Source organism: Peromyscus maniculatus, chromosome 4 (genome assembly GCF_049852395.1).
Source record: "Peromyscus maniculatus bairdii isolate BWxNUB_F1_BW_parent chromosome 4, HU_Pman_BW_mat_3.1, whole genome shotgun sequence".
NCBI classification, from domain to species: Eukaryota; Metazoa; Chordata; class Mammalia; order Rodentia; family Cricetidae; genus Peromyscus; species Peromyscus maniculatus.
This window is the reverse complement of record NC_134855.1, coordinates 74,757,885-74,829,973: the sequence shown is the minus strand read 5'-3', so window position 1 is coordinate 74,829,973 and position 72,089 is coordinate 74,757,885. Positions and strand designations below refer to the sequence as shown.

The window sequence follows — 72,089 nt, the reverse complement described above, 5'->3', positions numbered from 1 at the left end:
GCCTCCTACATCAGCCTACTCCATCTCCTTCGCTTCTTCCATTCTACCTCTTTCCACAACACATGAAGCGTTCTGCTTATCTTTCTCTCCCATCTCTCGACCACCTTATTGATCGTCATAATGGGACTCACCTATCATGCATCACTAGGTGCTGGGAAGGCCCATAGGTGTCTTGTAGTCAGCCCAGGTCTTGAGGGACAAGGCTGGCCTGTGGGAGGCTAGAATCCACCTGAGCCAAATTGCATCCCCCACATTTTAATCAGGCTTTCATGACTGATAGCCACTCAATATATGTTTTCCATACATTTCAAAATCATATAGACAACACTCCTACATCTATATTGCAATCAGAGAAACTAAAACACAGGCTGTGCATGTGGACATGTCAGTTATCCCAGCCCTTAGGAGAAGTAGACAGAACTGACAAGTTTGAGGCAGTCCTCCCCAGCAGAGTAAAACCTTGGTTCAAAAACAGACTAAAACTCAGACAATAAAAATAATTTCCATAATTCCTCAAGATGACAATCAGTGTCTCTGAAGAATTAAAACCAACATGCTTAAACCCCTAATGTGTTCTTTCCCCTGCTCTGAAATGGTCACTGATTTTATAAGCTTGAATTCACTGTGTATTTACCCCATGGCAGACACATTAAGGTACAAAATGGTGAGATTTAGTTTGATGTAGCAAATGGTGTAGGCTTAGAAAGTAACATAGCTTGATGTACCTCCAACATAACAAGTTTATTCAAATATTAATACCAGGATGGGTTTATTATCTAAATATATGGTATTAGCCATGAAATATTTACTGACATTCTAAAGTAACTCTACAATGACGTAATCAGTTTTTTAAAAGCCTAGTAGTTTACAAAAGAAAAATTACAATTCTAAGGGAATAAAGTAAGTATCTAAATACAGAAGTTGCAGTAGTGGAAGCTAGTGTAATGGACACCATGGCCCAGAAAGGATGGATATTGACATTATGGTAGTTTCATGCAGTTTTGAATAAATAATATGTACTAAGGATGCAAGTGAGTGACTATCTGCTATGTATTCCATGCCCTGAAAGCAATCAGAAAATGTAAGATAAGCAACACATGCATTTTTAAATTGATAGGATAATATTAAAGACCTCAAATTATAAGTAATTTGTCCCAGTCATAAAATCATAAGATCCAAGCTTGTCTATGACTGCCTCTTATTCTGATGCAGTGATGCTTTGCTAATTTCCAATATCTATCCACAAGCATTTGATTCAAACTTAGGCCACTCTGACTAAAGTGTCTATTTCTGAGTTTCTATGGCATTTGTAATTTTTACTCATGTGACTAAGATTTCGCAAGTGAAATGAGCTGACAGAAGCTTTGTAATTCTGATGGTTGCAAATTGGAAAAGGCAATTTGGCCATATCATCTCTTCATATACTGGGTGTTACAGCTGCAAAAAAAAGGTGGTAATCCATGTTGGACCATGAGAATGAGGTTGTTCTGGTGAGAGAGAAGGTCTCCATTTCCCTACTTTCTTGTGCCACCAGATGAGCAAACTGAATGGTTTTACCTTAGCACTGTTGCTTTCAATAAATATATCTTATATCCTCTTATTTCGTTGTTACTTTGAGGCTCATTGAAGTGATCAAGCAACAGAAAAGACAAATAGTAGAACTGCCTTTCAGGATATATTGTAGTATACTATGGAGAATTTCACAGGAATTATGTGAAACGTATTGAGTCAAACTCTTTTCTGAAAATCAGTACACTCAACAAAATAAAACACCTCAAATGTGGCATTTTAATAAAACATTAAACTTAATGATAACTCAGATATGTGATGTAGCCCATTGCTGTCCCTCAAAATTGTCCTTCTCCTACTTCTATAAACAACTTACAAATAATTATAGTAAAAATAGTCATTTTTAGCTGGGGAGTGGTGGTGCACATCTTTAATCCCAGCACTCAGGAGGCAGAGCCTGGAAGATCTCTGTGAGTTTGAGGCCAGCCTGGTCTACAGAGCGAGATCCAGGACAGGCACCAAAACTATAAACTTTGTCTTGAAAAAAATAAAAAAAAATAATATTTTTTTAAATGTGTAGATCTTGGCATCCTTTCTTTAATTAACATTCTAACACATTTCTTGTTTATATAAGTGCTCTGTGGAAAAAAATCTTTCATGATAGTGTTCATCATTTAAAGATCTTTTTATTTATATGTTTTTTCAACGTGTGATTGTACATTTTCTACTGCAGACTATTTGAAAGAAATCATCTCACTTTCAACTTTGGATTCTTGGTTTATAGAACTGTCTCAAGCATCCTGTCCGAAATTAGCAAAGATGTCATCAATCAATTCATTTATGACCTAGCTTCTGACAGTTATGCAGAAGTGGCACCATGCAGAGAATTACACAGGATATTGTAGTTGACATGGACAGATAAAGCTAAATAGTACACTAGATGACAATGATAGTATCTGACTTGAAAACATGATTTATGTCAGCAATAAGGGAAAAAGCATATCAATAAATTTAGTTTTTTTTCAATGATTCATTTCTTAAAAGAACCCAGAAAAACCATTGTGAGGGAACAGTACTAGTGCAAGAGAATCCTGATTGTTGTTTGTATAAAGGAATCTAAGAATATGTGATTAGAAGACACTCTTCACTGTGGCTTATCAGTCCTTGCTGCCTCTAGGCCTGGCAATGCTTTCCACCCTCACCTCATCTATTGCTTATCTCCCTGCTTTGGCCCTATTCCAATGGCTTCTGTTCCTTGTTGTTTTAAGTTTTTCTTTAGTTTTGAGAATTTCATACATTAATATGTCCCATTCTGACTCTTCCAATGTTTTCACATCATACCACATGCCAACTTAATGCCTGTTATCGTTTTTTGTTAATCCATTTCTCCAGATATATATGTATGTGGGACCATTCAATAGAGAATGTGAAACCTACCAGAGGCTACATTCCCCCAAAAAAGAATAATTCTTCCTCTCCTAAAAACTACCCACTGACAATAACTTCACAGTTTACATATTTCCATTGATTCCTCTCTATTGCAAAAAGCAGTTTCACTAATGAAGACTGAGAAAATCACAGGTCTATGGATATACAAGCATAAACATTTAGAAGGTCTATTCACAGCAGGACTACTTCTCAAAATACCAATAGCAGGTTCTACCTTAGGGCACAAAACCTTTCCAGCCACCGGCTTTTGACCAGGCTTACTGTATCTGACAGAAAATTCTATCCTGTGGAGAAGGCCTCAAATCCAATCATAACTGCTTTCTGTTCTTTGAACACACTACTCTCTGGTGCCTCTGGTCTGATCTTCCTGTCTCTCTATCTTTACATGAATTTCATTCATAAAGCTTTGCATTCTTAGCTCCTTTTCATCTGTCAGATTTTAGCTCAAATGTCACTTTTCAGAATTGCTTCTCTGAGTAGTTATTTAAAATTATTTTATATCTTCTTCTTCACCCAAATTCTATTAATACATACCCCTCTATTTCCTGGATATATTTTTATACTTTAGTAATCCATTTAATTTCTCTCTCCCTTCTTCAAGTGATCATAAATTACTCACAGTAGGAAGTCTGTCTTGTTTACTACCAAACCCTCAATATAGAAAACATGCCTTGAGAGACGAGATAATATTATTAAACACTTGATGAACATAACAATCAATACTATGTGTTTTGGGTTTGATTTGTGCTAACATCACATCAAATAGGCTCTGTAAACTGCAGACTACGGGTGAATTCCATTCAAGAAATGATAAAAATAAGATATGAAGGAACACTGAATGGTAAGTTGAAGGAAGGGACATCTAAATAAAGCTGATAATCAAGAAAAATAACACTTAGTCCATTGGATCATATTGTTCTAATCAGATTTGTCCCTATAAAATTCACAATTTAGAGTCCTGACTTGGAGTTCTGTCAAATCTCACTGTATTTGAAGTTAAGACCTCTAAAGTAGCAATGAAGTGAAAGGACATTTGTTTGCACCACAATACTGTAAGGTCAAATATTTCTTTTTTTTTTTTTTTTTTTTGGTTTTTTGAGACAGGGTTTCTCTGTGTAGTTTTGCGCCTTTCCTGGAACTCACTTGGTAGCCCAGGCTGGCCTCGAACTCACAGAAATCCGCCTGGCTCTGCCTCCTGAGTGCTGGGATTAAAGGCGTGCGCCACCACCGCCCGGCTCAAATATTTCTTATAAGAGGGGGGAATGAGATAGGCAAGTGGGGAAGATCAGAAGATGACACAGAAAGCAGGCATCTCTGAGTCAAAGAGAGAAAAAAAAACAATCCTACCTTAAGGTAGATCTCATTATCTCTGTCCCCAGGAATTAAGAAAACATCTTCCTGCTCTTTTTATTTTTTTATTTTTATTTTACATCCCAACTGCAGTTTCCCCTCCCCCGTCTCCTCTCAGGCCCTCCCCCACACCTCCATTCTGCTCCCACTCTTCCTCTCACTCATTCCTCTTCCATTTCTATTCAGAAAAGGGCAGGCCTCCATGAATATCAGCAAAACATGGCATATCAAGTTGTAGCAGGACTAAGTACCTTGCCTTGTATTAGGCAAAATTAGAACCAAACATGACAGGAGAAAAAAAAAAAACAAACAATTTTACTGTCATGATGCCTACAATATTCTGCTGTACTCATAGGCTGGTTTCTAGGCCAATAGTCGTCACAGAGGCTTCATCTAGCAACTGGTAGAAACAGATGCAAAGACCCATAGTAAAACATTAGGGAAAGGAATGAGGGAATGAGAACCTGAGGGATCAGGATGGTCAAGTTGTGGGCGGGACAGAGGGCCAGAATAATAAAAGAGATATCTTGATAGAGGGGGCAATTAAGGGGTTAGGGAGAAACTTGGTACCATTGAAACTCCCAGGAAACCACAAGGATGATACCAGTTAAGACTCCTAGCAACAGTGGAGAGGGTACCTGAACTAACTTTCTCCTGTAATCAGATTGGTGACTACCCTACTTGTCATCGGAGAGCTTTCATGTAGTACATGATGGAAGTAGATGCAGAGATACACAGCTAAGCATTGGGTCAAGCTCTGGGAGGCTAGATGAAGAGAAGGTGGAGGGATTATATGAGCAAGGGTAGGGGGTGTCAAGATCATGGCAGGAAAACCCACAGACAGCTGACGTGAGTTTGTAGGAGCTCACAGACTCTGGATAGACATCTAGGGAGCCAGCATGGGACTGACTTAGGCCCTCTGCATCTGGGTGACAGTTCTGTAGCTTGATCTTTTGTGGTGCCTCTAGCAGTAGGACCAGGACCTGTCCTTGATGCATGATCTGGCTCTTTGGAATCTGTTCCCTATGGTGTGATGCCTTGTTCGGCCTTGATGCAGTGGGGAGGAGCTTAGTCCTATGGCAACTTGAAATGCTATGCTTTGTGGATTCCCAAGGGAGATCTTACCTTATCTGAATGGAGAGGGAGGAAGAGTGAGTTGGGGAGGGGAGTAGAAAGGAGATTGCGGGGAGGGAATGGGAGGAGAGCAGGGAGGGCAAACTATGGTTGGTATGTAAAATAAAGAAAAATAAAACCATTAGGCCTACCTTGGGGAATCCTGCTGAAGAGGAGGAAGGATGATAGCAGCCAGAGGGGTCAAGGACATCACAAGAAAACCCTTTCTGTGGAGTATGAATATGGTTGCCTTAGAAGCAAATGGAAGGAGAAAACTGAGTCAAGGAACTATTATGGACTCAAAGCCAGGTGGTGATGGCACACACCTTTAATCCCAGCACTCGGGAGGCAGAGGCAGGCAGATCTCTGTGAGTTCGAGGCCAGCCTGGGCTAACAAATGAGTCCCAGGAAAAGGGCAAAGCTACACAGAGAAACCCTGTCTCAAACTCCCCCCCCCCCAAATAAAAAGCCAAATTCATATGGTGATATTTTACTTGTGCTGAAATGTGACTTTATTTGTATGTTAATAAATAAAGTTGTCTGGGGGTCAGAGCTAATAGCAAGCCATGGCAGAAGACTGGCAGTGGTAGCACATGCCCTTAATCCCAATCAAATGACAGGCAGATCTCTGTGTGTTCAAGGATACCACCAGCATGGAGACACACACTTTTAATCTCAATACCAACCATAGAGAACTGGAGGTCTGTATAGACAGGCAGTTACGAGGAGGTCATGTAGTTGGGTTTACAACCAATGAGAAGGCAGAAAAGAAAGTCAATAAAAAGACAGACACACAGGAAGTAGGTCTCTTTCTCAGAGGAAGGACGGCAGTGGGTGGTAAAAAGGTGGTCTTGGTCTCAACTCTTAGCTACTGCTCTCTGACCTCTGGGGCTTTTGACTCTGTGTTTGGCTATCTGTTTTTTATTTAATAAAACCATTCAGAATTACATCTACAAACTCAAATTTGGAGAAGAGCCATATAGACTGTCTTGTACTTTGTATTCAGCATTAGTGATAAACAATCACTAGGAAAAATGAGGCAGAAAAATGGAAGGATAAAAAAAGAAATCATAGTAAAACAAAGAAGAGGAAAGGACTTCTTCCTACAGCAGCACATGCTAAAGCAAAGGAATATGAGTGTTCCTGTGCAAGACTTTGTGGAAGTTACTGCTTTAGGTCAAATGTGAACCAAAAGATTGCAATGCATGGGATGGCTTTTTTTCCCCCTTAGGTATGGTGATATCACAGACATGTCATAACAACTGGAAATAAGACTGTTTTATGGTAGTTATTGTTATTCAAACCCTGCTCCCATAGTTGAGATGCAAATTCTCCAGAGACTAAATCATAATAAATATAAAACATTGAACATCAGGGGATTTTAACTATCTCATCTAACAGTGTAAACGCAGCACTTACAAAGCTTTGTAAAAGCAGGACGTGTTCGCTTTTTAAATCTGTAACCAGATGTGATTACTGCCCTTTGTTTCAGTCACAATGATGATAGAAAGGAAAAAATTAATTGCAATTTTGATGAATGGAATGCCCAACACAATAATAGTTTTCAGCAGATCATTGTTTTCACTCTTTAATTTCCATCTAGCGAAGTTTCGTTTCAATGGTACATCATCATAATTGCCATTTTTATAAACATCAAACAGTGCAGGTGCATGTAAAAACTCACTCTCTGCTGCAAATTCAATGCACCAGAGAAATGTAGAGACGATTATGGAAGTGTAGAATTTCTTTGGTGATTTGCAGAATATCTACCCTAAACAAACAAACAAACAAGACTCTGGACTACATCTGGCTCGTCCAGTAGCCAGCTGTGTTCCTTACTTTTGTGTCAGTCTGACCAAAATATCTGACAAAAAAAAAAAAAAAACTTCATGGAAGAGAGATTTATTATGTCTTATGGTATTAGAAGCTTTCAGTTCATCTTCTTGGGGCAGGCATGACAGATTTCCAGCTAGTGGGAGCCTGTGGCCTTGGTTCTTCATGGCACAGTGACCAGGAAGTATAGCCAGAGAATGAAACTAGAAACCCCTTTTATAGTTATCTAATTCCATTATAGACTCCACATCCTAAAAGTTCCATGTTTTCAGCATGAAGGGGGGCCCAGACAACGACCAAACTTTCAAAACACTAAGGGCATTTCATATTTAAACCACAATAACTAACATGTGTGTATGGGGTTCAATATTTAGCCATATAATAATTTATTGCTATTTCATGTTCCCCAATTTTAGCTACTATAGTATATCCACTGTAGTTGAAAATTAGAATTCATCTGTATGTATACTTTAAGTATTTAATTAGATATGATTATTGAATGTCCCATAATTGTTATATAAAATAATGAGTCAATGACCAGTCAATGCATGAATGGGATCACTCCTGTAATTAGAATTTTGTGACTCAATAGGCATACTACTGCCCAAAAGTCTGCCATTGAAACCTCAGATTGCACATTACATTAAGTTGTTTCTTCAAGGCACCATGGCTTCCTTTATTCCAGATACTGACTATATGCCTGGATGTTGTTTCTGTTTATATTTAACTGCTTTGGGCATGAGGACTTGGATTTTAGCTTTCTATCATTAACTCAGTCATAAAACCACAGTTCAAATATAATATGTTTAATGTCTCTGTGATCTCTCTTTAAAAGATCAGTAAATAAATATATGTAACTTGTCTGCTTTTGGTAAGTATATCAAAACAGAGCTTGACGCACATAAGAAGCAAGAAAATGGTTAAAATATTGGATTATTTTAATAAAAAACTTTCCTAACCAAAGTATTTCTCTCATTTAGTTGTTAAAAATGTTACAACTTTCAATATAGCAGTCCCATTAACACAACATTAAATTGTTACTTTATTCTAAAAGATTAATTATAAAAACCTTCACCTCTGGTAGTATTTTTGTTGCTGTTTGTTGTTGTTGTTGTTGTTGGTGGTGGTGGTGTGTGTGTGTGTGAGAGAGATGGCTTTATACAATTCCATCTCTGGATACACATTTAGTAGAATGTATTTAGTGAAACTAATTTCATATGCAGGCCATTCTCCTGGCCTATCACCATTTTATCTGAAAATACTCTATGGTTTAGAACATATTTCCAAAATAAGGCAAAATATCTCCTGTGACTTTAGGAAATACATTTTAAAATTTTAATAATAGGCCAGGGGTTGGTGGCACATGACTTTAATCCTAGCACTTAGGAGGAAGAGACAAGCAGCTCTCTGTGAGTTTGAGAAAAGCCTGATATACAGAGGGAGCTCCAGTACAGCTAGTTATACAGAGAAACCTTGTCTCAAAAACAAACAAACAAACAAACAGCAGCAGCAACACAATAACAGAAACCAACAACATCAAAAAGGTTAATAAGAGGAAAGAAGCTGAATTTGGCCATGCCTCTTAGACTTTGGATTCATGTAATATAAGTTTCACACATCATTAATGTTTAAGTATTTGAAAATACCCATCATGTGCCAATTTAAATTTGCTTTATCTAAACTGTATTTTATTACTTGAAGCGTTCCTCTTTCTACAACACAGTTTCTGTATAATAGATGTAATAAACTCAATAAATAACAATAAAATAGAATTAGGAGATGTCTAAATTTGGCTGCATTGAGTGGAATGAGCACTGTCTGTTTTCCATGTGTAAAGAAAAGAAGAATAAATATAAATGTCTTAATGCTAGTACATGTTATGAAGGAAATTATGAGTGAGTCATGTTAGTGAATTAAAAGACCTTAACTGACAGGCAAATTGTCAGACATAAGGAAATCATTTCCTTTAAAGGAAGAAATATGTTTCAAAGAAATGGAACAGAGACACATGACAAATTTGGAGAATTCTTGGCAATTTGTATCCAAGGAAAAAAGTCTATCTCCCTAATATAAGCAGCATAAAAAATGGAAGAGATTTATATTGAACATTAAAGAGATCTATGTACAGTGCTAGGAAAAAAATTTAGAGGATGCCTATGTAAAGAGAGTAAGGAATTTTAAAGAATTGGGGTATGGAATATGTTCTTATAAAGTCTTGATATCTCAGTTTTTAGTATTGTAATGTGGTTATGTAAAAATGATTGCATTAAAATCCTGTAGAGAGTATACATTGAAAGACTTTTAATACTATTGTGACTTTTCTATAATACAGAATATGATGAATAAAAAGTTAAAAGTACCAAAAAACTTCTAAAAGTTTTACCAAGGTTTTACACTTTGTGGAAAATGCAAATGTACATATTATTTTGAACATATCAAAAATAGTCCAATTTACTCACAGAATAAGTGGAAATAAAACCTTCACAAACACCTTTTTTATAACCTTGACAAAAACTTGGCAATCATTTTAAAAGAATAGCAAATTTCTTAAGCAAAACTCTGGAAAGACCCAGTGCTAATGAAAAACAAAATGGTCAATTACCACTGAGAAAGATTTCTAGAAAAACTACAAATGGATTCACCTTCAGAGCACAAAACATTGGAAAAGTTTTAAGAATGCTATATTGTATTTATAAGAAATTGTGATAAAGGTTCAGATTCACAAATATTAAACTATATATTAACAAGCTACTTGATATTACTTGCCTGCTGGCATCTTGTTGCTCCTTGGATAGCAGGCTGGTGTCTCCACTTCCCAACTGACTCTTTCCTGTATCTCTGCTTGGATTTCCTGCCTGCCTCTAAGCTGCCTTGCCATAGGCCAAAACAATTTATTTATTAACCAATGGGAACAATATATATCCACATGGCAACAATAGATTAATAGAAATTGGTTGAGTTAAGTTATGAGAGCTAGGTAGTGAGAAGCCTGAGCCATCAGCCATATAGTTTGTAATTAAAACAAAAACAAAACAAAACAAACAAACAAACAAAACAAACAACTTAAAAAGGTGATGCTATTTGAGCCACATCAGATCATTTCCATGATATCCATTAAGGGACAGTAAAGTTTAATTAAGTTCAAGACCATCACTCAGTAACATTATTATTTTTCAACACAGATTATTATTTATAGAAGTAAAAAAATAAAGGGATGAATATACAAATAGGTCACAATATGTGACACAGAAGGAGAAATGAGACTATATTATGAATGTATGATTACTTGTGAAAAAGACATAGAAAACACAGAAACATAAAATATGTTACTTCAATGATGTAAGTAGACAACTAGGAAGGAGAGAAATGAATTTTTCTGATATGTTTTTAATATTTAAATTTTGATTCAGTTACATATTTATTATATTCATAATTCAAAATGTATTAAAAACAAAAGCTAGAAATTTGATGATAAATAGAATCTATGAACATAATTTTATGTAATATTGAAAGGATGGGGATATGGCTCAATTAACAGAGTGCTTGCCTTCTACACGTGAAGCCTTTGATTTGAACTCCACCACTATAAAATATATAATTAGTCTCAACTAATTAAAACATTGTAAAACACTAAGAACATATCAAATATTATTTGTATTACTTTTAGTTAGCATACATGTCAATAAATGTATTCTAAGGTAAAGCACATAAAAAGGATCTGAAAATTTACCTATAGTTTTGGCTTCAGTAACAGTATTAGTGACGTAAGAAAAATCACTTTTATGTATTGCAGAGAAAGTTGAAGTTGTAAATATTCTAATAATCTTAACTTTCAAGTTTTAAGTTAAAAAGTTAAATATAATACAAATATGCGATATGAAAACCAAGGTGATATGTATGGGTTTTAATTCAGATTGGACTGTCTAATTGGTTAATGTTTTGTGAAAATGGTCTTTCAAGCTCTATGTACAAAATGGCTTAGAATAAATATTACTTCGGTGTCAATTCACACTTCTAATTACCAAGATTACTTTGTACTTAAGATTTTTTTCTTTCAATAGATTGAGTAATTGGAAGTGTCTATGCTTTGAAAATGAAAATGTAAAGTGAGCTAAAAGTGCTTGAAATTGAAAAAAAATAAAAACTAACATTATCGAATTTCTATGATCCAAATAAGGAGCCATTTTATCCTATGAATGAATAATTCATAATGATAGATACAGATCATAGCACATTCAACAATAATCCCCCAGCCTACAGTGCTGGTAACAGTAAAGATTGAGAGGGAAAGATACAGTGTAACATTAGAAAAAAAATTATAGAAAAAAAAGTCTAGCTTACAAAAGTAGGGAAAATGACAGCGTTAGAAAATCTACTTGGAGAACTCAATACTCATAATACCAACTTTCATAAAGAAAAATAAAATATATCTATACAAGTCAAAATCACAATTAAATAATTGAACAACCTCATTAGTATTGCCTCTAGAATTGAAGAAATGCCAAATAAATCTATTATCATTTGAGTATGTCCCATCTAAAATCTATGTTAAAAATATGTTCCTAGTGGAGCAAGAAACAGAAGCCATAGTCCTGAATGTACTATTGTGGCTTCTGAGACAGCTTAGCCTTTCCCCTTTTATTCTTTTCAGAATGGGAGTGTCCATTCTCCATCTGCTCCAAGGGATGCAGGAATAAGGTGCCTCTTTGAAAGCAGAGACTAGGTGCTCATTGCAGGGTAAATAGGGACAAGGAAAGAACATCCTCCCCATGACTTGACCCCAGGATCAGGGCTTCAAATTCTGTCAATCCCTCAACTTGCCCCAAGATCAGGCCACAATATCCCACCAATCCCTGAGAGTAAAATCCAACCAGTCCCTGAGCACAAAATCCAACCAATCTCTGAGCTTGCCCCAGAGTCTGACCACAGAATCTTATCAAGTTTATGACTTAAAATCCCACTAATCTCTGAGCTGTCCCCAAGCCCAATTTGAAATCTCACCAATCCCCACCATGCAAAGCTCTCTTTCCCCTCCCCCTCTTCCCACAAAAAAGCCCTATATAAGCTCCAGATTCTGTTCAGTTTGCTAAGGCTTCTCACCCCTGCAGGGCATGAACCCTCCTGGATTTTCCTTCCCAATAAATCTCTTGAGTGAAGTTTGTTGTGTGGTGTGACGCTTTCAATGGACTAGAACCTAGCTGGACACTTAGCTGGAGAGAAGCAGAGATGTAACACTATTGCTGGGGAAATTTTCCCCTAGCTGAGCAGAGCTTTAACACTGCTGGACCAGAGCCTAGCAGAGAGATAACACTTTCATTGGCGTAACTCTCCCCGGCCAGAGCAGAGTTGTTACACTTGCATTGGCAAAACCTTTCCCCTGAGCAGAGCTGCAGCGCTTCTGTTGACTGTGGTATTCCTCGGTTCCTGACTGCCAGGATACGTTTCCATCAGAGTTCCAACACTTACACTCATCAGAGACCAAATGTGACCACTTTCATTTGACCTTCAAGTTCTCAGAAAGATGATAACTAAAATCTGCTCTTAGAAAGTGTCTAGTGTTGGGTATTATTGGACAACAAGAAAAATTGACTAAAATATTGTTTCTTCAGATTTTCACAAAAGGAGTTTATCTCAGGTAGGGATATGGCTCATGCTCTCATCTCAACATTTGGGGTATTGGAACAGAATGACTATGATTTCAAAGGTTAAGTTCTTAATCGTTGCACATTTCTGAGTCCATATACATAGTGAGACCTTGTATCAAAAAGAAAAGCAAGGGTGGGAAAGAGAGAGGAAAGAGAAATGTAGAGAGTGAAAAGTAGGAGGACCTTGGGGGAGAAAGGGAGAGAAGAGGAAAGAGGAGGGAAAGGGGAGGAAGGTGAAGGAGCTAGAGAAAGATGGGGAGAGGAGAGAGACGGGCAGCTAGAGAAGGGGGAGACAGAGAATTCATTGTGAATCTAGTAATGGTGAAACAATGGACATAAGATAAAATTTAGAATGTCCTTGAAAATAGCTGGGATAAGTTCTAAGAAATACCATCTGTTTAAAAAAAACTATATATGTTACATTTAAATTAATCAATAAAACATGTCAATCAAAGACATGAAGTCACACTGGATTGTATAACAATTGAAAAGTTTGCCATATGAAACAGTATGCACACAGTAAATATTAGGTTTTTCTGACTTAGTGTTACCTTGAACATACCATGTAGCACAAGACTTCATCAAACTCTTCACTGTTCTATGTCAGCTCTTTATGTGCTGAGTTTTCATGTGTGTTAGTCAGCCTCACCTTATAATTATTTTTTAAAAATATGATAATAATATATTTATATAGGAAAATGATTTTAGCCTTGTGAGATGACTGCCAAAGTATTTTGAGATATTTTGTCAGCTTATTTTCAAGACATTAATAAGTGATAAGTGGAATTTTGATGATCATTAGCAAACATAAATGAATGTTACTACTGTACTCTTCTAATTATGTACACATTCGAAATGTGGCCATCACATAAACAGCACAGGGGTTAGAATTACTTTTAACCATCTGGCAGAATGATGTAAAAAATGCTCAAGTGAATAGAAAAACACAAAGTATAAGATGACTTCATTTGTATTTTAATCTAACTTAAGAAAATTCAAATTGACTTGACTTTGAAAGTTCTTTTTTTTATTATTTAGAAAGTTTTTTTTTTTTCACTTTAAGTATCAACCACAGTTACCTCTCCCTACCCTCCTCTAGGTCATCCCCTACCTTCCCCACCCCCATCCACTCTCCAGAGAAGGTTAAGGAGTCAACAAAGTCTGGCATATTAAGTTAAGGCAGGACCAAGTCCCTCTCCACTGTATCGAGACTGAACAAGGTATGAAATGTATTTTTTTCTTTTTCTTCTTTTCATGTATTTGTGATGTGTATCTGTGTATACTTGTGTGTTGGAACATATGAGCACATACATGTGTATGCTGTGTATGAATGTGCACATGGAAGCCTGGGAGTGATTTTTGGGAACCTCCTTAAATGGCTCTTATACAGATATCCCCTGTATTAATGTTGCCCCTATGCCCACTTGGTATTTATTTGGTTCTAAGAACTTGTATTCCATTCTTCTTGCCTGTCCAGAAATTGATTTAACAGATGAGCCATGTCTCCAGTCCCTATACAGTAATTTTAATAGTCAATTAAGTTTTTAAGGAAATTGATATGGTCATCAATATAACTACTTCTCTGAAGAATATGAACTTATTTCCCTAGATATTTCAAGCATAGACAGCAAAAATCCATGCATGAACAAACTATTGCAGCACATATTTAAGCTCTATGCTATTTGGATTACATGTGGACTGACAGCTAGTTGAGCTCTGCTTTTGTTCTTGTTCTCAATCTCATGGAATATAGAACAACAGAAAGGGAACACTTTGGTCTTTGAGACTAGATAATATTTTGGTTAATATTAAATTTATTTTTGCATTTCTTAAGAGGAGCAGAGGTGAGTGAGGTGCAAGTAAATTAAATATTATAAATTGTATTTGCAGCAAAGTAAACTTCACACTTCTTAGAAGTACCATCTGCATCTATAATACAGGGACAGAAATAGAAACCCTTAGAGTCTGAACGTTCTTTCATGTATTTATGGCAAAAGCTGTTGAGTTCTTCCCTACTGAATAGTGCTATTCACATGACATCTTAGGTACACTCAAGTACATTTCAAGCATGTGGTAATTTATTGTAAAAGTGAATCAATACTTACTTAGTACATGTTTGGCCCATCGAATATCAAGAGCAAAAAAAAAAATTAAGAATGGATAACAATTTCAGTAGTGTGTATACAAAGGTAAACATAACTAAGTTTTTCCTGGAAAATTATAAACAAGCAATATTTAAGATGGAAAAAGAAGAGGATTTAAATATTTTACTACTTATTGACTTTTCCTTCTCCTTTAAATTTCCTATTTAAGATGGAAAGAAAGTGGTAGACATAAGTGGAAGGAATTTACAGATAAATTCATTTACTTAGGTTTATACTCTACCATGGATTAATAATTCATGAAGCAAAAGACAAAAAAAGGGAATAAAAATTAAAGAAACAGGGAGAGTGTTCTAGGTATTAAAATCACTACATCTGATGGAAACACTATTATCCATAAATATGTATGTCTGTATCATGCTATAACCACTTTGATTTAAAAAAAATGGGAAAGAAAAGTGGCATAAAATGTATTATTAAAAATAAAATTAATAGCCTTATCTCTGTAATATGTGTGAATTGAACCACCCCCCAACACAATATTTCTTGAGGTCCTAAATTTCGTCAACTTAGAATTCAACCTTATTAAGAAACAGAGTCATTGTTGGAAACAGTCATTGTTGTAATATGTAGAGACTCTACTTCTATATGACATGTGCCATTAACAGAGAATGGACATACAGAAACACAGAGAATGATATATGAAAATGGAGTCAGATTAGTATCTATAAACAAAGAGAACCTAGTAAAGACTGTGTAAGGCTAAGAAGCAAAGTTTTGAGTGGTGATATTATAGTTGTGCTGAAATGTGATTTTATTTGTATGTTAATAAATAAAGTTTGCCTGGAGAATAGAGGTCTAGAGAGCCAGGGACAGCAGTCAGGCAGTGGTAGCCCATGCCCTTAATCCAATCATATGGCAGGCAGAGCCTCTGTGTGGTCAAGGACACAGCCAAGTATGGTGAACCAAATCTTTAATCCCAGTACCAACCATAGAGACCTGGAGGTCTGTATAGACAGACAGTGACAGGGAAGTCATGTGGCTAGGCTAAGAGCCAATGAGAAGGCAGAACAGGAAAGCAATAAAAAGACAAGTCACACAGGGAGAAACTCTCTCTCAAGGGAAGGACAGCAGTGAGTGGTAAGCAAAAGGTAGTCTTGGCTCTTCTCTAGTGCTCTGATCTCTTGGGCTTTTAACTCTGTATTTGGTTCTGTGTTTCTTATAATAATATAATAATAAGACTGTTTAGAAATTTGTCTACAGTTTTGTGTTCCCAATTTTCATAGGGAATCAACAACCAATCATAGTTTTCTTAATTATAGCCTCCAGAGCAAGATAAACAACAGTAAAAAACAAATAAACAAATAGTGAATTTCATATGCTTTAAAACCGTTTTTAGGAGTTTGTGATGGCAGCCCTAGAACACTCATAATGCATCATGCAAAGATGAATTCTCATCTATATTTTCTGCAATTAGGCAACAGAGAATCCAGAACTGTGAGTATGATACATTTGTGAAGAATCTAAGATGCAGGTTTTAATGTTGCTACCAAATTGAAGATATTTCTGTAACTTCCACTAGGGAACCTACCATAATCAGAATCTAAGTCCCCAATTCTCCAGAAATAAGACAAATGCAATGGCTGGGAACTGACCACTTTCAGCATGTTTCTTTCCTTCATTTTGATGACATATGACAAACCTGCCCTAATATTAAGTCTTTTAATGTCTCTGCTTACTTGTTGTTAGAATCTTAGATGATCTTTTAATAAAAAACTCAGAGCCAAATATCAGGGTCAAAGCTGAAAGATCAGAGAAGCAGAACAGCCATAGCCAACCTCACCTTGGCAATTCCTCAACCAATCCTGTTTCCTGGAAACCTCCGACTGAAAGTCTCTGAGTCCTCAGCCAAAAGAGTCTCAACTGAAATGCTTTTGTTCATGTTTCTCATGCCTTATATCTCTTTCTCTGCCCTGCCATCACTTTCTGGGATTAAAGGCATGTGTGCTTTCCAGTACTGGGATTAAAGTTGTGTGCCACCACTGCCTGGCTCTGTTTCCAGTGTGGCCTTGAACTTACAGAGACCCAGAGGAATCTCTGCCTCCAGAGTTGTAGGGTTAAGGGTGTGTGCCATCACTGCCTGGCCTCTATGTTTAATCTAGTGGCTAGCTCTGTCCTCTGATCCTCAGATAAGCTTTATTATGGTACACAACATATCACCACACTTACTGATTAAGTTCACATTTAAACAGAGACAAAAACTGATTGAGGAGTATTTTATTTTGTTTTGTTTTTAACTCTTTTGGTGGCCTTCCACCCAGCTCTCAAATTAATACAGGGAGACTTATTCTTAGTTATGAATGTCTGTTCTTAGCCTGGCTTGTTTCTAGCTTAATTGGAGCACTCTGAAAATGCCCAATACAGGGCTCCAGCCTCTCCTACATTTATCTCAGACTGAATGTTTATCCATTTGGAGATGCTAAACATTAAAATAAGATGGTTATTTTGTAAAGAGTGCCTTGCTACCAATGATATCAAAGAACTAATGAAAAAGGCTGTTTTATGAGACAGGGTCCTTTTCATCAGCTGTTTGTAAGATGTTCCAGGTCCCTGGAAGGAAACTAAGCATTTTTTTTTTATGATTATTCTTGGTCTTCTCTGTGAACAGATCTGTAATCAGCTACCAGAAATGCCTCTGAGAAGGTTTATGAGGGTATTTCCCTGAAGGATAAACTGAGAGAGAGATGATGTTCATCCACAATGTGCAGTACTTCGTGGTGACAGCCCAGATATAAAGAGGTCCCAGGGTAAAGGAGGGCTGCATTTGCCTGACCACATTCACTGCTTACTGGTGAGGGCATTTATTCTGTTGCAACTAGCCCTGCTGCTACTATCCTTTGCTAATACTGGAACAAAGTTTGTTTGATCATGCAATGTAGACTGAAGACTAGTGACTCTCCAGAGTTTTAAGGCTTTCCATTCCAGATTGAAATTACTGAAGCATTCAACATCATAAGTGGAAAAGCTATTGAGTTCTTAGTCTCTCCAACTTGTATACATCTATAGTTGGACTATCAAGCCTATATAGTATAATATAATCTAAATAAATCCTCTTTCTAATATATTCTATTGGCTAGGTTCTCCCAGAGAACTTAAAGAAATTAAGGTACGATCTTAACACTGAAAGCAGTCCCTGAAGCCTTAGTGATCTACTTTGCTTTATGTTTCTGTGATAAACACAATGACCAAAAGCAAGGTACTGAGGAAAGTGTTTAGTGGGTTCATATATTACAACCCACCATGGAGGGAAGCCAGGCAAGGAGCTAAGGCAAGAAGTGGCTAGTAGGAACTGAAGTAGAAACAATCTAGAGACATTACTTGCCACCTTATTTCCAGGCTCATGTTCAGGATCTTTCTTGTACAATCCAGGCCTAGATACATAGGAATGTCACTACCCACTTTAAACTATATCCTTCTATACCAATGTCCCATAGGTCAATATCTGATAAGACATTTTTTTACATGAGGTTAGTTCTCCTAAGATGTTTCAAGTGACAGCCATGATTAGCCATCATACTTAATTCCATAGCAAATCCTAAATCAGTAAGAAATCTCAGTATCATCCTTGAATGACCCTCAGGGCCAAAGGATTCAGAAGTGTTATACTATTCCAACTTCAACAGCATTTGACTACAATCTTCTAAATAATGCCATCAACTCAAGTTGGACAAAGGTTTTTACCAATCAAAACTATCTGTAATGAATAGAGGAGAAAGATAAAACCTCCCTTAAACCTTTCAATAGATACCTACCCAGAGATACAGGGCTAACAAAAAATCAGAACAATCACTGTCTACCTAAAGTAACTAAAGAAACTCTAGTCACTCTAGCTGTGACTAATTTAAAAATGGAAATTATAATGTAAAAAACATGGAAATGTTTGTATTATCTGGAAAAGAACTTAAAGTATCATGCTAAGTTTCAAAATACAAGCAAGTGTAATGAGTATATTATGTGTAAATCTTGGTTTGAGTTTATATATGAATTGTTGTATGGAAGGGACAATTTCAGCTGTTGACAGAGATTTATCCTTACTGTAAATAAGCAATTATCTTCTCAGAGACTCATTGATTTTGTTCTTGTTGTAGTAAAATACCCTTGTACATGTCAAATGTCCAAGAAATAGAGATAATATTCTTGAATTTCAGGCAAGGAATGTGAAAGCAATAAAAGAAATACAAAAATAATCAATTACTACTGCAGAATGGGATATGATATAGTTTTATTGCTGCCATGTTTTTGTTACTATTGCTACTGTGGCAGGATTCCCAACAGAAGCAACTGAGGAAGGGTTTATTTTAGCTCATAGTTTCTAAGGTTTTTAGACCATCTTATTGGAAATGCCTAATTCTGGGCCTGTTTCATAGCAGCAGGGGCTTGTGAAAGAGGCTATTCATACTAGAGTAAACTATGAAGCAGAAAGCAGCCCTCAAGGTGAGAAGAGATTATAAACCCCAAGTACCCATATCTGTTGACCTGCTTCTTAATCAAGGTCTGATCTCTAAATATTTCCATAATCCCACAAAGTACACCATCAACTAGAAGTAGAATAGTAACCTGTGAGGAATTTCTGACTCAAACTACTATAGCTTATTATTCTATTTTGTTTTCCATTTTAATATTTATGGCCATATTCTGTTCTCTTTAAATTAGAAATCAGTACTCAGGTTATTTCCTAAATGCTGTTTCTCGACATTTTTAAGCTTGATTCCCCAAATCTCATGATTCCTTCATGCAAAGTTTTCCTCAAGCAGTCCCTTCATCCCTACCATCAAGACCAGTCATTTTTAGGTCCATCTAAAAAGATCTCTTTGGAAAACTATTAACTGATAATTATTCAATCATGTCTTTCGGCTCTGCCACAGCTACTTAAATTTTGATATTGTTTTATTTTGATTTTGTTGCATAACAAAATGATTTTATGACAGTGCAGATTATGTCGTCAAAAATTTGAACAAGACATAACAGATATGCATTAGTCCTGTCCTACACTTTCTGAGTCCTCTGCTAATAAGAATCAAATAGCTTTATATGACCAAATCACCAAATATGTCACTCCTCAGGAAGCTCACTCATTAATATATCAAGCACCTTCTCTGGGACTTAATCTGAACCTGTTTAAATCTATCTTCTGGAGCTGGAGTGATAATTATGTATAGTTTGATCATCAAAAGTTAGTGTCTGCATCATTATCGAAAGGTCCATAATGCCTATTGGAGACTGAATGGCTGCTGAGGTGGAAACCACTGTAGTCAGAATCTGTTTTGCTGTACTGTACTGTTTGAAGCTCCAATGAGCTTGTAATCTTTCTCCTGGAGGCACATCAAAGAATTATTGAGTATATCTTCAAAAGATTCAAGGGTTCAAAACCCAGTGGTTACTGAGCTATTTAATCATTTCTACCATATTCTGAAAGATCAAAAAAGGCATTTGTAGGATTTTCAATGCTATGTGTGGAGAAGAGATGGACTGCTTATTTGGGAACACTTGTGGACCTTTCTGGGTAACATATTAACCCAGAAGGCCACATAAAAAGGCCCATTATTCAGAACTGTTTATGTAAAAAAAAAAAGAAAAGAAAACCAAAAAGCTGACTCATTAATTGGCAATATACACTGGGTACATTCAAGAAAAAAACAAATATAGTAAAGAGAATTTCTTTGTGAGACATTGTATATAGTTCTAAAAAAATGGCAAAACAATTATTTTTCTGGGCTTTTGTTTATTTATTAGACATAACACTGAATCTTAGCCATCATTTTTATTTTAAAAAATCATCACAAATGTTGTATAAAAGATTCTGTGTTCTCCATAATGTATAAAAGCCAAAATTAGTAATGTCAAGCCACTTGCTTAGACACATAGCTAAATTTACTAAAGAAAAAAGAGTCTGTATTTGTGTTTTTCTGACACCAAAAAACAGTGAATCTAAGAACATGTTCTTGACAAGAAATGATAAATTTGTCCAGGTATGGTGATACCTGCATTTAAATCTGTCACTCTGTGGGTAAAGTCAGGCAGTTGTGAGTTTGAAACCAGAGAGAAAACTACACTGTCAGTCCCAGGCCAGCCATGAAGGGAGAGCTATTCAATGAGACCCTAACTTTAAAAAAAATCACTTGTCTGTTAAAATATATAAGGTGACTTGATTTTACCTCTGTGGAAATGTAGCCCTGTCATTAAGACAGGTAAAATCAAGATTATAATTGAAATAAATGGTTTAAATCCTAAGAGAATTATGCCATAGAATCAGAAATTGATAGAACTATCTTGAGAATTCTGCACTGTACAAAATTATGTCTTTTAAGAGGCTTAACAAGGTTTTGCTTTAGTGCTTTATTTTCTTTGGGTTTCCTACTGAAATCCCCTTGGAAAACTCCCAACTGACAACTGAGAAAAGGGGAAATTGTGAAATGACAAGACACACTCCAGCTAGCTGGAGAACTCAGAGTGTAAACAGGCAAGAAGGGAAGGCAGGCAGAAGCTGGAATTAAAAAAAAAAAAAAAAGCCTGGCAGCTTCCAGACAGAACCAGAAAGGCCACAGCCATGTGTGAGCAGGGAAGCCACGGATGCCATGGAGATGATCCCTCCTATTTGGGATATTCTTCATAGTCACACAGTGCTGCAGTCTGACATTTCCACAGCCTCATTTCATCCCGTGAAACCAGGACCAACTCTACTTAATTAGACAAGAAATGCATGTAAGCATAGGCTTTTTATTTTTCCTAAATGGGAAAGGAGATGCCTTAGATAACAGTTTTGTCATGAAGGCAAGATCAAATTGCTGACCCTCTAATTATATTGGATAAAATAACACCGGATCTTAACTGATGGCCTTCCTAATTCAGGAGCTCAGAAATCAAATTAAAATGGGAGATATTATGCTTATGGGCTAATTTGTCCAGAGTTGATTATATTGGAGGCTTACAAAAGAGCTTTGTGAATAATTACTTTGCATTGTCTACTTCCTCAATATTAGAGCTGATATCATCTATCTAGACTGAATCAAGTCTGATCAATGTCAAATCAATGAAGTGACAGAACCAAGAATGAACTGAGTGTTCAGTCTAGCAGCAACAGACTAAAAACGTCTATACTTCAGAATACTCATGGAGATACATCTCCATACATGATATCTAGTTACTACAGAATTATAGTTATGAAAAATATGTCGCCACTTTCAAATAAACACAATTTTTGTACTATAAATAATATATTGTACACACAAGTATCTTCTACACCTTATCCTATCATGGTGATAAGAAGAAAAGAAATAAGAGTTAACTTGGAGGGGTGTACTAATGTTTAAGTCAATTTAATAATTTGGTGTTTTAGAATAGTGTTATGATATATATATATATATATATATATATATATATCCACATATATATGTATGTATTTAGAGAGACAGATAAATACATGCATACTTATACATGCATACACAGTCTTTCTGTCCAAATTATTTGCCCAAATTTACTTGAAAGAAGGATATACTTATATGAGGGAGATTACTAAAGACATATTCAAATGAAGAGGGGCATAAAATGGCTTTAGGATGTATTATAGTTACATGGACTCATAACTCATAAAGTTTGACTATCCTATCTTCAGTGTATTTGGTGTCATTTACTGATGCCATCTGTGGTTTTGTTTCTATAAACATAGTCAGGCAGGCATCTTTGGCTCTTGCTTTGGTTCCTCCTTCTTTGCTTTGCTCAAGGAATGATCATGACAGTCTCAGCCCTTTCCTCTGCCCCTCACCTCCTATTTCTGGTTATCCTGTTCTTTAGTCAAAATCTGAAACCAAACATTCTCTACTACCAGTTCTAGAAGAAATCAGATATATGTGGATAAAATGGGAATGGGAAGAATCTAACCTTATTCAATTTTTCATATAGCAATATTGAGCCACTAAATTTCTATTAATAGTTGATTGTGTGGTACCTACAGCCCCTTTGTGAAGCAAAGATATTCCCAGAATTCCACATGAAATACTGAGGGACATTCTTTGGCTTCCATATTCTGTCTTCTTAACAATTACACATATCCCTCTCTAGGATGTAATTCCACATTTTAGGTTATTTCTTAAGCCACTGGCCAAGGGCCTTATTCTAGGCATGGAAAGCTCTTCTACATATTTTGTAAGCCATCAGACTTGAATTCAGAGTTGTTTCTAGATGTGTTGAGAAAACATAAAAATTGTCACTATTTTTAAAAACCTTGTGGTCATATTTTATTTGTGCTGAAATGTGCTGATATTTTATTTGTATGTTAATAAATAAAGTTTACCTGGAGATCAGAGGACATAGATCACCATCCATAAACAAAAGTCAGGTGGTGGTAGCACACACCCTTAATCCAATCACATGGCAGACAGAGTCTCTGTGTGTTCAAGGACACAGCCAAGGGTGTTGACACAGGCCTTTAATTCCAGTACCAACCATAGACACCTGGAGGTCTGTATAGACAGGCAGTGATAAGGAAGTGAGATGGCTGGGCTAAGAGCCAATGAGAAGGCAGAATTGCAAGGCAATAAAGGCTCAGGTTAGACAGGAAGAGCTTCTCTTGGGAATCTATGGTGACATGGTGACCTAAGGTTAGTTGGCAGCTATTGTTCTGATCTCGACGGCTTGAACCTCTGTATTTGGCTCTGTGTTTCTTACTTAATAAGACTGTTTAGAAGTTTGTCTACACCAAAGTTCATCAGGATGAAAAGCAAATTACACAGTTCCATGTCCAGCATCCAGGTATGAAAATATAGTTGGATGGGCTCCAAAGAGCTTAGATGGCCCCACTCCACTTCTATAACACATAAATTGCTCTGTAGACCATCTCCACTCCATACTCACAAGTCTTCTTGATGAAAATCCCAAGGCCCTGACATCTCCAATATTCCTGAACATCCATTGGAAAACCTTTCAGGGCCTCTTTACATAGGTTCCAAAGTTTCTCTTTAATGTCTGGCCTTAGCTGTTTGGCATGACCCCACAATCTTATACATTTCATCACTTCAAAACCATAAGCACAAAAAGGCTACTGATACTACTGCCAATTTCTCATGCCAGCTTGGATTATAACTTACTGTTCTATGTACTCCTGTGTGCTTAGCATGGGGAAACATTTCCTAGGTAATGTCTTTTAAAGAGCAGGTGTGGTGGTTTGAATAGGTATGGCCCCCATAGATTTGTGTATTTGAATGCTTAACCCATAGGAAAGTACAATATTAAGGGATATGGCCTTGGTGAAGTAGGTGTGACCTTGTAGCAGGAAGTGTGTCACTCTGGGGCTGGCCTTTGAAGTCTCATATATGTTCAAGATACTGTCCTTCTGTTGCTAGCAGATCAAGATGTGAAACTATCAACTCCTTCTCCAGCACCATATCTGCCTGCATGACTCCATGACTCCTGCCATGATGACAGTAGACTAAATCTCTGAAACTGTTAGCCACCCCTAATTAGTTTTCCTTTATAAGAGTTGCTGTGGTCATGGTGTCTCTTCACAAAAATAGAAACCCTAAGTTACCAAGGAACCTCTATTATTTAGGCTCTCTTACTTTAAAAGAATTTGAATCCTTACAAGATGGAACCTCAACCAAGTGCTGAGGTCTTGCCCTCAGGATAACTTCCTATTTTTCCTGTGTAGTACCGGAAGTTGCTTTATAATAGTGTTAATCTCTTCAATGATTATTACAGATTGCTTGTAACCAGCCTGAATGCTGCACTGCCTGAAGTTTCTTCTGCCAAATGAATCAGTCTATTATCTTTAAGTTCAGATACACTTGGATTCGGGGACATAGAAATTGAAGCCATTTTTTCTTTGCTTCCTTCTTTCTTTCTTTCTTTCTTTCTTTCTTTCTTTCTTTCTTTCTTTCTTTCTTTCTTTCTTTCTTTCTTTCTTTTTGTCAAAATATCAAATGAATTATCCCTATCCCAGTTCCTGATAGAGACTTTTCCTCCTCTGAAACCTCATTCATCATGTTTTCCCTGTTCATGTTTTACTCAGCATTACTGTCTTCCAAGCTCCCACTAGAGCATTCCATTGAAACTTCTAGCACTCAGTGGTTTCCTAACAAGAAATGAACAAACAAAATGAAACAAAGCAACAGCACTCTTATATTCCTCCAAAGAAGGTGCAATGGTTTAAAAACCACATGGTTGGGTTCACCACAGAAATGTCTCTAGTTCTCTCTACTGATTTCCATCCTAGTTTTGTTTCTGCTTGGTATGAAAAAATGCCCCAAGAAAAACAATTTATGGAAGAAAGAATTAATTTTGAGTCACAGTTCCAGTCTCAAATAGCAGGGGAAACTACCATTAGAGAAGTTGATGGAGTAAGTCACTTCATATCCATAATCACATACTGAGATCAACAAATAAGTACTTGATTAATTACCTCTCTGTTGAGCTGGAGAGATGGCTTAGAGGTTAAGAGCACTGGTTATTCTTCCAGAGATCCTGAGTTCAATTCCCAGCAACCATATGGTGGCTCACAACCATCTATAATGGGATCTGGTGCCCTCTTCTGGTGTGTGTATACATAATAAATCTCTCTCTCTCTCTCTCTCTCTCTCTCTCTCTCTCTCTCTCTCTCTCTCTCTCTCTCTCTCTCTCTCTCTCTCTCTTTGAAACTGCTTGGCCATTAGCTCAGGCCTACCAATGACTAGCTCTTACATTTAAATTCAGCCCATTTCTGTTAATCTATATGTTACCACATGTTCCGTGGCTTTATCTGTGTGTCATTACATGCTGTTCCCTGGATGGCGGGCTGGTGTCTCCTGACTCAGCCTTCCACTTTCCAGAGTTCACCTTGTCTGTTTATCCCACCTATACTTCCTGCCTGGCTACTGGCCAATCAGTGTTTTATTTATCAACCAATCAGAGCAACTCATTCACATCATACAGAACATCCTTCAGCACCTCCCCTTTTCTGTCTAATCAAAAAGGAAGGGTTTAACTTTAACATAGTAAAATTACATATAACAAAACAGTAATAAAGGAGATTGCCAGATATTCTACAGGACACATGGAGAAGTGATTAAAAAACTCAAGACCTATAGGCTGATAATGGATGCCCCAACATTGTAGAAGAACTTTGGGAGACTGTCCAGGCAGCCAGCAATCGCTGTCATTCAAGATTTTTGATTTGCTTACACTACTCTTCCTGTTTATTTAGGTAATAGTATATCCTTCTGAGGTGTTTGATGTAGTTGAAGACTAGAGAGTTATAATTTTCCCTGGTTATGATAAAAGATAAATTAGATGCAAAACTTTAGACTCACAAATATAGGATAGATAGAACATTTTCTTTAATTTTGCCAAATACAAATACACTATATATTATAATAAATAAATCTTTAAAAATATTAACTCCTTCTCTCCTTTTCATTAGTCCAGGCTCCAGCTCAAGGTATGTGGAACTTGAGACAATGTTGAGTCTTACCCTTGTTAATTATCTCAACTAAGAAAATCCCTCATAGATATGTCTCTAGCCAGCTTGATCTAGACAATCTTCTACTCTTACATCATAACTATTAGGAATGACTTTATTTAATATGTGATCAAGGTCTTTCTATTTAGGTCCAGTGAATTTAAGTCAGACCCATGACAGACACCTGGAAAAGTCTAATGCTCAGTGTATAAAGTATTTGTGTTAATACTAAGCAAGAGTGGGCACAGCAAAGATGAGTCAGACCTGGCACCTGCCTGTAGTAAGTAATAACAAATGCATATTAAGTGTATTATTGATCATTTTATGAAAGCTTCACTGAAGAAGAATAGTGCATTATGTCTATAGCATTTATGTCTGCAAAGATTTCCTTAGGATTTGTGCAAGTCTTTTATTATCTCCTAATTTAAATTATATTTATAAAATAAAATTCATAAAAATGTCCAAAAATAAGTGTATTTCAACCCCATCAACTTGTGATTATATTCTTGTTTATACCAAAATGAACTTTAAAATATAAAGTTATCTAATGCTTTCCATATTAAAATTTTATTGCAAAATCCTCAAGACATTTTAAATATCCATTTGTAGTAATTATGCCTACCATCTGAAACAATTTAATTAAGTTAAAATAGTATAATATAATACATTATACAAGAAATTATCTACATGGTAGTAGGGGATTAGGAATGCAAAAGACTAGTGGAATGAATACAATGCACAGAATGTATGAGAGACCTTAAAACTCTAAATGATGTTAAGCTGAAACTACAATTAGCTTCAGCCAGTCAGGGAAATCCTAACTATGTATGTGCCTAATTATGCTTAAGGGAATTCAAACATATATGATGCAGTTTGAGTCTAAGTGATCTAAGCTTTGCAGCACTAGGTTCTGCCCATCTATGCCCATTCTCCTTTACTCCATAGACATGGATTCTGTAGGTCTTAACAGTTCTGAATAGTTAACCTATTAGTTGAATTACTCATAATCAAATCTTTTCAGTTCAAATTCTAGATATTTCTAATTATTTTGAAAAATGTCCCACTTATATTGCTGAAATTATAATAAATACAAATTTCACCTGTTATGGAATGTCTTGGCAGAAAAGATTATTCCTAGGACTTTCTGGCCTCCAGTCTAGCTGAAAATCAGCAAAGTTAAGGTTCAGTGAGAAACTCTAAGTCAAGAGAAAAAGGCAGAGAGCAATAGAGGATGACATCACACATCCCTTTATGGGCTTTATCATTTACATATGATTGCACATGTCTGCATATATGCAAAAACATTTATATATATGTATATACATACAATTAAATCATGAATATAACATAAAATAAATCAGCTAAGTCATCACTTTAAATGCAGATTCCTACAGTGTGGGTTTGCCTACTAAAGTCTCAGATTTGGACAATTGCAAAGTTTATTTGTATGCTTATAAAGATTCCTGGAGCTTTTATTCTCTTTACTATACCACCCTTATATGTCACTGATAAGTGTCCACATGATTGAAAGAGCAGCAAGACGTTGTGGGATAACTATACATAATTCAAAAAGAAGAAATTATTAAGGATGTGTTATAGCATAGCTCCTGTGTGTGCACCCAGTCACAATAGAGCTCATTATGTGTGTATATATACATACATATACATACATACATACATATATATATATATATATATACATACATACATATATATATGTCTCTTTAGTGACATATATTTGGCAAGATTGCTGTATCAATATTGTTTTCCTTATTTATAATGGATACAATTTGATTCTAACTGCTGTGGATATTACTCTATGTAAATAAAACACTGATGGCCAGTGACCAGACAGGAAGTATAGGCGGGACAAAGAGAGAGGAGAATTGGGGAAACAGGAAGAAGGAGGGAGAGACACTGCAGCCACCGCCAGGAGAGGCAACCTGTAAAGACGCCGGGAAGCCTCCAGCCACGTGGCAAGGTATAGATTTATAAAAATGGGTTAATTTAAGATAAAAGAACAGTTAGCAGGAAGCCTGCCACGGCCATACAGTTTATAAGTGATATAAGCGTCTGAGTGATTATTTTATAAGTGGATTGTGGGACTGCGGGGCTTGGGGAACCTGGAGAGAAGCCCTCCAGCAACACTAACACAAGAAATATTTACTTCTGGACCTCAAGAATGTATGTACATTTCAAGGCACTCTTCTTTTTCTGTGCCATTCTCATGGACATTTTGATAACTCTAAGTCCAAATACAGATAATTCTGTATGTCAGATCCTGAATGCAATTTAAAAGCCACAATACTTAAAGCCTTTTATGCCATTATAACAAGATGTATTCTATTCTCATTATCCCTTCCAAGTCTCACATTAACTTTTACCAGACATGTATATTTCAAATATAGCTACAGCAAAGAGCTAGACAATCATCAGCAGAGAAGATGAGCATGCTTATTCATGATTAATTGGCCTTTTTTAATCTGGGCTCTCCATTGGAAGCCTCTGATACTGACAGTTTGAAGAGATAAATAGTACAAGAGTGGTCATTACACAGAGATATGCCCAAGCACATTAGAGTATTCTTGTCTTCCCTTTCAATTTACATAATTTCCAAATGTGCTAAGAATGGAAAGTATTGTTAGTTGATGGCAGTTTCTACTACGGAACAATCAGCATCACAAAACACAGTTTGGCTTAACCGGAGCTGAGAAAGTGATTGCTATAAAGTTTTTGCAGTCCTTTTCTTTGTAAAGTTTTCTTTTGAACACGGCAGCTGTTTCTATCAGCCACATCAGGCACATTTAAAAGTGGCCTAAGCAAGAAATAGGAGGAGGAAATAAAGGAAACCTCTTGGGAATTATAAAGGGTAGCGTCAATGAAATCAACAAATATAAGAGTTTTTAGCTTTTTTTTGCTTGAAAGTGGAGTAAGAGAGGAAGGATAAGGGAACAGAGGAAGGGATGAGGAAATAAGAATGAACAGGAGCATAAGTGAAGAAAGAATAAGGAAATGGACAGATGTAAGAGACTGACAGTGAGTAGAAAGGATGATAAAACAAAGTGCAGGGAGAAGAAAGGCGGTCAGGAAGGCACAAGGCAAAGGGAAGCTAGATCCCTGGCAATAATAGATCCTTACAATTCTTCAGTTCCAGAGACAGTTAATGGGTGAAAAGGTATTAAACACAATATGGCCACATCTGTTAATGTTATTGAGTGAAATGTGAATCTTTTAAATAGACATGTCTCTTTCTTTCTTCTTTTTTATTTTGTTTACTTGTTTTGTTGTGTTTTTGCATCCCAGCCAAAGTTTCCCTTCCTCCCCTACTCCAAGTCCCTCTGCCACCACCTCTCCTGCCCTCCACCCCAAATCCACTCTTCCTCTGTTTCTCTTCAGTTACAGACAGGCCTCCCATGAATATCAGCCAGCTATGGTATATCAAGCTGCAAGGTACCTGTGAGACTATGTACCTCCTTTTCTATTGAGGCTGTATGAGACAATCTAGTAGGAGAAATAGGTCCCAAGAGCAGGCAACAGAGTCAAAGACATCCCCTGCTCCCACTGTTAGGAGTCACACAAGAAGACCAAGTTACACAACTGTAACATATATGCAGAAGATCTAGATGAGTCCCATGCAAGGTTCGATGGTTGTTGGTTTGGTCTCTGAGAACCCCTATGAGGCCAAGTGAGTTGGATCTGTGTGTTTTCTTGGGGTGCCCTTGATCCCACTAGTCTCTACAACCCTTCCTTTCCCTCTTCTGCAGGGTTCATCAAGCTCTGCCTAATGTTTGGCTGTGGGTGAAGCTCACTTGATCCTGATGGATTATCTTTTTTATGTCTTCTTGGATTCAATTTAAGAGCATTTTATTGAGTATTTTTGCATCTATGCTCATGAGGGGAGTTGGTATATAACTCTCTTATTTTGATTTTTTTTTTGGTAGTTTTGGTATCAGGGTGACTGTGGCCACATAAAATGAATTTGGCAATTTTTCCTCTGTTTCTATTTTGTGAAATAATTTGAGGAGTATTGGTATTAGCTCTTCTTTAAGGTCTGCTGTAATTCTGAGCTGAAATATCTTACCCTGGCCTTTTTTTAGTTGGGTGATTTTAGTAACTACTTCTATTTGCTTGGGAGACATGACTCTATTTAGGGTTTTTATCTGATCTTTATTTAACTTCAGTAAGTGGCAGCTAGCTAGAAAATTGTCCATTTATTTTAGATTTTCCAATTTTCTTGAGTACAGTTTTTGAAGTATGACCTAACAATTCTTTGGATTTCCTTGGTGTCTGTTGTTATGTCCCCTTTTTCATTTCTGATTTTGATAATTTGGATATTCTTTCTTTGCCTTTTAGTTAGTTTGGCAAAGGATTTAACAATCTTGTTGCTTTTCTCTAAGAAGCAACTCTTTATTTTACTGATTTTTGCCTTGTTCTCTTTGTTTCTATTTCATTGATTTCAGCCCTGAGTTTGATTATTTCCTACCATTTATTCCTCTTTGGTGTATCTATCTGTTTATTTTTGTTCTAGAGCTTTCAGGTGTGCTGCTAAGTCACTGGTATGAAATTTCTCTAATTTATTTGTGCAGGCCCTTAGTGTTATGAATGTTCCTCATAGCACTGCTTTCATTGTATCCCTTACATTTGGATATGTTGGCATTCATTTATATTGAATTCTAGGAAGTCTTTAACTTCTTTCTTTATTTCTTCTTTAATGCAGTGGTAATTCTGTTGAGAGTTGTTCAGTTTCCATGAGTTTTTTAAGCTTCCTGTTGTTGTTGAAATCCAACTTTAATCCATGATGGTCAGATAGGATACATGGGGTTATTTCAATTTTCTTGTATCTGTTGAGACATGCTTTGAGACTAAGTATGTGGTCACTGTTTGAGAAGGTTCCCTGGGGTGCTGAGAAATAAGTATATTATTTTCTTTGGGAGTGAAATGTCCTGTAGAATATACCTCTCAATATCAATGAACTTTATTCACCAGTAAAAAGACATAGGATAACAAAATGGATGCAAAAACAAGATCCATCCTTCTGCTCCATATAAGAGACACATCTCAACATCAAAGATAAACATTACCTCAGAGCAAATTAGAAAAAAAAATTCTAATCAAATTAACCTAACAAACAAGCTGGTATGCCTATCCTACTATCTATCAAAAGAGACTTCAAACCAAAATTAATCAGAAGAGATGCAGGAGGACATTTTACACTTATTAAAGGAAACAATCTACCCAAATGGCCATCTCATCTATGCCCCAAATGCAAGGGCATTGTAAAAGAAAGTTTACTAAATGTTAAATCACACATCAAACCCCACACATTAATAGTGGGAGACTGCACCACCTGACTCTCACCCATGGACAGGTCATCCATATAAAACCTAAATAGAGAATTAAGGAAAATAACAGATGTTATGACTCAAAAGGACCTAAAAGATATCTACAGATAATTGCATTTTATTTGCAACTTGATACAAACAATATATCAGAATTTTTTATGTTTGACTAAGTAAGCAACAAGCTATTCCCAAGTGGGAATAGCACCACACATCTTGTCTCTTCAAGTATTTTAAACCTCAAGATATCAAGGACTTTACAGCTCTCCCTCTTTCAAAGTTTTCTATCAATGATAGCCCATAAAGTATTGATTGTTATAGGTGTTTATCAAAGTTTCAGAAAATGACTTAACCATGTATAACCACACACGCACACTCATGTGCACACACATACAGGAAGATGTGCTTAAATACAAAGGTTCATCCATAACATGAAAAGTTCAGTGAAATGAGCATCAGTGTTCAAGTATGAAATGTCTATATTCAATCTGGAGTTGTTGTCTGTGGGAACTTGAAAGAACAAGGGTTTTGTTCTACTATTATTCAGTCAGTGAAACAGAATCAATATCACAAATTTCTGAGGTGTTAGGGAGACTTGATACTATAGTGTGAGCTGAGCTCACAGGCCCAGCCTTGATTATCTGGATTTCCTTCTCTGCATGCATTGCGATTGCCTGTCATCTATGTGGAGTTATTTAATGCAGATACATTTGTTAAACAACATTCTAAGCTCAGGTAACTGTATGAGGTGTTAGGAAACAGATTTTCTTATTTCACACATATAAATACTATTCTAAGACAATGCAGGGTTTAGTAAAATATTCTTTATATTTTTGGAATTTCTCAACTAAACAAATCCTGCTATTTCTTCCCATGGTAGGGGAAATTGTGCAGACCTACATTTCATGAAATATGCTGCTCAATTTGAATGCATGTATGTAAATACTGGTGCTTATGAACAAATACAAATCTTTTCTGGGCAAGAACTTTATATTAAACACATGCATATGTATTATATATTATACATACTATACTTTGTAAACCATCCCACAATACCATTGATAAAATATTCATGTAGAAAAGTCCATATATTGCTAAAATAGTTTTTTACTAATTCTATCTGAATCTCAAAACTGGACAATTTTGACATAAACTCTACTAGACAGTTATATCAGAGTTTGAAATTGTGAAATACAATAAAGTACAATAAGATTTTTTTTCAGATAGGATATCTTTGTGTAGCCCTGGCTGTCCTGGTACTCTCTCTATAGACCAGGTTGGCCTCAAACTCACAGAGATCTTCCTGCCTCTGCCCCCCAAGAGCTAAGATTAAAGGCATATACCACCACTGCCCAGGTAGAGATTTTTAATTCATTACTAATTATTACTTGAAGTGCAATTTATCCTACCTTGTTTTACTAAGTCAGAAAGTAAACACGTTTTGTGAATTTTTAAAGTTTGATTGAAACTGACATATGTTCCATTGGGATATAAAAGAAATGAAAACAGGAAAATGGAATATTTGTTGGAAATTCTAAGAGGAAAGTGGTTTCTGGAGCACATTGTTCTGTATTATGTAGGGACGCATACTATAAAATCAAGACATAGAAGTAGAGAACTGCTGTAGCAAATTTACAGTGTCAGCAGCACATTTATTATTGTTGTTTCTTTTTTTTTTAGTTCTTAAGAATTTCGTACACGTTTTGATCACATTCAATCCCACCCAACACCTCCAGATCCACTTGCCTTCTCTATCTATTCGATTTTGTGTCCTACATTATTTTAGTCTTTCAAAATCAGTTTGTGCTACCCAAGCCATGGAGCTATTGACAAATGTTCACTCTTTGGTACCTGGTGAATCAGCCACTCTCCTGTGGAAGACCGTACATTTGAAAATAAATGTGTGTCACCACTGCATTAAAAAAAAATTGTTTATATGACTGGGACTGGGACTCAATTGTTAGAGTACTTGCTTTCTTAGAAAAAGAGAGACTTTAATTCTTAAAAGGACATCAGCTTAATGTTGCTTTCTGTGACTGTGATTCCAGCACTCAGGAGGTGGAATGATAGGAAATGAAAGTTCAAGGTGATCTGTTGGTATGTAGTGAGTTTGAGACTAGCCTAAGATGCATGATACCATGCTTTCAAAAATAAACAAATACATACATGCATGCTTGCGTCTATAAATATTTTGGTTGATAGTCATTTTCATGAAATCATTTTAAAGTAGGTGTTATTTTAGCAGACATTTTAACACTTAAGTTTTAACAAATTTACATTATCATCACTTTTTATTTCTTATGATAATATAGTTGCAGTTATTTTCAAATTCAGTGGTAATGCAATGAAATCACTAGCAAACATTCTAGAAATGAAATTTGGAATTTGTGTGAGGAATTTAAGTCTCTAGTGGCAAAAACATGTGCTGAGAGCTTGCAGAACTTCTGTTTCTGTTAAGCACTGTTAAAATCATGGAATTGCCTGGAGAATGAAGGCAATCTTTGTTATAAACCTACCTGAGACACCAGAAGCCTAAAAGTTCTTATTTGTAGAGGACATTCACACTTTCTCTTTAAAACAAGTATCTAATCTTAACAGCATTAAAATTTAATCTTTTGATATTAAATTTAAAATGTAAAGATTTTAACTAAAAATAAACAAAACAGTGAAATATTTAAATCTGAAGATAAAAATATACTGTCACAGTAAATTCCTAGCACAGAACATTATTCTTCATCTTCTTACTGTTAAACTGACACATTTATTATTAATAATAATTAATAATAAATGTGTGTGTTTATGTATATATGTGAGTGTGTTATTGTACACACTATGTCTTGACATGAGTCACCTAAAATAATTTTAATCAGAATCGCTATATAATTTTGAATCTCAAATATCTAACTATTCATTATTTAAGGTGAAGTTTAATTAGTTTCACTGAGTAAAAATAACTTATATCAATTTTCTGTGCATGCTCCAGTTTTGAAATTTCCATTCTATGTTGGATGCTAGGTCTGTCTTGAATTTAAGATTTAAATATCAATCATAACCATCCAAACTCTATTCTTACATGAGATGAGAAGTATAATGAGTTCCAGCATTTCTTTTGATTTTCACGGTATTAAATAAATTCTAATAATTTCTAGCTTTCTCTTCCTGTTTTTACTGTTTCTTCATTTTCTCTCTTTGTGTAGTGGTCTATTATGGTAATCACTACTTCAGAACATAATTTTAAATTTTTCTTCTAAATTCTAAGTTCTTCAATTATATTTTGGTTGCTTTAACCAAAGTTGAGTTTAATAATGATCAATTGGATGATAATAAGACTATGCATATTAAAGTCTAGATTCATGGAGGAAGCAACTTCCCAATACATCATAGCAATAATAACTTACATGGAAACCCATACTTAAACCATCTTATTTGTGCTTGCCACTATCCTAGTGTTTTGCATAGACATTTCTGATAGGTCGATAGCAGAGTTATTTTATACATCATCTGTACTAGATAAAAGATACTAAAGGTATATTGAGAGAATTTGCCCAAGTTATCAGATCTGCAATTTAAACACTAGAAGGACCCTTGGCCTTTTTCATCATCCATTATGACATGAGAAACTTGGAGGAAATGTCATGGTAATGCTGGTGCAAATGAAACCCATTTGATTTCAGCCTCACAAATAAGGATCAGCAGCTTCATGCAGTAAAGGAGACCCACATAACCAGGTAAAAATCACTCTAATCTACAAACCAGAAACTCAAAAAAAAAATCAAGTCTATTTAAATGTCTCACTGTAATACAGGTTATCAGTGGAGTACTACATTTTATTCTCCTATGAACAACATAAAATTACAGAAATGAGAGGTTGAGAGTCGAGTTCAAGTGGTAGAGAAAATCTGTTTCACATACAATAGAGCCCCTGGCTCAGTCTTTAGTACTGCAACACACACACACACACACACACACACACACACACACACACACACACACACACACGTAATGTGGAAAAGTAAAATTTTATAGTATCATAAAGAAAAATTAAGTGCAATTACCAAGCACCGTTTATAGAAGTTGTTTAGATATTGGTTTTAATAAATCAAATACATAATAAACTCTGAGTCAATAGGGCAAAGTTAAACAAACCTTGTTAGATGTTGCTTCAAAATTAAAGTTAACTTTGAAAATAATCTGTCTGTTACAAAAAATAAAAGAAAGGTAAATAGTTCTGGTCAGTGTATAGCCCTTTATGAAAAAAAAATAGTGTTTAAAAATAAAAAGTGTCATGCTCTAGATGTTTGAAAATATCCCTTCAAAATGGACTGTTTGGATGTAGACTACATGAATCAAGCAAAGGAAAAGCTGGTTCTTGTTGAAGTTTATATAGGGTACAGAATTAATTATACTGATATTTCTATACTGTGTATTTTTGCTAGTTATCATTTGCTATAATACTTAATATCCCGAGAGAGATCTCACACAAAACTGCTAATCATTCAAATTTAGGGAAGCCTACAGTGAAAATTGTTATTGTACCAATATTTCATATGAGCAAGTTTCTTCATGCCAATATCAAACTAAATCATATAATTTATATATCAGCAGTTCCTTGGAATTAACATCAATATTTGCACTAACTGCCAAAATGAGTATAAATTTATGTTCATAGCTGTATTTTGAAAATTTGAATGTATTCAACCTCAGGTTGATTTGTAAATGTATTCCAATTATAAATGATCTCATATTTTATAATTGTTCAATTATAGGATTTGACACAAATATGAACACAGGAACATTGATATGTTCTACAGATTTTTCTATGTGAAACTATCTAAAATACTTACTTTGGCAAAAATAATGATTTAATTCTGTTCTTTGCCTAAGATTTCTGTTTGACAATGAAATGCTTATCATTCTTTCTTGACAATGAAATCTTATCTCTATGACTAGAAAGGAGCATGCACACAGAAACACATACACACCCAAACACACACATATACACACACATATGCACATGTTTATGCACATGTATGTACACTTGTAGATAGACCCTTCATATAAATGCATGGGGGTGATACATGTTTTTCAGAATTGCTAAACTATCCTATAAAATAATTTAAACTAATAAATTAGGAGGAACTATTATTTGTTGCATCAATAAATTTCATTATATAAATAAGTGTGTCTTCATTTTTTCATGAAAACAATTAAAGTAGAAGTCTTTGTCCTTCAAGATTTAATGACACTGGAAAAAAATTTCTATTTATGAAGTTTTTATGTGTATGATATTCAAGTGATGTCTGTGTCCATATATAAGGGGCACATGTAGCATGGAGGACCATTGTGCATGGCAGACTGGCTGCCTGGAAACTTGGAAATTCTTCTTTATCTATCTCAATGTCACTGTAGGAAGCCTGGGATTATAGATAAGTGCTACTGTACCCAGTTTTACATTATCTGTATGGATTTTAACACAGTTACATATACTCACAAGGCAGGTAATTAGCCCACTAAGCCATCTCCTCAAGCTGCATATTTCTTATTTTATTAATATATAAAAACAAACAAGGCACCAATCTGTGAGTATAGCAGAATGTCATTGGGAACCATTTCATCTGAAGCAGCAAGCACTGGGCCTGCATGGTCCGCACTAGGTCCTCTATGTGTATGTTGTGGTTGTTAAAACTTGGTGCTTTTGTAGGATTCCTAGAATTGGAATTGGGTGTTTCTTGGACTCCTTTGCCTGTTACTGGGGCTCCTTGCCTCTTATTGGGTTGTCTTGTCCAGCCTCAATAGGAAGGCTTTTGACTTGTTTTATTGTATCTTGTTTTTTCCTGTGTGGCTGTCTTATCTTGGAGACTGGCTCTTTACTACAGAGGAAACATACAGGAAGTGGATCTGGGAGAGGGAAGCTGGTGGGAGCTGGGAGAAGGGGAGAGGGGAAACTGTGGTTAGGATTTATTTTATGAGAGAATAATATATTTTCATTAACAATTATACATGTACTAAATCTATAAGTATTTGATGGCATAGTATATACTGACCTATTAGAATTCCAAGTTTTATGATATTTATAGTGACATAAAAATTATTTTGACAATTACGATCTATTCTTACATGGGTAATAGATTTAAATACCATCTAAGGTTTCAGCATAATAGATACAAAATAAGAAGGAATAAATATTTATAAGCAGAAAAACAAAATAGGCAATGTCATGAATGATAATCTATCAGTTTTTTTTATGTCACTTGAGGTATGTGATATTTTTCCTGTTATTAGGCCAATTGTGTATAAATGTTCATACAATACTGATACAATCAATTAAAACCTAGGAACTTGCATTAGGATCATTTTTAAATATTGTTACCTTACCAAAGGAAAGGAAAAGCAATAGTTTCACCTCCTATTGTTTCATCTCTCTATCTGGAATAATATAAGAGAAGAATTAAACATCACCAATGTGATGTAAAGCCTACCTTCAGACTAATAATGACTTCCAGCCTTATGGGACTTGTTTATTGAGCACCAAGGATCTATTACCTACTCCATATATGTTCGCCTGTCTTCTGGAACATTGATCACTGCTCACTTTTACTCCAAAGAGTTAGAATTACATTTTCTATTGCCTCCTTGATTACGATGAATATTTGAATCTACCAATTTAATCCAAATGTTTATTAAACTCTTTCTGGGGAAAGAAAATTAAATTATTTCAGAACAACAAGACCTTTATTAGTACACCAGTAAGCATGTAATGTTTATTACAGATCAGAGATTCAGCAAATGCCTTTTTACTGAACTTATTTTGTAGCTGTCTCCTAGCAATTTTGTTAACTTTAGTAATAATTAACAATTAGGCATTTAGTTGAACTGAGATGAGCATCTGTGAGTGAAAGATACATTAGCTATTTATGAATATGAAAAACAAAATAAGGGAATGGAAATGGGTTGATAGGAATGACCACCACTGTTAGCAGTTTCTTTTATTCCTATGGAATTACAGAACATTAATCTGTATTGTCAATGACTTCCAAATTTCCATGTTTTGTCAAGAATTGTTTTTATGAACTAGAAATGTTTAAATATCATTTTCATGTCATATAAGCATCTTCAGATTTACACACAAAAACAGCAGTAAAGTACTCTTTTCAATATGTACATTTAAAAAAATAAAGAAGAGGGATTGAATGAACATCACTCAAATTGTATAACTGAAAATCTTGTTAATTTCCCTTCATTTCTTTCTTTCCACTAAATATTCTAGTACACTATTAAGGACTACTGACTTAATCTTGAAAGGGCATTCTGAACATAATGGCTAAGTAGCCTCTTTGTTTTTTTTCTTCCTAGCTTACAAATTGATATTGAATTTATGCATGGTCTTTACAAAAAATGTTAGAGGATACTACTGACAAGTCACCAAGGCCATCCTACCCAATTTAGAATGAACATGGACTTATCAATGATAGCCTATTAGCGTTTGAAAGACTAGCCCTGTGCTACACCATTATTCTTACTCCCTATTCATTAGTTTCATTGACCCTTGTTGGAACTCAGGCACATTCAGTCTGTTCTGTACTCTGGCCTGTCTAGCTCTCACTGCTCTTAAAATATTCTCGCTCTAGTTGACTTAAAAGGCGTTCTTAATTATTGACTAGATGTTAGGTTTACTATACTCAGAGATATCCCCAAAGTACTCACCAAGCCACTGCTTTTCCGCCATCCTCTGATTATATTCTTCTATATCGGATATTTAAATTTTCTTTTTTCCTCTTCACTTATTAAGACTCACTTTCCCATACCCCACTAATAGAAATCAAAGGCTAAGCTTGGCTTGGTGACACAAACTGGAAATCTGGAAGCTGAGGCAGAAGCATTATTGTGAATCAGAGTTCAGCCTGGACTATGCAATATGTTTTAGGGTAGCCTAGCAAAAAATATTCTGCCGTGAAAGAAAAAAAAACTATCATTATAAAAAGGTATTATGTTTCTCTATGTGCATAAACAAAGACTTTTCAATATCATCTCCTTAATCTGCATTATCTATAACACAGTCAACATATATGATTTTAAAATGAATTGCAATAACACTATTGATAAAGCATTAATGTATACATGTATGTATTAAGTCTTTGAAATACACCAAATCTGTATCATCTCCAAAGATAGAAAACTGATGTGTGTCTAAGGAACTGCAAAATCATTGAAAGTACTTTTATGACATTCTTTCACAGTATTATGCATAAATGCATAATAATTTAGCAAATACTCTGCATATCACATAACAGTATATTTTGTGAAAATTTTCACACAATTTATTGAAGTAAATATTCTGATATTTGATTAGTTCACATTAAGGAACTTACTAATATTTGGGCATTTTTGAGAGATCTGCTTTGTTTACCACAAAAATGTTCTTCCCTCTAGGAAAAACAAACAATGCCGTTCTATGCATTTACTTTGGTTTTGGGATAGGATGGAAAAAAGAAAAAATATACTCTAATTCAAGTAAATAAAAAATAAAATTACATTCCATTTGTTATAATACAAAATACAAAACTAGAAATAAGATTTATAAATAATACATAGGATTACCATGCAGAAGTATATGATTTTTTTATAAACTGAGAGATTAATGTGTTCAACTTGTTAGCTGGAAAACAATAATTTAAGTGAAATACAAATAGAAATTTTGGAGACTGGTGCTTTATTTATTTAATTTATATCATGTGATTTTTATTTCTTTTTTTCATTATGATTAGATGTATTAATTATTTTTCAGAATAGTTGAAAGTTGTTATATTTACATTTTGTCCTTTTATTATTTCTATGAAAGACAGTGAGAAATTCAAATGCTCAATTTTAACATGAGCCACTCAAATAAGAAAATATAAATTTATTTAAATCACAAATTGAAATTATTTGCAATAAATATGGCTAAAAGTCCATGTGTATAAACCCAATTCTCTAAAATGTGCATGCACACACACACACACACACACACACACACACACACACACACACACACATATTTTACATAAAAAATACATGGAATTAGAAGGAATGGAAGCATTCTGTAGAAAATGGATAAATTTTAAACAGGTATTTTATTAAAAAATTGTTTACAGTTTGTAGCTAGAAAAAATCAAGCATACAACAGAAAATTGAAATAACCAGATTTTATTAGTAAGAAATATATAAAATAGGTATTTTATGCAATACATCGGTGCAAAAAAAATTTAAAAATGAAAACATAAAGTAGCCATAGACTTCACGTTGGTAACATGGAAAACAATGTTTAGTGAAGAATGAAAATGTCAGCTCAAAAATTAGCAAAATTAAGCAGCTATTCTTTAATTAGTTGCACAAAATGATATTCTTGCTAGGTATTTTGAATATTAATTATTTTTTGCTTTGCTACAAATTCTATAGTGTAAATACTTCTACCCTGACCCCTCTCTAGCTACTGTTAAGTAAGTTCTGAATGTGAAATGAGAGAATATCAACATTTGTCTGTTTGCACCCATTAATTGATGGGTTAAGCATTATGTGCACATGGGTGATAAACAAGGCTCGGCTTGTTTCTTGCCTACTTTTCTTAAATTGTCCTGTCTATCTTTTGCCTCTGGATTTTTACCTTTCTCTATTTCTGTTTCTTTTCTTTCTTTCTTTCTTTCTTTCTTTCTTTCTTTCTTTCTTTCTTTCTTTCTTTCTTTCTTTCTTTCTTTCTTTCTTTCTTTTTTGATTAAGAAAAAAAATTTAATTCATTTTACATACCAAAGATTTCCCTCTTCCCTCCTTCTACCCCTCCAGCCTCCCCCTCCCAACCCACACAGGACAAAACAACAGTCTACAGAGTGGGAAATGATCCTCACCAACCCCACATCTGACAGGGGGCTGATCTCCAAAATATATAAAGAATTCAAGAAACTAGACATCAAAATACCAAACAATCCAATTTAAAAATGCGCTACAGAGGTAAACAAAGAATCCTCAACAGAAGAATCTCAAACGTCTGGAAGACATTTAAGGAATTGCTCAACATCCTTAGTCATCAGGGAAATGCAAATTAAAATGACTCTGAGATACCATCTTATACATGTTTATCTTTTCTTACTTTCTTATTCCATGTCTGGCTGTGTGAGTGGGTGACTAATCTCTTTTTTTCTCACTCCTTCATGTTTCCAGATTTCTCCTCCTATTTATTCTTACTGCCTGCCAACCCCACCTATCCTTTCTCCTGCCCATCTAATTGGCCATTCAGCTCTCTGTTCGACCAATCAGGTATTTTACTCAGGCAAAGTAACACAACTTCACAGAGTGCAACTTAAAATAATGCAACACATATTTGCATCATGAATCAAATGTTCCACAGCGTAAACAAATGTAACATATCTTAAAATAATATTCAACAAACCCACAGCTCCAGAGAGGTTAGCTAGCAGGGAAAGACTCTAGGAGGGACACATGGATGGACCATCGAACGAGAAGTGGAGCAGATCTATATGAGCAGGCTGGGATTCGGGGGTTGCAGAGGGTGAGAAGTGGGGCATGAGAACATAGGGAAATGGAAGGGTCGAGCTGGAACAGGGACAGAGTGGGAGGACAGGGAGGGAGATACCATGATAGATGAGGACATCATGGGAATAGGAAGAGGCAGGGTGCTGGAGAGGCTCTCAGGAATCCACAAGGATGACCCCACCTTGGACTGCTGGCAGTGGTCCAGAGGGTGCCTGGACTTGTCTACTCTGGTGACCGGTCTAGTGAATACTCTAACCGTTATCATAGAGTCTTTGTCCAGTGACTGATGGAGGCAGATGCAGAGATCCACATCCAGACACCAGGATGAATCCAATCTATGAGATAGAAGTGATTCTGCAGGCAGGGGACATTGAGATCATGATGTGAAGACGTGTAAAGATGACCGGCCACACTAGTTGAAGCCCATGAACTATAGACTAGTGGGCATGGAACAACCATGGAACTGGACTAGGCCCTTTGGATATGGAAGAAGGTTGTTTGGCTCAAACTGTTTGTGGGGGACCCAGGCAGGGGGATTGGGATCTGTCCCTAGTGCAGGTTTTTAGGATCCTGGTGCCTGTGGTGTGACACCTTCATAGTCTTGGTGCAGTGGGGAGGGGCTTGGACCTGCCTAGGCTCAGTGTGACATGCTGACTCCCCATGGGAGACGTTGATTTTGGGAATGTGGGGATGTGGGGTGGCTTGGGAGGGAGGGCTGGAAGGTGGGAGGAGGCAGGAGTGGAGATATGTGGGTGGTATGTAGAGGGAGTAGAAATTTTCTTAATAAAGAAAAATGAAAAGAAAAAAAGAATGAACTCAGACACTGAAAAAATAATATTCAACAGCAATTGAGTTTATTTTTCCACTATATTAAAATAATTGCAAATCCAGTAAATAATGTCTATATTCTAATGTGACTAATGAATGCAAGAGCTTTTATGTAGCAGTAACATCAAAGAAACATATTTTTCCAACACTGAATGCCATGGTGCAAGAGTTTCAGTATAAACTCTGAAGAATACACCACAAACATTTTTACTTTGTCTCTAAGCTATAAATTTTCTTCTTAAAAAATGTAACCATTTGATATGAAATAACCCCCCAAGTTACCTCTGAATATGAATGTGAGAGCTGTAATATATTTTGTTTTATCATTGATAAAGCTGCTGCAAACTGCATTAATTAACTATGTAGGCCTTTTTGATTATATTATATTGTTTACAATGTTATGCAGAATAGCTGAACAACAAAATATTATTAATAAATTTCTCCTCTATTAAAAACTTTAGTTTGTTTATTATTATTGTGTATGATTTGTGTAGGTGGATGTTGCATTGTGCCACTATGCCTATTTGGAGGTGAGAGAAAACCTTGTGGAGTCAATTCTCTCCTTCTTTTACATAGGTTATAGGAACTGAACTTAAGTCAAGTGTTTGTTCAGTAAGTATCTTACATAATGCTCTGAGCCTTCTCATCCACCCCAAATCTTGAAGCTAACCATGGAATAGGCAATTTCCATTATGATGGTTTTAACTGTGTGGAATCTCTTCAACCTATTTCCACTCCAATTCAATCTGATTAGCATCATTGACCAAGGATATACGGTATCAGAAAATAAATAATAAAATTAGTAATGAAAACATATATAAGGAAATACAGTGTCAGCAAAAGTAAAATTCCATTAGAGAGTGAGAATGCCATAAGGGAACACGGTAGGGATTCTATTGCTTCAATTAAACACAATGACTGAAAAGTAAGTTGAGGAGGAAATGGTTTATTCAGTTTAGACTTCCATATCACCATTCATCATCTTAGAAAGTTGGAAAAGGAACTCAAACAGGGTAGGATCCTGTAGAAAGGAGCTAATGCAGAGATCATGGAGAAGTGCTACTTGCTGGCTTGCTCCTAACAGCTTTGCTCCTCATGGCTTGTTCAGTCTGCTTTCTTATAGAACCCAAAATCACTAGCCCAGGGATGGCACCACCCACAATGGGCTGGGCCCTTCCTCATCAATTCCTAATTAAGCAAATATCCTATATGTGGATCTCATGGAGGTATTTTCTCAATTGAGATTCCCTCCTTCCAGATAACTCTGGATTGTGTCAAGTTGTCATAAACCTAGCCAGCACAGACCACATTAAGATTTCTCTAAGCTTATCCACCCCGTAGGTACATGTCACTGATTGTGCTTTTTAATTAATTCCAGCAAATGAGCTCATTAAACTGCACTTACACTCCCAAAACCTGTCAAAATACAATTTGCAAACTTTAAAGTGTGATTAAATATATGTCAAACCTTTGAAAATTAATGTTTGTTGAAGGACATTTTTGGCAATATTATTTATAATCTACTTGTTTAGAAAATCTGAAATACATGTTCCAAATCAAAAGCAAACTCATTAATAAACAATGGGGTTATGAAATTATCATCTTTTGAGCTATATTTTCTATTGGAAACAAATTGTCTGTGTTTCAGTTACACAGGTGTCCAAGTTGACATGTTACTTCATTATTCTGTCTTTACTTGATACGAAGTTAAATAAAGGTATAAATCCTCCTAAAATACAAAAGATTCATGTGTGATTTAAAGTTACTCAGTACATAGGACATGGGTTTCAATTTTTACCTTATTTCTAACATTTAAGTAATTTATTATAATTTATAATCTTCAACTAATACATGCATTATATGTACATATATTATTTAAATCACTGTATATACTCACTTAAACAAATACTAGGAACTTGAAAATTATACTTTCCTAAAATTTTGGATCTTATCATAGATTATACTATACAGCTGATTTAGTGATTCTTTTTATCTCAGAAGTAATAGAAACATGAAGCTCAGATAACTAAATTAAGATAACTATTGCAAAACAACAAAAAAATGCATGAGCATTTTAAATAGTTGAAGAATATGGTACTATCTATGATGAACACTATTTAAGGAGAAAGCTCAAATCTGAGATTAATACAAATGCAACAGATTCTTATCACCTACTTGATGGCTTATGTGAGGATACAAAACATGGTAGAACTACACTTTTAAGGGTTTTTAACTCAAGATACAAATGCATGAGTAATTGAAACCTAATATAGTTATAAAAAATTGTAGTTTATTTGTCTAGTTTTCTCATGATTGGTGTGAGTGCAGGCAATTAAAACGTTAATGTGATAGCTTTGTTAGCACTCTTGTCACTTAGCACAGTCCCTGGTTGAAGGGCGTCACAGTGAGGAATTGTTTGAATAAGATAGACCTTTAAGTATACTTGTGAAGTGTTTTCTTGTTTTGCTCTTTTGAGGAGGGAAGAACCACTCTGAATGTTTTAGGGATCATCCCAAAACTAAATACAATGGAGATGAGGGGAGTTAGCACTGACATGAATGCCTTATTTCCTTTGTTTGTTTGTTTGTTTGTTTGTTTGTTTGTTTGTTTTGAGACAGGTTTTTTTGTGCAGTCTTCTGGCCTGGATCTCACTCTGTAGCCCAGGCTGGCCTTGAACTCACAGACACCCTCCTGTTTCTGCCTCCCAAGTGCTGGGATTAAAGGTGTGCGCCACCACTGCCAAGTTATGAATGCCTTATTCCATTGTTCATGCTGTGTGTGTGTGTATTTGTGTGTGTGTGGGTGGGTTTGTGTATGTGTGTGTGTCCCTCTCTTTCTCTTTCTCTCTCTTTTTATTTCATTTTTTTTAAAAAAATTATTCATTTTATATCCCAGTTTCATTTTCCTCTCCCTCTTCTCCTCCTAGTCCCCCATACCACTACCACCACCACCATCTGTTCTCAACCCTCAATCCGCTCCTCTGTTTCTGTTCAGGAAAGGGCAGGTTTCCCATGGATATCAACAAAACATAGCATATCTAGTTGCAGTAAGACAAAGCACCACCCCATGGAATAAGCATGGGCAAGGAGACCCAGTCTGAGGAGTAGGATATCAAAGGCAAGTAAAACAATCAAAGACTGCCCCTGCTCCCACTGTTAGAAGCCCCACAGAAGACAAAGCTACACAACTGTAACATATATACAGAATGCCTGGGTCAGTCCCATGCAGGCTCCCTGGTTGTCGGTTCAGTCTCTATGAGCCCAGATTAGTTCATACTGTGGATTTTCTTGTGGTGCCTTTGATTCCACTGGCTCCTACAGTCCTTTCTCCCTCTCTTCTGCAAGATTCCCCAAGCTCTGCCTAATGTTCAGCTGTGGCTTTGCATCTGTTTCCATCAGTTGCTAGATGAATCCTCTCTGGTGACAAATGGGCTAGGCAACAATCTATAGGTATAGCAGAATATCATTGAGTATCATCACATTGACATTTTTTTCCCTCAAGTTGTGTTTGCTTTTATCATAGGTCTCTGGGTCATCCAGACTGTGGGTCCTGGTGTTCCAAGCAGTGTCGGGGCTGGGCTTACTCTCCTGGCATGGGTTTCAGGCTAGACCAGTCATTGGTTGACCACTCCCTCAATTTCTAGGCCCCCTTTTTCCCAGCACATCCCATAGGCAGGGCAGAATGTAGGTCAAGTTTTATGTGACTGGGTTGGTTTCCCACTCCCTCCACTTGAAGTCTTGCCTGATCACAGGAGATGATCAGTTTAAATTGTGTATCAGCTAAGTTTATTAAGTTTACACAATAAGTTTATTAAGGTACACAATATTTTTGGGAACACAATACCACCAGATTTCCTCTCTTTTTGTCTAAAATTAAAGAAAGCTTATAACTAATACAAGAAAAACTATCCAGTAAGTATATACAATATATACAGCCAAAAATTACATTAATGATGTCTAGTCCATTAACATTTGACAGATTCAGATAAAAACTCCATTATATGTATTAACAATGTCCAGTCCAGTAACATCTGATAGACTCAGACCAAAAAATTTTCATTACTTATCTTATTTAAAACAAGTAGTTCCTTTTTAAAAGTAGATTCCACAATCTCCCTTTTTTTCTTTTTATATCTATATTCTTTTTTCCTTTTCATAATACATTCAGTAGTCTACCTTTTGCCATTTTTATATCTTCCCCTTTTTCTTCAGTGTAGATTCAATGATCTACCTATTTATCCTATTATTTCTTTATCTTTTTTCTCGGAGTAGATTCGATGATCAATCTAGGAGTCTTAGATGGGGTAATTCGTGTAGATTCCTGGGAGATTCCTTTGCACTAAGTTTTTTTTTTTTTTTTTTTTTTTTTTTTTTTTTTTTGTTTCTGGAGACAGGGTTTCTCTGCGTAGCTTTGTGCCTTTCCTGGAGCTCACTTGGTAGCCCAGGCTGGCCTCGAACTCACAGAGATCCGCCTGGCTCTGCCTCCCGAGTGCTGGGATTAAAGGCGTGCGCCACCACCGCCCGGCAGCACTAAGTTTTTAAGTGACCTGGAAATACACCCTCCCCCGCTCTTCTTTAGTCTCTTTCATTACTCTTCCCCCTCGCTCCCCCAACCTCAACCTGATCATTCATGTTCCCATCACCATTTGCCAGCAGTCCACTCATGAAATCTCTGCTATTTGCCCTTCCCAGGGAGAGATCTGAAAGTTGCCCCTTGGGCCCTACTTGTTATCTAGTGTCTCTGGATCTGTGGATTGTAGCATAGCTATCTTTTATTTTACAGTTACTATCAACTTATGGGTGAGTACATACCATGTTTGCCTTTCTGGATCTGGGTTACCTCAATCAAGATGATTCTCTTCTAGTTCCACCCATTTGCCTTCAAAATTCATGATGCCATTGTGCGTATTCTACCACCTGACTTCCTTGCAAGCATGGACTACAACTAGGAATGGCGAACTGAATGAACGTTTCTCCCTTACATTGCTTTTGTCAGTTTTTTTTTTTAATTTTTATTTACTTTTATTGAAAATAGATTATTCTCTGATACAATACATCCTGACTACAGTTTCCCCTTCCTCCACTCCTCCCAACCCCCCTCCACTACCCTCTCCCTCTGCTCTTCCCCAGATCCACCCCCCTTCTGTTTCTTCTTCAGAAAATAACAGGCCTCCAAAAGATGACAGCCAAACAGGACAAAAGAAGATACAATAAGGTAAGTCACAGGTCCACCTTTGGAAGTTGGACAAGGCAACCCAGTAGGAGGAAAAGAATCTCAAGAGCAGGCAAAAAGGATCAGAAACACCCACTCCCACTGTTAGGAGTCCCACAGAAACACCAAGCTAATAGCCATAAAACACACACACACACACACACACACACACACACACACACACACACACACAAAGGATCTGGTGTACTCACTCAGACCCCCTGCTTGCCACTGGCACTTCATTCTGTGTGATCCCTGCTTAGTTGATTCAGTAAGCCTTGTTCTCCTGGAGTCCTCCATCCCCTCTGACTCCTACAATCTTCCCCTTCCCCCTTCCAGGAGTTCCTGGATCTCCTAAGGGAAGAACCTAATGGACAGCTCCAATTTAGCCTCTCTCTCTACATACATGTCTGTATCCCTCTACATGTAGGTGTCTGTATCCCGCTTGTGGTGTGGTTGGCCACTCCCACAGGTTCTGTTCCACCATTGCCTTAGCACATCTTGACGGCAAAACAGATTGTAGGTGGAGGGATTTATGGCTGTGTTGGTGTCCAGATTTCTCTTTTCTTAGCCTGCAGGGTACTTCTTGAACAAAAAGAGACTAGAATGTAGGAGTAAAGGCTCAGTGCTCTTTTCCTCTTTTTTTTTTCTTTTATCACAATGTTGGGAAATAAAATCAAGATAGTGATTGACATTGAAGAAAATGAAGTCATTTTGTTGATTTGATTCTATTCCAGGAATAAATACAATTAATGTTGGTCTTGATTTTCTTTAGGGCAAAGGAAAGCCTGTCAGATGGATCCATATATCAACCTGTAGCATGAATCTTAAAGGGTCTTATTAATAAAACCAAACCCGGAGCCAGCTATTGGGATAAATGCTGAATGATCAGAGAAATAGAATAAGTCACATCTAACCTCACCTTGCCAATTCCTCAGATGATCTCATTTCCTCATACTGAAAGACTCTGAATCCTCATCTGTGTGGAACTGCTGCTTAAAGCTAAAAGCTTAACAAAGGCTCTAGTTCCTGTTCCTCACTCCTTATATACCTTTCCGCTTCCTGCCATTACTTCCTGAGATTAAACGCATGTGTCACCATGCCTGGCTGTTTCCAGTGTGGCTTTGAACTCACAGAGATCCGGATGGCCTCTGGATGCTGGGATTAAAGGTGTGTGTGCCACCTTTTTTTGCCTCTATGTCTAAGAGCTGCTCTGTTCTCTGAACCCTGATGAGTTTATTAGGGTGCACAATATATTGGGGGACACAATATCACCAATTAACCCATGTAAAATGCTCTACAGGGATCATGTTCATCACTAATAAAAATTAGTAGAATATCTGGCCACTAAGTATGACATAAATCTTGAATATAATCTGCAGATCTAAAGGCAAAGCCTTTGTCTGAGATTCTCTATGGGTCAGAATTTAACTTCCCAAACAGAAAATTGTCTCTAGTTATTTTGTGGCTCTAAAATGGAGTATCGGTGAGAAAACACTTCTTTTCATAGTATTTTCTCCAGTTTTCACCCACATTGTCTTAAATGAAAAATATACTTTGCATGAACAATAACCTGAGTTCAATGCCTAGCGGCACAGAAAGAAGTGGAGGAATGGATGAAAGAAGAGTAGGAGTGAAGAAAATGAAAAAGATTTTATTTACATATGTTACAGATGCTAAAAGAAACCAAATAGTACATCTTGAAATAGGCAAAACTGTTTTAGATTGAGGAGAAAAATGGAAGTCTTTCAGCAGAAGCTCCTCACTCAGCCCCACTCAAAGGCTGCCTTAGGGACTGAAGGTTCAGTGGTTGAGTGCTTCCTCCTCTTGCTGAGACAGAAAGTTTGATTCACCACCCACATTAGGAAGCTCACAACTATAGCTTTAGGTAGGCCAACATTCTGTCCTGGTGTCCACGTGTCAAGAAATTTATGTTTAACATGAGGAAAATAAAATCATAAACTATGCTGGGACTGGTGGGATGGTGCAGAGTGTAGGGGCATTTGGACACAGCCTGAGAACCTGAGTTTTATCCCTGTATCTAACAAGGATCAAGAGAGAAGAAAGGACTCACACAGTTGTCCTCACACCACCACATATGCATCCTGCTGTGTGTGAGTTCTAAATTTTTCAGTTTTTTAATTAAAATTACTTCATCTTGTAAAAATTAAGAACATCCAATGATAGCCAAAACAATAAAAGGACATTTTACAGAATGAGATAAGACATTGTGTATATATTTGTCAAAGACATATAGCACTCAAAACACTTGAACACCTCCATCTATGTGACTGAATGAAGAGTAAAGCAAACAGATACATTTGAACAACAGAGAATTTTTAAAGCATATATAAATGGTCAAATTTATATTACATACTATTCTTATTCACCTAATTTCAAGGCAGTGTACATTATAAAAAATCTCAGTACATAGGAAAGCTAAAGCTAAAAGTTTGGAAGCATACCAACGAATATCAGGATTATAGAATAATGAGAATTTTCAATATGCATTCCTTGTGTATATATTAATTGTTACAACTATCTTTGGAAAATTATTTGGTAGTTTAGGTCTAAGAGATTGTATATCTCTTACTGTAGATTAATTGGAATTAATTACAATTAATTAATTAATTGTAGATCTAGGATTGTAATACATTGCCCACTCATTTCACATCAATAAATGTGGCTGACAGAGACGTACATCCATGCTCACTAAAAGGTTTGCACTAATGGTGTTGCTGCAAGCTGGGTGTGAATGGCACAATGAAGGTGAACGAGCAAGGATGGAGTTGTAATTAGGGATGGGTCAGTAATTGTACTCATTCATAGTATTCTTGTTCTTGTCAGTATGTTAAGAGTCTCAGTATGTATTATGTTTCATTTCATTGCTTTGTTTGTGTTCATGCCTAGCTTGGACTAAACTTGCAAGTCTCTGGCATCTTCTTCTTTAAAATGTCAGTGGTCATGCAAAACCAGATAGCCAATTTTCCTAGAATGTTTACAGAAATTCTCTTCTTAAAACCTCCAAATTGAAATAATACCAATTCTTTTCATGTTTTGAAATAATAAATATCTGATGACATATATATATATATATATATATATATATATATATATATATATATATATATAACACAATGAGATATGACACAAAAAAATCACATGACTTACAGCCATTTTTAATGCATAGAAGACTCAGATTACCAATGTCTCTATTTATATGATATGTGTAAGAAAAGCAAAATTTAAATCTTTGCCAATCTGGATAATAGATACACTTGAAGAGAAATGTTTGGGTTCTCTAGGAACATTTGTGGAAGCTGGTGATGTTCTGTTCCATTATCTATGTGCTGATTAAACATGCCTCTTTTATGAAACTGACATAGTTATACTTTTAATAATTCTTACTATTTTTTAAGTATGACATATCTTAAAAAAGGAATAAAAAATGAATCTTCAACATTTACTATTTCTTTCATTAATACATTCCTAAAATTGCAATATCCAGTCTTCATTAGAAATTTATCTTGGTATATAGCATCTGAAGATTAATTCCAAACAAATAGTTAATTGAGATTGAAACTATGTCTCCCAGATTCTGCCTCCCCTTTCCTATTTAAGGTAATACTTATAGCATTATTCACTGCCTGATTTTCAGGCAAAGAAATAAATACATACACATACATACATACATACATACATACATACACACATACATACATACACACATATACATATTCTTTATGAAAACAATCATTACTCTCAGCTTTGATGTCTGTATGCACTTTAATAATGGATGATATTTCCTAAAGAAAATAATCTGCAAAGATGTTAGATTTTAGAAATGAAAGAAAACAATTTCCCCATATTTTTATACAAATCAACTTAAACCTTCATGGCTATATTTGGTTTTGCAAGATTACACTCAGAATGTAATTGTCCATAATAGAATGTGCCATTGTGATTTCCCCCCTCGAAAAGCCACTTCTGATTTCCAAACCATTCAGATCATATAAGAAGCCTACAGAAGCACTGGTGGTTTAGATTTTCCTTCACAAGATGAAAGTGATTAGCAAAGTTTCACACACTAAACTGTTGCAGTATTTACCACTCTTCCTTCACCATCACAGCATGACTTCTGCGATCAGTATGCTGCCGAGGAAGAGTCCACGAAGACGTCGCCTTTTTTTTCAACTGAAGGAAGCCTCATTTGTAGAGTTGTTCTCATAAGGATGAATTAAACATGAATCTGGACCAATCGTTCAGTGGTGTATCATTTGCATAGCATGCATGAGACCATGCATTTGACTTCCAGCATTCAAATAAATATATGAATAAACATTTTTTGTGGGTATGTTCACCATGCTCATGCCTGGTCCCATTCTGGCCAGTGGAGAGAATGAGGTTACCAAGAAGTGCAGTACAGACAGTTTTGAGCTACCGTATGTGTCCTATTAATGAAATCTGTGTGTGTCCTCTTTAAAAGTAGCAAGTGATTTTAAACTTTCAGCCATCTCTCCATTCCCTAACTTCCTGAATCTTCAGGTTTCTCCTTCTAGTCTACCTGAGTTTTAATGAGATTTGCTTCCAGATGGAATGTTTCAATTTTAAGGAAATTGCTGGACAAAACTGTAGCATTACAAATGAAAGGAAATATTTTGTTAAAATGTAGTTCTTTTAAAAATGACTGAAAAATAAAAAAACTCAATACCATTTTTTTATTTCCAATACCAACTGAACTACACTTCTCTCAAATTGTAAGTTAAATTAAAAATTGGTAGTCTTACAGCATAAAAACTATATAAACAAGCTACAAAATGATGAAATATTACAGAGAAAACCATCACATACCTTGAATGATGTGTTTAAATAATTTTAAAATAGTTTTGAGATCCTAGAATAAGTACAAAAAAAATCACATAAAAATCTATTTAAATTATAAAAATGTCATTTTTTCATGAGATAAGTGTTTAAATAAATTAAGTTGAATGGCAATAATATAGAAATGTTCTAGGTATATATCTTAAAGAATCATTTTGCTATATGATTTGCTAATGTAATTATTTAATTTATATGAACTAAACATTAACCAATGCTATTTTTAAATAAGCATTGAATTATGCTAAATGTCTGAGAATTATTTTGATAATCTTTGCTAAGATAATAAAATATGTTCATATTCTGTACCTGTATCACATTCTTTAATCTGCTGTGAGGAAAACACATACAAAAGTGACTTGGTTAAGAGAAATGTTTTAAATAATCACTATAAAGGTAAAAGTATACATCCATCAGAGAGCAAGGAATGTTTGCTGCCTATATGTTACAGAATACTATTCATCAAATACATTTTAGTTTGAGGACTATTTGATACAACATAATTCTCTGGTAAGTATTATATAAAAAACAAAACAGAGTTATATATTAGTAGATGGCAGGATAATTCCCATTTTATAGACTTATATAATAAATATTAAACCATTTATCTTTCTTGCTAAGTACATTGTTGTCTGTAAATATCACTATTTACCATCCATTTGTCTAGAAAGAACATATTCGTTATGACAATGGTACTCTTTAGGGGGTAAGATTATTATTACCCATTCTGTCTCTTTTAGTATCATTTTATTGTCCAATATTTCTTAAGAAGCATTTACCCTTTTTACTGTGGGATAATGCTTTTGTACACTGGTTTAATAAAACACTGATTGGCCAGTAGCAAGGTAGGAAGTATAGGTGGGATAAACAGATAAGAAGAATTTTGGGAAGAGGAAGGCTGAGTCAGGAGATGCCAGCCCAACGTCCAGGGAGCAGGATGTAATGGCACACAGGTAAAGTCATAGAAAACATGCTGACATATAGATTAACAGAAATGGGCTGAGTTTAAGTGTAGGAGCTAGTTAGTGGTAGGCCTGAGCTAATGGCCAAGCAATTTTAATTAATATAAGCCTCTGTATGTTTGCTTGGGTCTGAGTGGCTGTGGACTGGGTGGGACACAGGAAAATTTCGAGATACACCTTTTAAAATTAGAAATCAAGTGTTCAGGGATTGTAATGGAACTAGATAATGACAACCAATATTTTACACCTGTGCCCTCTGTCAGGCTTCAATAGTCTTTATACATCTTTGCAAACTATAGCAAAGAATTAAGGCACTGACTAGAAAAAGTATGAGGTCTTAAAGTCAGTGGACTCTAGATTATATTGGAACTATCTCCCAATTACAGGCCACAAATAAGTATGCCTTTGGGTTTCTCATAATCCAACAGTCTGGTCTTTCTAAGTCTTTCTAACTGGTCCATCACTTTCTCAAGCAATAAGGAGATTTTGATTGCTAAACTCTCAAAATCACACACAACTAGATTATATTTTTATCTCATGGATCTACAAGCAGCTAAATTGTTATTACTGTAAACAAATGAAAAGTAGCTTAATGTTATTTGTTAAAATTATGGCAAAGTTCAATGGCAGGTAAAACCACCAAAAAGTTGTGTTTAGTTTCATCACATCACCCCTCCTTTTCCTCTTCTATGTCAAAAATGAAATGTAATAACAGGACTCTAAAATAAATACTATATTTTTTCTCAAATCAATACCCTGTGATCCTTCATTTTATGAACTCCCTCTAGGTCCACAAAACTCAGCAAAAGAAAGAGATACAGGATCCGATGTGACCTTGAAACAGCCCTTTATTGCAATGTATTCACAGAAGCCTATGGGCATCTTGAAACAGCCCTTTATTGTAATGTATTCACAGAAGCCTATGGGCATCTTGAAACAGCCCTTTATTGTAATGTATTCACAGAAGCCTATGGGCACCAAGATGTGCAACACAAACAAGAGCTTTGGCCTCTTCTCTGTTCATTGCAATGTTCAGTTAAGATAATCTTTTCACTTTCTTGCTTGTCCTTATTAATTTCATTGTTTCAGCATGTCTCTGTCCATATGTTTGTATGTTTGTGCTTAAATGTACGTGTGTGTGTGTGTGTGTGTGTGTGTGTGTGTGTGTGTGTGTGTGTATGCATATGGTCACACTTGTGCAGAGAAAAACTTACAGGAGTCAGTTCTTTCCCTTCACTGTGTACACCTGAGGGACTGAACTCAGGTTGTCAGGCTTGAATGTAGGAGCCCTTACTCATTGAGCTCTCTCATCAGCCCCATTGCCTGTCCTTAGTGTCACATCTAAGAAGCCATTGCTAAATCCAAAACCCCAAGATTCCACTGTTTTCTAGTGAGTTTCTGGAATTTAGCCCTCACATCCATTGCTTAGAAACACACGTTTTTGTTGTTGTTCTTGTTGTAAGTGGTTGTGGGTTTGGTTTTGATAGGAGATAAAGATTGAATTTTATTATTTTCTATGTATATATCAGTTGTCACAACACTCAATTTGAAATGGCGATGACATCTCCATTTACTAATTTAAGAATCTTTACAAATAATTTGGTCAAATAACAAACAACTGACTGTGACCCTTTCCACTTATCTGTCTATTCTATATCAGAGCTTCAATGTTCTAATTATATTTTTGTGCTAACCTTAGGAAATATCATGTTTCATTTATACAACTGTATTTATTTCTTTTAAGTGATAACAGTCCCTATAGAGTCAAAGATTATTTTTAGATCAACTCATAAGTTTAAAACCAGGATGACTTTGGGGATTATGTTGAAATATTTCTATCTTAATTATACTATGTCTTCTCATCCATAAAACGCATTTCATAACTTCACAATGTAAACTTTCACTCCCAAAAATCTGGTTCTCTTGACACTTTTAAGGGAATATATTGTGAACTTTTTATTCAGATTGCTTATTAGAAATATTTAGGAACATACTCACTTTTAAAATATGTTGGGCATGGTGCTGCTGGCACTTTAATTCTAGCATTTAGGAGTCAGAGGCAGGTGGATCTCTATGAGTACAAGGCCAATCTGGTCTACATAGTGAGCTCCAGGTCAGCCAGGACTACATAGAAGGACCCTGTCTTTTCCTCATCATCATTATCATGATGAGAAGAAGAATGAAGATGAACAATAATAATCAAATAAATTACCTGATGCTGGGAGTGTGCTACACTTGCTGTTTAGTTCTAGTACGTTTTATGTAGAATTTTTGTAATCTTCTATGTATCATTAACAGTATCACTTTTCTATTGCTCATTCATGAATGATTTTTTTGATTACTTGTAATCTTCCTATATGAAGTGTCAATATTGAATAGCAAAAATGAAATTGGACCTTGTTCTCCCATTTCTGATATTAGAGTCTTGGCCTTTACTATTAAATATGAACTTACATGCTTTTCATAGATGCCTTTAAATGAGGAAAGGGTACTTTTTATCGAGTATATTGTGTATTTTTAGGAGGAAAGATCTTTTTTTTTTAACTGAGACAGGATGGAAGCCATGAAATTATGAAAACAAGGCATAAAAGTGAACCTCATATCCAGGAGTCAGATTGAAGTCTTTTGCAATCCAATGAACAATTCTAACACAATTCACACTTGCTATAAAGGCTGCCCACATAGATTTGATAGTACTTTCATTTTCAGATATGTTACAGAAACAATGGACCAACCTTGCTCTTTTCCCAAAGAAATCATCTGAAATCTCAAATAAAAGTTGACTTTGCTTAACACAAAGGTATCCTATCTTCCTGTAACTGTAAGGTACCTTACCAAATGAAATCCTGTCAGGTGATATTCAGGAAGCACCCAGGACTAATCTTTTTAGGTTTCATAGCAACCCTTTCAAGATAGTCACCTTAAACCATACTAAATCATTTATAAAGTTATAGTTAAAAAACAAACAACCAAAAACTCCAATGACTTATGACTCCCCTTTGAGAAGCCTCTACCTACACTTGAATATACCTGGATGTCTTTGTGTCTAAGGGAAGGTATGCCCATGCTCTTGGTGTCTCTTATTTCCTTCTGAAGGTCTCTTTTTCTCTGAGCTTCGATAAAATATATATTTCTTAAATCCCTACTCTTCATAAAATGGCTGCCTTGAAATTCTTTTTAGTCTCAAAACCACAATCTCAATTTCACCTGAGCCACTACCAAAAAGTCTAGGGGAATTAATCAGCCTGTAGTGGTTATATTGGGACTAGTGCCTCCTGCCTTGGTCACCCCAAACACTGACATGTTTATAATAAAGTTGTCATATTATTTCTGACTTTTATTTCCTTAAAGTGACCTTTTATCTTCATTGCATACTATATATTGTGTCAGCTTTGTATTTCTTGAACTAGTTTTAATTGATTCACATATGTTACAGTATTCAGTTTGGTAATATTACTTTGGATATTTTCAAATTCTTGTCTGCATATCACTGGAATCTCACTCTTAACCTTCTTTTGAATCACTAGTCCTCTGAGCTACGTTAAATGAATTCAGATGAGACACAGAGCATAATACATAAGAAAGTTATACAAGCTATCACTGAGTAACATGAGGCACATTGAAGCATGAGAGGCAGGAAGGACCAAGGGGGCACTGTAAGTAAAAAACTCACTGAATGAACAAAGGTACCATTGTGCCACCTACTATTTTCTAGTGTCTCTGAACAGAGTATTCTGTGGAGAATTTTTCTGTCCAGGTGATTGACAGACCTCCTTTTAAGGGAAAAGAAAATGATGACTCTTTGTTCTTTAGAACAAAGTCCTCCTCTAGATAGCAATCTTTTATTATTTCTGGCAATTCAGGTAGATACAGTTCCACCAAAGGCCAGAGATACAATGCAGATGCTGTTCTACTGACCAAAATCATCTATCAGGGCAGAGTGATAAGAATTGAAGAAAGAAAATAGTCTGTAGAAGCAACCATGATTTCCAGAGAGGAAATAGCTTTCCCTCAGGCCTTGTGTCTCCACGCTGTCCCCTTTGTACCACATTTTAAATCTCTTGGGGGAAGGGAGACAGTTGTAATGTTTTCTCTCTCACAGGGATATAGGAGGTAGGACCTGAAGCCTATTGTGAGGGAGGCTCCTCTTTGATGAAGTTCAACCATGCTAATTTCTTTGTGCTGGGTTCAGATGTGTACAGGGAATCATGACCATTATTTGTGTGCATTTGCACATGTGTCTGTGTATAGTGTAGTGTGTGTACATAGGCCATACAACAACCTCCATTGTCACTCCTGTTATTGGTCAGAGATTCCCAAAATTAGACTAGTCTAGCTGGCCTGTGAGACCAAGAATCTGAGTGTTTCTGCCTCCTTTGGACTGCCAATACAAGGTAGCCACACCCATCTTTATTACCTCATGGTTTCTGGGGATTGAATTTAGGTATCTATCCTTGCAAAACAAGCATTTTTACTGGCTGAGCCATCTCTCCATTCCAAACTTGCAGTTTCTAGCCAGCAACCTAACCAGAGCAATGAGCTCAAAGTACATAGACTTTTTGGAGTGTTTCATAGTATTGCAACCATCTTCTTGGTAACGATTTTCTTTTTCCTCTTGAGTGTTAGTATGTTAGGCTTTTCTACGAATTACTTTATTTCATCAAAGTCATCTAATTTGTTGACATGAAGTTTTATTAATTTCCTGAGGATATCATGACAGATGGTTACAAACCTAAAGTCTTGATATAACAGACATCCATTCTCTCACAGTTCTTTAGGGCAGATATCTAAAATCAATTTGTCAGCAGGGCAACAATCACCCTGGAGTCTCTCAGGGAGATTTGTGTTTTACTTCTCATTTCCATTGGCTCCTGGCATTTCATGACTTATTACAGGCTAAGTCATTTTTCTGCAGTCTTCCCATGCCTATTCTTTTATGGATCTTCATTATTATTTTTTATACATTAAGAATGTTTTCTCATATTTCAAACTACTCTCTTTAATTACACCTGCAAATATTCTTTCTTTCAAATATGATGACATTTATAAGTTCTATTACTAGGAGTCACCACTCTGGTAAGTATATATGGCCAGGGTTCAAATAATAACAGCAGCAACAGTGTTTTCTTTCCATTTTAGAATTGCGAGTCTTACCTCATTTCTGTTAAGTGAGAAAATTGTCAATTTTCTCTATGGTTGTTTGGGAAAATAATTTACATTTTTATTATTATACTTATGTACTTTATTTTTTAAATCTCTTATTGCATTTGATTTATTCTCCTAAATTTATATTTTATTTACTGTTCTCACTGTCTCAAGTCTTAAAATGTATGTTGATGTCTTTTTTCTAATATTAGCATTGGCAATTATAAATGTCTATTAGCAATATCCTATGACTTCTTCTATTTGGCTCTATTGCAGTAAAGTCAATAAGAGTGAGGTCAAGAATGAGAGAAAACAGTGTTGGAAATGAAGACCAGAAGCTAAGAAACTGGAAACCTCCAGAGCTACATGGATCAAATTAGAGCATTTACTAGAAAAGCCCCTGCTATGTGAGTGACCCCTGAAAGTCTGTAATAGAAGGATACAAAGCTTCAGTCCTTTGTATACCACTTAGCCATGCACTGCTAAAGTATTCTCCCATGTCTGGCCTACTTCTACTCCCCAAGCTATGCCTTTCTTTAAAAAGTCCTTCAGAACCAGGTTCTAGGGAAGTTCCCAGGAATCCACAAGGATGACCCCAGCATAGACTACTAGCAATAGTGGAGAGGGTACCTGAACTGTCTTACCCCAGTAACCAGATCAGTGAATACCCTAACTGTCATCACAAAGCCTTCATTCAGTAACTGGTGGAAGCAGATGCAGAGATCCACAGCCCAGCACCAGGCCAAACTCCAGGAGTCCATTCAAAGAGAGAGAAGAGGGGTTCTGTGAGCAAGAGGCATCAAGATCACGATGGGGAAACTTACAGAGACAACCAAACCAAACTAGTGGGAACTCATGAAATTTAGACCAACACCTGTGGAGTCTCCACTGGACTGGGCTAGGCCCTCTGGATAAGCAAACTGCTGTATAGCTTGATCTGCTTAAGGGGCCCCCTGGCAGTAGGATCAGGATCCATCACTGGTGCATGAGCTGGCTTTTTGGAGCCCACTTCTTATGGTGAGATACCTCTCACAGCTTTGATGCAGGGAGAGGGGCTTGGATCTGCCTTTATTGAATGTACCAGACTCTGCTGACTCCCCATGGGAGGCCTTACCTTCTTGTAGGAGGTAATGTGGGGTGGGGAGGGGTGGAGGCTGGAAGAGCAGAAGGAGAGAAGAGGGGGATCTGTGACTGGAATGTAAAACAATTAAAAATTTTCTTAATTATAAAAAAAAGTCCTTCTGAGCAACAGGGTGTGGGATTATACAGAAAAGTTGATGGAGTAAGGGGAGATGATGTAGTCATAATATAATCTCAAGAAATAAAGAAAGAAGAGAAAGTGGAGCCTCTGCTTCTCTCATTACCATATCCCTGTTTAATTACTTCTTCTAGAACAATACAACATGTAAACCCTAGCAAGTGCCCCTGGACTCTCATCTCCAATTGTTACAGTCACCTTGTCTTTGTTTACTTCATAAACCTTTTTTACATTGTTTATAGTTCTGCTTTGACCCCTTTGAGGGTTTAAGAGTTTGGTATTTTATTTTTTCACGTATTCATGAAATTCTTAAACTTCTTTCATTGTTGATATCTAATTCCACTTAATTGTGGTCAGGAGACATGATTTGTACAATTTCACCTTGTACATGTACCAAGATTTTATCATGTCATGAACAAATGGTCTATTTGGGAAAATAATGCTTGTGTTGTTGGTGACAATAAAGATTCTGTGGTTGCCAGGCAGAATTCCAACAGACGTTTTGTTAGGTTTATTTGTATTCTAATTCTACTCAAATCTTCTCTTTCCTTATTTATGCTATGCTTAGTTATATTTATTGCTGAAAATAGAATATTGGAAGTATTCATTATTATTCAAATGTCTCTTTTCTCTTCAATTCTGTATTAAAAAAAACTTTGTTTTCTGTGGAGCCTTTTTTAGGTGCATATATGCTTGCAATGATAGCAGATTCCTTGGGGATTGATCATTTATCTTGAGGAAAGCCATTTTTCACTCTTAGTTGTATTTCTAATCTTAAAGTCTACCTTGAACTTTCACCCAGCTACTCTGGCTTTCTTTGAGAATGATCCAGCTCTTCCATTTCTTTGTCTTCACCCTGTGTAATTCTTTGAAGGTAAAGGCTGCCTCCTTTGACAGGGTAGAATTAGATCCTGGTTTTACATACTATAGTGACCCCTACCTTCTAATTGGATTGTTTTTTTTTTCTTACTTTTGGTGGCTTTTCTTATGTCATTGGATTTATACATACCATTTTACTTTTTATGTTGTATATGTTTAAGAACTTGTAATTTACTTATTCTTTTCTTGAATTTCTTTTGAAATATTTGCCAATATAATGATTAATTGTTTTTACATTTTTAAACACATCTTTATTTTATATTGTTATTGATATTCCATGACTTACCAAATATATTATAATTTATTATTCTCTAATTTAGATACATAGTAAATAGATAATAGACATTTAATATCTGTATATACTTATTCCTACTCCTATCTATGGTGTTATATGATACATATTACATTTGCATAACACTAGCCTAATGATTCGTTTTTACTTTTCTTGTCATATATTGCTTAACAGAAGGAGCATACTCAAAGAAATGGTGTGTTGGTCAATGTGAAAACTCATGGAGTATATTTGAAAGGCTAATTTGGCTATGACCTCTTTAAGCAAAATAATCTCATGGGGCTATCACTTTATATATGACTCATCATTCACCAAACTTCATCAAGCAGCTTGTGAGATAATTAATTACATAATTTCATATATTTCTATGAAGCTTGAAGACATGACAGCAAATATTTCATAGAAACTTTCCACAAACATTTTATTTGCTACTTTGAATTCTCTTCCTTTGTTCCTATGAATTGCCTTAATATCTTATCATTATTTATTTTAAATCAACTTTAGTTCCCCACAACCGTTTGTATTTTTATTATATAACATATTGTGTTTCTTGCATGATATAAGCTCAGCAATATAGTTCTATATACACCATCTTATACAACTACTCTCTTATCAGAAGATAAAGGATATAAAATAAGAATTAATAGTGGCTTATCATTATAAAATTTCTTTTCCCTGCCAAAATGTGTGTGTAGTCTCACTCTATTCTTCAGAGAGCTAGTTTTTAGTTGCTAAAGTTTTGTTTTTCCAATATAGTTCTGCTAAAAATAAATCCCATCACCTTCTATTTACCTGTAATATCTTTCTTTTCTCTCTGTTTTTAATACTTTATCCTATCAATTTCTGTGTGCCTCCATTCTGATTTTCTCCAGCTTACCTTGTACATAATGGACCATTTTCCTCTTACTACAAAAAAGACATCCATTTAATTTGTACCTTTTCAGTTTTTATTATAACACAATATCTTTGCCTTGATCCTATTTGAAATTGTTTGGGTTTCTTACTCATGTACATTGACATTTATGACCAAAATCATTATTATCTTTCAATGTCTGATACATTCTCTCCATATGATATTTCCAAGGGACATTTTTTTTTAGATATTTTCCTCAATTGCTTCTAAAATTTTCTCTGTGATAACTCCTTCAATCTGTAAGTTTACTCATTGTGATAGTTATTATTGTTCATAACTTCTAATGAAAAAAATTAAGATCGCATTTTCAATTCCAAAGATTCAGCTTTATTATTCTCTTAATTGATATTCTTGTCAATAAAATAGAACCATTACTTCATTTAACACTGTAGGCATGACTTCAGATAATTATTTGGATACATTTATAATGTGCTTTTATACCATGTGTTTCTTAAATCCCATGCTTGTGAGCCTATTGCAAACCCTCCTTTAATTGATGTGCTATGCCATTATGCTATTGCAACTGGACATTTTTGAGAATATATAGTAGTAACTCTCAACACTGACCTTTCCCCAAAAGGCTAGTTTTAATGATTTGCTTAATACTGGGGTGGCTTGATTCAATTATCTTGATGATGTTTATTTTCCTTTTAATATTTCCTTATACTTGTTTACAGTCAATTATTTTACAAGAAAGTGGATCTGCAAAGTTCTGAATGTAATTCCAGATGGTCTTGATAAGTTGGCTCTTAAAATACTTAAAAATGGTCTTAGAAGAATGAAAACTCATAAAGCACATAGACTTTGTTTTGATTAAAATGGGCAATGATAGTCTAAATAAGAAAAATTAATATGCAAGAGTGAGGGAATAATGTGTTTATAATTTATTTCTTTTTAAAATGGAGACTTTAATATAATGGTTCAGAAAACTTTTTCTGATGGCTAAATGATTAATGGAGCACATTCTTAGCATAGACAAGGACCTGGTTTGATCAACAACACTACAGAAGTAGTAAGTTTAGTTTCTGCCTTTGTCAAAGGTACTTGTGAATAGAGAACAAAGCTCTCCTTCAGTATTGTATGATAGAGACACCTATATTAGAATATTATGTTCTTCAGAGCTGAAAAACTCCTGTGTTACCTTATTCTTATTTATGTTTCCTGTAAAACAAGTATTGCACTAGGAATGCAGTAATTGTTTAATATATCATGGTAAGAAGATAAATGAACACTGGAACACACACACACACACACACACACACACACACACAAGGAGAAAACCAAGCAAACAACACACAAACAAACAAACAACAAAAACAGAACCAGAAAAGAAAGAGCATGGCAGTGTTTCAGGAACTTAATTTTCTGAGTCAGGGGAACTTTTTTTTCTACATTAAAACTTTGAAGTAACCACAAGAAAACAGATCCCCATAGAAAGGAACTACAGAGAAATGAATGAGTTTAAAGACATGAAGAAAGTAGCAGTTTAGGTCCCAGGTCTAGTGATACAGGCCAGCAATTGCTCCTCATGTCACTGAAGCATGAGGATCACAACTTCAAGTTTTACCCGGGATGCAGAGCAAGTTCAACATCAGCTTAAGTATCTCAATAAGACCAACTGTCAAAATCCATATGACTAGAATATGAGTTAGAATTTAGAACTCTGCTAGTCTGGTACAGTGATGGTATTGTATAAATATTTTCTTCTGTGATCCATGAATTCACTATCTTCTAGAAATTGCCTCAGTTTCCAGCATCAAGCATGCTGGTAGTTGTGGTTCATAGGTGTCTCAGCTGGGTCAGGACTACTGAATTGCATCCCTGCCTTGGTACTTGTATAGTATTTTGTGCAACCCTGGAAATTAGACTGCAGGAAAGAGGCTTTCAGGTGAGATCTGGTGCAAACCATCCAAGACCTGTGTCCTAAATGTGTGCTGGCCTTAGCTATAAGGGCCTACCCTTAAGGTAACCGAGGGCTATAGCAATAATTTATGTTGTTTGGGGTAGTCTTGTAGATTATCCTGATTTATAAAAAAATAGAAATAAAAAATTGAAAAGGACAAAAATGAGATATTGACATACTTGAGTAGCAGAGTCTTGCCTTAACATCTCAGACCTTGAGCTCAATGACCAAAATTGCAGAAAAAATTTCAAAATTATAAAACGAAGTTTCTATTTAAGTGAAAATATTGTATTAACTTATAGTTTTGATGTCGTATAGAACTTTTCACTTTACCTTTGCATAGAAAAATAAAATAAAGCCCCAAAATTAACTTTGCAATCAACACCTGCTGCCTTTTGAATATTAGTTTTGATTGGAACTGGAAGGCAATTTTTTTTAAAGAAGTCAATACCAGATGATGGGAAATGTATACTGAAATGGTATAGGGAGTGAGAGGCTCTGAGAGATGACGTGATAATATAGAATTAATCCTGGCTGAACCAGCCTCAGAAAGGCCATTTAGACACAGCTTCATCTTGACACTGGTCCTTTATCTCCATGAAGACTGGCCTTTAGAAACCCAGTGAAATTTAAATTATCCTCTGAAGATGAGAAAACTTTTTCTTCCTTATTACTTACTCTACCTCCACTCTTCACCACATTCACACAGGTAGTAGCCAGAGCAGAAGCTGTTTTGCATGGTTTCCACAGCCAGGAGTGCTCTGTGGACAGATATGGAAGGCCAATGAAGGGGAATCACTGTATGTATATGTATTTTACATATTAGAGGAGTCAAAAGAACTAAATTGCTCACCCCTTCTTTTACCTTCCTTCCCCACCCTCCCTCAAATCTGTGTATAGTTATCTTTAAAAAACAAAACAAAACAAACATGTTCACAAGGTTGGCTTAAGAGGAAAACACATTCAGTTTATATATTTGCCATTTGCTTTCAAATGAAACTTTAGATCCCCCTAAAATTCACATGCCAGAATCCCAAACTCCAAATTGCTGATACTAGATAAGAGACTGGTCGAGATTTGAATCTAAATTGTCCTACCCACCCTCATCTGTTTGTAGCATTATTTCAAAAGGCCATGGAGCTATAAGGACATGGCTGGCACCTGGCTGCCAGAAATGGGTCAATAGGGGCTTCTCTTTGAAGGTTCTAGTCCTGGCTGCCACATGTCTGCTACAGTGTGAGCATTCTCTGACTCAAGACTCTCCTGTCAGGGAGGGCACTCTACCATTGTCTCCTGCCTTGAGAGACTTCAATTCACTAGAACCATGGGACACAGAAAGGTGACACTGCCTATAAAGAGACAATGAAATATCAGGCAGGTCAGGAAAGTAGTTTTCACAAAGGAAATCTATGCACTTTCAAGAGAAAATGCTAAACTTAGGAGTGTGGTTGGATAGCAGAGGGCTTGCCTACCTTGTTTGAGGCCATAAATTTAATCAAAAGCACTTTACAGAAAAAGCACTTTACAGACAAAAAGAAAAAATAAGAGAAACAAACAAAAAATGCAAATTACCCCTCTTCACAAAGTAAGGAGTCACAATAGCCCTATACAAACAGAAAGAAAGAATGAACTTCTGAACAATCAGATTACCAGCAGCTTGGTCTCAGATTCAGCTTCCAAGATTGTGAAAAAAAACACATTTCTGTTTATTTTCAGCACCTCATTTCTGTCTATTTTCTTGTAAAAGCATCCATCCCTGAGTGACAGAAAAATATGTAAGATTATGCCCCAAAGAGGATAGAGCACAGACACAGCATGTCATTCATAGGGATGATTAGCTGTGGATAAATTAGGGTCTGCTCTATACAGATGAATTTCCTAACTTAAAAAAATGCTGAGCTGGGAGATTAGAATATACTAATTAAGCTTCTGTATAATTAAGACAAAATTATAGTCTTTTAGGACAAAGGCCATTTATTAGTCTTCTAAGGATGACACAAAGAACTAAGAAAAACAAAAATGACAAGTAACTCAGTCATTAATAGTTTATTCATTTAATTAATGATACATTTTATTATGGCAGATTCTGTAAGTGCTAGGGGGAAGAATCACATCATATAAATTAAAAGAAATGTGGAAAAAAGCATTATGTATATTAAAAAAGTTTGCAAAGATCAATTGGTTCTTTTGCATTATGTTTATATTATTTGCATTATGTTACATTTATATCATTGGTAATTTAGACTCATTATTATATCTCACAACTACATTCTAGTGATGTATTAAAATAAGCATTTCATAGAAGATTTGGGGCTCAAAATAATTAATTGTCTGGCCACAGAGCTCAGGCAAACTCTGGACCAAGTTTCTGTTGTCATTTTTGATTCTCGATTGTAAAGAGAGCTTTGTGACCTCTATATTGATTAAATGGAACTTATCTTGGCCCTACTTCCCTCAAGTTCTTTCCAAGAGCACTATTCTGGTGACTAATACATTGTACTTCAATTTGAAAGACCCCAGGTTGTGGTCTAGCATTGCTGCCAACTAGTGGTGTTCACACATACTATAAAGTTCAGGGTCCCCATATATATATATATGTGCTTTTACTATGCATTTTCCCTCTGGGAGCCAGTCTTCTACCACAAAATGAAGAAAAAAGTATATTTCACTTTAATTTCTTTTCTGTGTTGTCTATTTCCCAGTGGCTGTTGGAGTGTTCTGCTTTTTAGCCAGTGATCCTGAGGTCTGGATGATGACCTATTGCAGAATCAGGGCTGTCTGGAACTGTGTGTTGCTTTTTCCTCAATGGAAGAGAGAACCTTTGAGCACTTCCATTGAAGAGAATTCAATTGCTATGGGATGATCTGTATGTCAAATTGCTCTGATTGGTCAATAAATAAAACACTTATTGGCCTATGGCTAGGCAGCAAGTATAGGTGGGACTAACAGAGAATAGAAAAGAAAGAACAGGAAGGCAGAAGGAGTCACTGCCGGCTTCTGCCATGACTAGCAGCATGTAAAGATGCTGGTAAGCCACGAGCCACGTGACAAGGTATAGATTTATGGAAATGGAGAGCCACGTGACAAGGTATAGATTTATGGAAATGGATTAATTTAAGCTGTAAGAACAGTTAGCAAGAAGCCTGCCACAGCCATACAGTTTGTAAGCAATAAAAGTCTTTGTGTTTACTTGGTTGGGTCTGAACGGTTGTGGGACTGGTGGGTGACAGAGATTTGTCCTGATTGTGGGCCAGGCAGGAAAACTCTAGCTAGGATCTGTTCCTGGTGCATGGGCAGGCTTTTAGGACCCCAGTGTCGGTGATGTGAAGCAGTAGGGAGGGGCTTAGAAGTGCCTAAGCTCAGTGTGCCAGACTCTGCTGACTCCCCATGGGAGACCTTGATTTGGGGGATGTGGGGATGTGGGGTGGCTTGGGAGGGAGGGCTGGGAGTGGAAGGAGGGGGGATCTGTGGGTGGAATGTAGAGGGAGTAGAAAATTTCTTAATAAAGAAAAAATGAAAATACTACTCTTGCCTCAAATGCTGACAGTTACTGTCTAAATTGGACAAGCAGGAAACAAAAGAAGTGACTACTGAACTATGCCAAGACAAGGAAGAAAAGTCCTTCAAAAATAATACTTCACAAAAAAGTCTGTCAGATATTCTAGGCCTGCAGGCCCAAGATGGATGCCTCAACTTTACAGAGAAACCTTGACTGACTGCCAATGCAGCCAACTGTTTCTGTCCCTTCTTAGTTTTCGAAGTTGTTTGCTCTGCACTTCCTGTTTACTCAGGTAATATTATATCCTTCTCAGATCTCTGATGGAGGTGAAGATAGTTATAGTTTTCCTTGTTACTAAATTCATAAAAGAAACTCACGAGACAGACCCAGCGGCAGCAACAGGCAGAGGCAGGTAGGCCCAGCGGCGGCAGAGACATACAGGCTCGGCAGCGGCAGAGACGTACAGGCCCAGCTGCGGCCCACAGAGACAGATAGGCACAGCAACTGCGACAAGCAGAGGCAGGGAGGCCTGCAGCAGTGGCCGGCAGAGACATACAGGCCCTGTGGTGGTCGGCAGAGACAGACAGGCCCAGCGGTAGCAACAAGCAGAGACAGGTAGGCCCGGCAGCGGCAGAGGTGGCTGGCAGAGACAGACAGGCCCGGTGGCGGCCTGCAGAGGTAGACAAGCCCAGCGAGGCAGGCAGGCTGGGTGTAGAGGCAGGCAAGCCCAGCAGGTCGCAGCCAAAACACAGTTGCAATAAAGACCAGAAACAGAGTTATTACCTGCTGAAGAGCTAGTGAAAACAAGCTCTTAATCAAGAGCTTGGAACAGGGATGCCTTTAACCCCAACACCTGGGGAAGAAGCTATCTCTGTGGGACAAAACCAGAACGAATCTGAACACTCCGTCTGAGGACAACTGAGGGCCCAGCTGCTGATCCTGTGAAACCCAACAACTTGGAGGTGTTGGTGAAACTACCATGCTCACCTGAAATCCATCCGGGAGAGGATTAAAATCCCTACAGTTGTAAGTCTGAAGAAACAAGATCAGCTGAGGAGTTGACAAATGAACAAAACATGACCTGGGAACACAAAAGAAGGCGCTGCCCAGCCACCAAAACAGATCACTAGAATCATAAGTATACACTTCACTGACAGATCAGCTGCTCCTGAAGAAACAGCCAAATAGCACCAATTTAACCAAGAACTCCTAGTGAACCAAGACTAAAAATTAGAACAAGAGAGGCACCCTCAGACACAGATACCATCTACACCGAGCAGAGGAAGAGATGAGTAGATGCCAGTGCAAAAATACAGGCAACAACATAAAGACCTATATGGCAACATCAGAACCTAGTGATTCTACACCTGCAAGACCTGAACATACCAAGAGAGAAGAAACAGAAGAAATCAATCCTAAAAATCACTTTAAGAAGATGATAGAGGCCCTTAAAGAAGAAATAAAAAATTCCCTTAAAGAGGAAATAAAAAATTCCCTTAAAGAAGAAAGGAAAAACTCCATTAAAGAGGAAATAACTTCCCTTAAAGAGGAAATGAAAAACTCCATTAAAGAGGAAATAAAAAACTCCCTTAAAGAAATGGAAGAAAAAAATGAACAAAAAATGGGAAGAAATCAAACAAATCCAAGAAAAAGCAATTAAACAGATGAAAGAAACATTCCAAGATCTAAAAATGAATTTGAAACAATAAAGAAAACACATGCTGAGGGAATGCTGGAAATAGAAATCCTCACTAATGAACAGGAACTACAGAAACTAGCATAACCAACAGATTGCAAGAGATGGAACAGAGAATCTCTGACACTGAAGACACAATAGAGAAAGTAGATTCGTCAGAATAACACCAGACTTCTCAATAGAGACGATGAAAGCTAGAAGATCATGGACAAATCTTATGCAGACACTAAGAGACTACGGATGCCAACCCAGACTATTACACCCAGCAAAACTCTCAATCACCATAGGCGGAGTAAACAAAATATTCCAGGATAAAACCAGATTTAATCAATACCTGTCCACAAACCCAGCCCTACAGAAAGCACTAGAAGGGAAAAATCCAACCCAAAGAAGCTAAACACTTCCATGAAAAATCAAGCAATAGATAATCCCACAACAACATACACCAAAGAAGGACAACACAACACAACCACAAAAAATAACAGGAATTAACAATCACTAGTCATTAATATCCATCAATATCAATGGTCTCAACTCACCTATAAAAAGACACAGCCTAAAAGAATGGATAAGAAAACAGGACCCATCCATCTGCTACATACAAGAAACACACCTTAACTTCAAAGACAGACACTACCTCTGAGTAAAGGGCTGGGAAAAGGCTTTACAATCAAATGGACCTGAGAAACAAGCTGGTGTAGCTATCCTAATTTCTAATAAAATAGACTTCAAACTAAAATCAATCAAAATAGATCAGGATGGACATTACATATTTATCACAGGAAAACTCCACCAAGATAAATTCTCGATTCTAAACATTTATGCTCCAAATACAAAAGCACCCACATTCATAAAAGAAACACTACTAAAATTTAAAACGCACATCAAACCCCACACATTAGTAGTGGGAGATTTTAACACACCACTCTCACCAAAAGACAGATCTACCAGACTGAAACTTAACAAAGAAATAAAGGACCTAACAGATGTTATGACTCAAATGGACTTAATAGATATCTACAGAACATTCCATCCTAACACAAAAGAATATACCTTCTTCTCAGCACCCCATGGAACCTTCTCAAAAATTGACCCACATGCTTGGCCACAAAACAAATCTCAACAGATACAAAAAAAAAAAAAAGGAAAAACCTCCTGTATCTTATCAGACCACCATGCCTTAAAGTTAGACCTCAACAACAACAAAAATTATAGAAAACCCACAAACTCATGGAAACTGAATAATGCCCACCTAAAACATCAATGGGTCAAGGAAGAAATGAATGAAATTAAAGATTTCCTAGAATTCAATGAAAATGAAAGTACAACATACCCAAACTTATGGGACACTATGAAAACAGTGCTAAGAGGAAAATTCATAGCTCTAAATGCACACATAAAGAAGATGAAGCAATCCCATACCAATGAATTAACAGCACAACTGAAAGCTCTAGAACAAAAAGAAACAAACTCACCCAGGAGAAAGAGATGCCAGAAAATAATCAAATTGAGGCCTGAAATCAATGAAATAGAAAACAAGAGAACAATACAAAAAATCAATGAAACAAAGAGTTGGTTCTTTGAAAAAATCAACAAGATAGACAAATCCCTAGCCAAATTAACCAAAAGGCAAAGAGAGAGAGCACCCAAATTAACAAAATCAGAAATGAAAAGGGAGACATAACAACAGACAACGAGGCAATCAAGAGAATCATCAGGTCATACTTCAAAAACCTGTACTCCACAAAAATGGAAAACCATGAAGAAATAGACAATTTTCTGCATAAATACCACATACCAAAATTAAATCAAGACCAGATAAACCATTTCAATAGACCAATAACCCCTAAAGAAATAGAAAAAGTCATCAAAAGTCTCCCAACCAAAAAAAGCCCAGGACCAGATGGTTTCAGTGCAGAATTCTACCAGACTTTCAAAGAAGAACTAATACCAATACTCTTCAAAGTGTTCCACACAATAGAAACAGAAGGAACACTACCAAACTCTTTTTATGAAGCTACAATTACCCTGATACCCAAACCACACAAATATGCAACAAAGAAAGAGAACTACAGACCAATCTCCCTCATGAACATTGATGCAAAAATACTCAACAAAATATTGGCAAACCAAATCCAAGAATACATCAAAACAATTATCCATCATGACCAAGTAAGGATTCATCCCAGGGATGCAAGGATGGTTCAACATACAATAATCAGTCAATGTAATACACCATATAAACAAACTGAAAGAAAAAAACCACATGATCA

General features: G+C 36.0%; 1 long non-coding RNA gene across 1 annotated transcript; it reads left to right on the top strand.

The window, feature by feature from the left end:
* The first annotated feature begins 13,996 nt into the window (after positions 1-13,996).
* On the top strand, positions 13,997-41,794 carry LOC143272726 (uncharacterized). The gene is made up of 4 exons (XR_013050335.1): positions 13,997-14,119; positions 16,401-16,498; positions 26,639-26,769; positions 41,645-41,794. It is a non-coding gene; the product is annotated as an uncharacterized LOC143272726 (long non-coding RNA).
* The last annotated feature ends 30,295 nt before the right edge of the window (positions 41,795-72,089 follow it).